The sequence below is a fragment of the Dermacentor variabilis genome, chromosome 6 (assembly GCF_050947875.1).
Source record: "Dermacentor variabilis isolate Ectoservices chromosome 6, ASM5094787v1, whole genome shotgun sequence".
Lineage (NCBI taxonomy): Eukaryota > Metazoa > Arthropoda > Arachnida > Ixodida > Ixodidae > Dermacentor > Dermacentor variabilis.
The window spans coordinates 28,014,302-28,086,390 of NC_134573.1; the positions used below are offsets into that span (position 1 = coordinate 28,014,302).

At 46.2% G+C, this 72,089-nt stretch overlaps 1 protein-coding gene and 1 long non-coding RNA gene across 5 annotated transcripts; both read right to left on the reverse strand.

Moving 5' to 3' along the window:
• Positions 1-23,254: 23,254 nt before the first annotated feature.
• LOC142584110 (uncharacterized) lies at positions 23,255-26,770 on the reverse strand. Its single transcript, XR_012828701.1, has 3 exons — positions 26,187-26,770; positions 24,292-24,474; positions 23,255-23,403 (listed from the first exon to the last, which is right to left on the reverse strand). It is a non-coding gene; the product is annotated as an uncharacterized LOC142584110 (long non-coding RNA).
• Positions 26,771-33,875: 7,105 nt separating this feature from the next.
• On the reverse strand, positions 33,876-43,400 carry LOC142584705 (uncharacterized). 4 transcript variants are annotated; one of them, XM_075694913.1, is made up of 5 exons: positions 42,872-43,400; positions 40,457-40,599; positions 39,425-39,493; positions 38,295-38,375; positions 33,876-36,030 (listed from the first exon to the last, which is right to left on the reverse strand). In XM_075694913.1, exons 2-5 carry the CDS (start codon positions 40,503-40,505, stop codon positions 35,777-35,779), a joined length of 453 nt encoding a protein of 150 aa, XP_075551028.1. In that variant the 5' UTR covers positions 40,506-40,599; positions 42,872-43,400; the 3' UTR covers positions 33,876-35,776. The 4 variants fall into 4 exon arrangements, 3 of the variants coding, with proteins under 3 accessions (XP_075551028.1, XP_075551027.1, XP_075551029.1); XR_012828889.1 differs by lacking the exon at positions 42,872-43,400 and having other exon boundaries at positions 40,453-40,935; XM_075694912.1 differs by lacking the exon at positions 42,872-43,400 and having other exon boundaries at positions 40,457-40,930.
• Between the last annotated feature and the right edge of the window lie 28,689 nt (positions 43,401-72,089).

The window sequence follows — 72,089 nt, forward strand, 5'->3', positions numbered from 1 at the left end:
TCTCCCGCCCCCACTCTTTTCCTATACCTCCCCTTACTTGGCGCAATATCGTTGCGGTGAATCGAAAGAGAGTTATAGAATTTCGTACCCTTACTTCTACTTCCCAACCCAAACATGTGCGTTCGCATTGAGTGAATGAGTGTGTGAGCTCTACTCAATACCCCTGTTTACACCCGTTTCCTCGTCCCATCTCAGAAGAACCATTAAATAATAATTGCTAATCTCCGCCCCCCCCTCTCCGCGGAGGTGACGCACTATAAGATGGCGCGTCGCCGGAGCGCCGGCTCGTTAATGGTGGATCGCGGTGTGCGCTACCCAATCAGAAACACAGAACCGCCTCCGTTCGTCACTGGGTGTTGCCTGTTGTTGAAATAAGGCAGCAGCTGCTCTCAAAGATAACATTACTAAGGAGCGCAATCGTCGGCCATTCTTTTCACGAATGACGGCTGTGCTCGTCGATATCTCTGTGCTTTGAAATTCACCTCTTTTCCTGGACAGACTTTTTAAACTGTTACATTTGGACGCGTAGTATTGGAAACGTTTGGGTCTTTGTCGTCAGTACAGCGAGGCAATATATATATATATATATATATATATATATATATATATATATATATATATATATATATATATATATATTTCGAAGAATAGAAGCACGTATAGAGTAGAATAACAGGAGATTACTAACGTTTCGGCCGGGGTTTGGTCTTCACCAAGAGTGCGATTGCTAGCACACAGAGTACAATTTATACATTTTTCTCCGTAAAAAGAAAACAAGTGATAGAGAGCAGAAAAAAAGACTTGAACAGATACGTTACAAAACCTGCGCGTGAAGAGGCAGCATGATAAAAAAAGATAAAAACCAAAACAAACACGTAATTTATGACCACAAGCGCGCGCATATTCACTGGCGTCATGAATAACACTACGTGTGTTTGCTCATGTACTGGTATCAGACAGTCAATGAAAACAACCATTAATACAAATTTGCGCGAACATACAGTGGTGCTATATAGCAGGAGTGCGAAGATGCAGTACATACAGCGGCACCATGAGAAAAAACGAAGGAAAGCAAATCAGGTAGGCCGTATGTGAATAACCCACACGTCGACAGGCGCACATTAAATCCTGTCTACAAGGGAGGAAGAGAAAAGCCATAGCCAATGGGGAACCAGCGCTGGCGTTTTCACGACGCCTGCAGCGCCGCCCTGGCGGTCAGAACGTGCACAATGCAGCCGCTCCCGCGTACGAAAATTGCTACTGCTAGCGGCGTTGCGTGCCCTGAAAGTCCTAGGAAAACAAAAGGACGCCGACGGTACTGTTGCATATACAAGTGCCACAACTACGTCGGGATGAGAGAGGATGTATCCTCCTTGATCTTTCCATCTAAACCCTACGAACAAGAACGGAGGCGGCGTTGGATCCAAGTAGTCAGGCGAGCGGAGTAAGTTCCGGTCTTGTCGCCCTGTCAAGCGGTGTCGGGCTGGTTTCTAAATCGAATGGGTTTATTCGATAGTGAAGACGGTCAGCCATGGCAGACAGTACCAAACAGAAGAATCTGAAGTCGGCATGTCCTCGGGAACAAAATGAGCAATAGCATGCACCATCCGGCATATGTACCAACCATTTTTCCTTCGCAATACCACCGCCAAGCCCCTTCCAACGCAACCGCATGAAGGGGACAATACGAAAGGTAAATATTATCCATTCATTGCCAAGAATTATTTAGGAGGGAAGCTGCCTTGTCATACGAGTTGTGTGCGCATACTGCCGGCGCATGCGCGACTAAGTCGCATATGTGTTTTTAAAAATGCGCATGCGGATGAGGACTCGGCGCTGAGATGCATCCGGTAAATTTATGTAATTAGTGCTAAATGTAGCCAGCGTTGTTACGGATCCAGCAGCGGAGCACTCCAACCTTTGCTTGCGCGAGTCAGCCGATGCGATAAAGCTTTCTTCTCCATTGACTGCTGTGGCGAAGTAACATCAGAATTTTTTATCTCTAGCCAAAGAAATATGGAATGTCTTCAGGCCAACTAATACTTCCGAAACCATAGCGCAGCACGAGCGGAGCCATAGCTGCTAGATTTGTGAGGCAGGCTGCCACACAAGCATGGCAACGGCACACGGCGCAACCGTTGAAGAAACACACGTGCTCGCCGCGACACACTGGGAAAAATATATAAAGCTTAAAAAGCTTCTATTGTCATTTGTTCACTTGATGGCGCTAGCTTCTTTACGAGAACTGTCCACTTGAAGCGGTGCGAAAACGGAAACATACGAACTATAATACGGCGCGCACGTGTGTGTCGTCTGGTCGAGAGGCTGGAATATGCCGCGTTTCGTCGCCAGGGCGGCGTGCAACGCACTCTTTTCGACGCACCGCCTATCCAGCGCTGGTTCCCCATGGCATGCAGGGATGGGTGAGAGGGGTCACATGTTCAGAAGAAGCTTGCGAGGAGTTGTAGCTGCCAGGAGAGTGTATCGTTTGTTCTTCGCTACAACTTTTGTGCGACCTTGAAGACGGTCAATACACCCCACCTAGTCATGGGACGCCTGTACTGTGACCTCCACTGACGGTCGAGTTGAAAAAACTGCGTGTTATTGCCGTCTTTGCACAGGTGGTATCCTCCGCGTCTGCGGGCAAGCTGTTCTTTATAGAAAGTGTACGCGTGTGTGAAGAAAAACAAACATGACTTAAATAAAAAATCATGTGGCAAGGCGAACTAATTAACATGAACATGACACCCGGCCGAGAAGAATTTCTGATCAATGATGCAGAAATAAACATACCAGTTCATAAACGTGCCATATAATATATGTCATATATAACCGTTTAGAAAATGCATAAGGCAACTAGGGAAATTTTTCAATGGTGCACCGAACTGGGGGGACGTTTCGGATGCACAATGAAATCCCAAAATAAGAGTAAAAGGTAGGGAACCATGGCAGCTAGAAATGCGCCTGCACACATTTTCGCATCATACGGAACAAAAACCATAGGGGTAATTCTATATCTAGAATAATAATGAGTCATGAAACTTGTGTAGAGTTAGCAAACTAAACGGGTAAAAAAGAAAGTTTGCCAGCACTTTCATTAATTTCACAAGTTGTCATTTTAAATTTATGAATTGGATACGATTCTCGAAGCTCGCTTTCGTGGTAGGAACGAAATCCAGATTGAAGGATTGTTGCGGTGATTTTGTCACATGACTAGCCCGGAATACGTAGGCGTTTTGATAGCGGCAGATTAGAGAGAGCAGGCGCATGACACTAACGGTATCTGAACGCCGTTTCTGTTTATCCAACGTAGTGTAATTTACAAAGAGAACATTCGAGCAAATAAATACAGCTATTAGTGCCGCACACTATAATTTATTAGTTTCAATATTTCAATTTCAAGCATAGCTGATTTCTCCAATGATTTCCTTGGTTGCACTGTTTGCTATATAGAATCATGATATATATATATATATATATATATATATATATATATATATATATATATATATATATATATATATATATATTATTGCGAGACAGCTGTTACGCCTCAACGGTTTATTGCACAGGTTGTGTGCTGAAGACGATGACGCTGGCCATGAAAACGAATATATACAGATGAAGAAGATGAAGGGGTAATATAATGCTCACACAATTTCCCCCGCGCGTGGAAGCGGCCAACCTGGCCGCTGGTTATCACGGGAAACGCCGTATGAAAGGTTTTAAACGTGAAACATGCACAATCTCTGGGGAACGGCAGCGGCCGTCCAAAGGCGGAACAACTGGAGTGACACGATAGTTAACTGGCGAAGTTTGTTCCCGAATAATGTAAGGTCCGATAAAACGGGACTGAAATTTCTCGCACAATCCAGGGGCGCAACTGAGGTCCACAGTAACACTTCGTCTCCAGGGTGGAAGGAAACGACACGGTGAGATGCGTCATTGCGAATTTTGCGGTCTTGTTGACTAGCGTCGGTGTTGAGGCGGGCACGTTGACTGCACCGGGCAATGCGCGAACCGAACTGCTCACACACTGATGTGAATGAAGGCACGGGGACACCGAAGAAAGAAGCGTCGACGATAGTCAGCGGTTGGCGACCATACACGAGGAAAAAGGGCGAGTACCCCGTAGTGCGTTGGACGGCCGTGTTGTATGCGAAAGTGACGAATGGTAGAACGACATCCCAATTGGTGTGGTCAGGGTTAACGTACATAGATATGTCGGACAGCGTGCGGCGAAAGCGCTCTGTGAGACCATTAATTTGAGGGTGGTAGCTGGAAATCGTTTTATGGATGGTATTGCACGCACGGAGAACATCGTCAAGAAGTTTAGAGAGAAAGGTCCTGCCGCGGTCACTCAAAAGGACACGTGGGGCTCCGTGGCGTAAAAAGATGGCTTCCAAGAAAAAGGCTGCTACCTCCTCTGCGGATCCCGAAGATAGTGCGGCTGTTTCAGCGTAGCGTGTTAAGTGGTCTACAGCTGTGACGATCCATCGTTTACCGCCAGTGGTTAAGGGTAGCGGTCCACAGACGTCGATACCAACAACTGCGAAAGGAGCTTCAGGACACGGGACAGGTTGGAGCAGTCCAGCCGGAGGTGAGGTCAGTCGTTTGCGGTGTTGGCAGAGCGAACAGGAAGCCACGTATTTTGCTACGCTGGTTGCAAGTCCAGCAAAGAGAAGCGGCTGCGAATTCGCTCGTAGGTTTTATGAAAACCAAAGTGACCGGCAGTGGGATCGTCGTGAAAGGCCTCCAATATCTGGGCTCGAAGTGATCGGGGTACGACAGCAACCCAACGGTGTCCTTGGGGATGAAACACGTACCGGTATAATATCGAATTTTCGATCTTGAAGTTCAACTGCCGACGGAGCCGAGCGTAAGGTGTGCGAGATGATCCGCGAATACGTTCCATAAGGGAGTGGCAGTAGGAGTCATTACGTTGGCTAGAGGCAAACGTATGAGAATGGCTGGATCGGAGCTGGTCCAGAGCTGCGAGTGAAGGGAATGCAGGCGACGCGCCCTGCAGTTTCCTCACGGAAGGTGGTAAGCAAGCAGCGTTCGAAGACGGTGGTAGGGGACAACGAGAGAGAGCATCGGCATCGTGGTGTTTCTTTCCAGACTTGTAGGTGACGTCGAAGTCGTATTCTTGTAAACGGAGTATCCAACGGCCGAGACGTCCCATTAAATTCTTTAGCGTCGCCAACCAGCAGAAGGTGTGGTGATCAGTAACGACCGTAAAGTGGCGGCCGTGCAGATAAGGCCGAAATTTTGGACGGATCAAACAACTCTAGCTCGGTAATCATATAATTTTTCTCTGCAGCTGTTAGCGTGCGACTTGCGTATGTAACCACACCTTCTTCGGAATTTTGCTGACGTTGCAGAAGAACAGCGCCGATACCGTGTCCGCTGGAGCCAGTATGTAGAAGAGTGGGTGCGGTGTTGTGAAACGACAAAGCACAGGTTCGGGCGTGAGGGCACGCTTGAGGGCGCCAAAAGCAGTTTGGCATTTGTCCGACCATACGTACCCACGAAACATGCAAGCAGCTATTTGATGTCTAAAAGATGTCTTGAACGGCTAATTCAAAAGCCTAGTAGCTGTCTTGATCTTGTAGCCATGTTGTAGCCTGTTGTGATCTTGTAGCCAGATTTTGTAGCCATGGACGTCTAGAAGTACTTCAGTAAGCCCTGCTAACGTTACGCTAAAAGTTGGCTAATGGACAGCTTGACAAGAACTGAACACTTTTATTAGACATTCCCTCAAATTTGTGCAGCAGCCGTTACAGTAACACGACGTTTTCCCACAGTTGCAATTTATTTTAAACGAGGCACGGACATCAGAAAAAAAAAGTTTATATTGTCGGATAGAGTGATGCACAGGTAGTTTTTCCAGATGCGAACAATGGGAATAGTGTAGTACAGCCTCATTGGTCAATTAGTGCTTTTTAATTAGACCAATCAATTGAATGCCGCCTGTCAGAATTATTTTGCAAATAAAACAAGATCTGTATTGTATGCTATCATTCCAATGTTCGGCCATTGACCTAAACAAGAACATCTCTGCATGAAGCACGTCATTATCGACAAAACTTCGCCCTGCTGGGTCTCCACGAAACAAATAGTTTCTAGCAAAGAAAAATTTTGTGAGTGATGCTGCAGTTCAGGCAAAAATTGCACCTTGGTTTCAGCTACAGGGGGCACAATAGCCTGACACCAGTATACGAAACAGGACGCTGTGCTGCAATGAGTTAAGAAATAAAGGATACTACACATCTGGAAAAACAGTCCGCGAACCGCTCTAACTAGCAATATAAATATATTTTTCTGATGTCCATGCTTCAGTTAAAAGTAAATTGTAACTTACTTTGTGGGTGCCTCTTGTAAGATAACGCCACATGTTTGCACAGCATTACGCAGAAATATTGGCCAGTTCTTCGGCACACCATCCATTAGTGAATTCCTTGTACGTTGCATGTTACCAGAACTGAAAGATAAATCATAATAATAATGTTTTTTTCATAAACTGTATGATGATCTTTTCATGCATAACAGATGATTGCAAGCGAAAATGCGGCGAGACATCAACTTCACACCACGTCACATACTCATACTTTATTACCTAATTAATTAGAAAAGATGCAGGAAGTGTAATTAACAAGAGTGACAAATAGCAGCAAAGGTGATCATGGATAAATCTTGATGATTGCCACCGCTGCCAGAGCAGGCCAGTTTTCGTAGGAGAGCACTTGCTGCCCACAAAAGCTTGCTGTCACAGGCCATGCGTGACGGTTCTTGTAGACATAGGCAAGCAATACCTACACAGAAGAGGGGAAAAAAGGTGAGGGAGGAAATGGGAATATAGAAATTGGAACTTCAATTAGCAATATGTGCTAAGCAAGAAGTTTGCCTCACATTAAAAATAAATTTAAGCACTCCTTTCCCTTAAATTACGGGTATCTTAAGGTATGTACGCGATGATGTTTAAAATGACTAGTATATTTCCTGGCAGAGTCAGTCAGCCTTTAAATTAATATATGGTGTTTTGTGGCTAAAAAGCCACTTATCAACTTGTCAAACAAGTCTGAGAAGCTCCCTGCAAAATATAATCAGTTTAAAACAGTAATCCACTCTCTAGGTGTACTAGTTTCCAGGATGTACTAGTTTCCACTCTCCAGGATGTACTAGCTTAATTAAAAAGTTAAATAGCGTTATATATTGCTAAATTGAAAGCAAGTTTGGCATTTTGCACTGCCTAGCTGTTGCCTTTCTTTCAAACTTAAACATGACACAGTACAGAGTAAGCAGGTAGCATGCAAAGGAGGACTGGTGATAAAGTAGTGTTCCAAAGCAACACTTCTAGATGGATCAATCACTTTTGTTGATATATTGTCATGTGACCCTAATTGGCTTAGGGCAATACCTCACACAAATGATGCCTCATACAAAATTGAAAGTATCTCATGGTGTGATCAAACGGTAACATTGTCCAGTCTTGGAAGTGTTAACATGCTGTTTGCGCGAGGAAGTGCAAAGTGATTCGTATAGGTAGCAAATTCATCAGTGCATCTATAGCCTTAGGTAATTCTGAGCATCTATGTTGACTCGCATTTTAAAAGCCACTGCACACAAGAAGGTGTATTCAAGTAATGGTCCATGCTGAATAATTTCCCACCTAGTGAAAAGGCAAATGCGGCAGGCTAATGGGCTAGGGCAAATATATTGCTAAATTCTGATAACACCTCCGATGACATTATTGAAATAGGTGATAAAACAGCACAGGCAAAATTGCAGTTATAACAAAATTTTAAAAGCACCTCTGCAAACAGCTGGAACCCTCAGTATCATGCCTGTTCTACACGCACATATGTTGCAGCACAAGCTATATCTCAGATGCAGGCGCCTCCACACATCACTGCGATCTCCTCACAATAAGGTTAAAAAACAGTCTGGCACAAGCTACCTGACGTGATTCCTTTTGCAAGCGCCAGCCAAGTGCTGACGGTGGCAGAGCGAAATTGAAGTTTGTCCTTCTATGGAAGCCTCAGCCCGTGTTTTATCAAATCTAGTGGCAAAGCACAACTTTTACAGCACACATAAATCTTGTGGGATTCTCACACCCATACTCTTGGGACAATGGAATGACAACACAGTAGTGCAAACAATCACAAGGGCATTTATTGCACCTTTCATAGATCAATGCCAGCTGGCCGAGTTGCTATCCACAAAACATGCCGATGGGCGCGTGACAAATCTAGAAGTCAGACTCACCGCGACCGGATAGCGAGCGAGTATGTTCGCCCCATGCTGGATCCTAACGCCTGGTCGTTCGCGCGTACGGTCACGCGAACGGTGGCGCGTTCGAAGGCGGCCACGCGAGACGGTCTCGCAGAAGCATGGATCGGCCCACGCGTGGGACGTCCACCGCGTTCGCCGGTCCGCCGCCCAAGAGAAAGCGCCTTGTCTTCCGGCGCCCAAGTAGCCCCGCCTGTGGGCGGCATTAGCAGCGCAACACTCGCGCCATCTCTCGTACTGCGCCTCAACCACTCCGACCGCCGCAGGCGCCAGGCTACGCCGCGAAGCCGGATTACAGGAGACGCGCTATGCGGGAAAAACATCAGGGGACGCGCGAGAGTCGCGCATCCCCACAATCTTAAATTAGACTGCTAGCTGATGCTCTACAGTAAATTCCTGTAAAGAAACTAAATCACACAGAAAACATTTAGAATACCAAACTAATCATATACTGGGTTGGATACATTTGCGCATTAGGGAAGCAAGGTGCAATGTACACTGTTGTAGCAAATTTTTACTCATGTATGGAATACCTGTATGACACAACAGAGTTAATTTTTGAGTTCTTACATAGCAATGACTACCCACAGGTAAATTTTGTAAGGCTTAGGGAAACTAATTATTAGTAGGACTGTGTATGTACACTGGCACTGAGAAATTGGTTATAATAGTGGCAGCTTATAATGGGATCAGTGCAAAAAAGTGCCCGTTTGTGAGACAGCAACTAGCTATTTTACCACGAAGCGCTCCCTGGCCTTAACCCCATATATAAAGCACTGGGAGGGCCAGAGAGGGTACAGTACATTGGCTTACACTGATCACGATGAGGTCCCATCATCCAGCTAGCGCCAAGGTACAAGAAGGATGTCCAGCCGTCTATAGAGTGAAAGGAACAAAATAAGAGAGCATCAAGTTAGTTGAAAGGCAGATTTGCAATTACAAATAAGGTGACGCAGTCACAGTCATTCATTAATAACAGCCAAGCTATCGTGATTTCACTCCCAGATGAAGCACCTACTAGGTTCAAAGTTTTGCTGCTCATTTTGAACAAAACACAAGTGAAATTTGTACATCAGCAAACGATTTAATTTGGAATTGTATAGATGAAATAAACATTGCAGTTATATTTTTGTTTTCCTATAAAGTTGGAACACTACAAAGTGCATAGCCACTGACACACACGCGCACACGCAAGAACAAAAGGACACAAAATAGGGCGAGTTGAGTCTGGTTCAGCATTACAGCCAGCGCGTAGTTTTCGAATGCACTCCCATCGGTTGGTTCGTGCTACGTTAACCACAAAGACTAACAAGCAGGGCAAAGTTCTGACTGGTGCTGCGGAAGTCGTGGAGCGCGGTAGTGCTGAACGGCTGAACGCAGGCAGAACCCTCGTATAAAAGTAAAGATAACGAAAACCCGCAGTGCAGAAGAGCCCATCCATCAAGAATTGTCGCAGGTAACACCTAAAAATATTCACATTGTTGACGAAACACGAAGTGCAATGGATTTCACTTACCGGAGAAAGTGTTATCCGAACGTGCGACGTACAAAGACACACCGAGACACGAAGGCGGCGAACGCAGATCCCGCCATTGTGGTAGTGAGCCGTCGGCGAAAACAGGCAATACAGCCGATGTCACGAAGCACTGATGCAAAACGCACGGCAAACTGCATCAGCACAGCTAAATGACTCCAGTTAATATCCAGTATAAATGTACTGAACGGCTTAGAATGACGCACAACTGGCATAACGAACCCACGTCCGAGACATGGCGGGCGGCAGTGGCCGTTTTTTCCGTGGATGGATGGATGGATGTTATGAGCGTCCCCTTTGGAACGGGGCGATGGGTTGCGCCACCAAGCTCTTGCTACTATGCTGCCTAATATCCTACCTAGGTTAACCAATGAAAAAATAACAAAAAAACACTATGAACTACCATGTACAAACTTTCTGATCCCCTATTGCGAACTGTGCTTTTGTACGTCTCCGTCTTTTGTCGTTTCCCTACTTTTCTTCCACCAATCCTCCGATCGCCTCTTACTAATGTCTATTGCGGACCTGTTTGCTTTACCACTGCTCCCGCTGAACCCAAGGGCTTCAAGGAGGCCAGTGGTGCCTAAATCGACCGCTGGGTAGACGTCTTCACATTCTAATAAAATATGCTCCGTCGTTTCCCTAGCTTTACCGCAGCAAGCACATGCTTCTTCTTCCTTCTTAAATCTCGCTTTACAGGTGCGTGTTCTAAGGCATCCCGATCTCGCTTCGAAAAGTAATGAGCTTCCCTTTGAGTTATCATAAATGGTTTCTTTCCTGATCTCGTTTCTTCCTCTTAAGTAGTTACTCATGGCAGGTTTTTTCAAACTTCCTGCCTCCCAGTGTTTCCAGCACGGAATGAGATGTCTGACAAATTGGGATTGTGCCGCCGTAGTGATCGCAGCGCGGTGGCTCTGGGACACCACTGTGCAACGCCGGCGTTTCGCTCCTGCTGCTGTCAGTATACCTGCTGCGCGAGCATATAATGGTTTCCAGGCGTCATGTGCGCGCGCCGTACGGAAAACAATAACACGCCCTTGATTGTGGAAGTTCTGGTGTGAAATTATTCAACATTAAAGCCAATTAACTTATGTCGCTTCCAACGAGTTCGATTTGTCTGTGGCCTCTTTCGATTTGTCTGTGGCCTCTTTTATTCGCTAACGCCGACGGCCGACGATAACCGCACTTTTAACACGTCGTTTGGCATTTTATGCACTTTTAGACAAAAAGATCTAGAAAAGTTCTTGAGTTAGACATTCTGAATGTGTTTACCAAAATACTCTAGTGACACCAGTAGTGGGTTTTGCCGCAGATAGAATATATACTAGCATATTCCAAGTGCTGAGGTTATGTTTAGAAGAAATTCCATTTTCAGTCTTATTATAGACCAAGACGTCTATAGCCGTTTGTAGCCGTTTCAAGAAGTTTTTAAGAGGTTCTGTGTTTCGTGGGTAGGGAGCTCCAGAAGGAAGGAGTTGATGGAGCGGCGCCGCAATGGTGGCAAAGTTACGTATGAAGCGCCGGAAATACGAAGATAGGCCAAGGAAGCTACGCAAGTCTTTGGCGCGTTGAGGCCCGAGGAAGCGGAGGACAGCGGTAATCTTGTAAGGGTCGGGTCGAAGGCCCTCCTTGCTAACAAGGTGTCCGAGCACTTTAATGGTTTTGCTGGCAAAGTGGCACTTTTTTGTATTCAGCTGAAGGCTAGCAGCTGAGAGGCATGTCAGGACTTCGTCGAGACGCTGCAAGTGCTGATGGAAGGTCGACGAAAATATGATTATGTCGTCAAGGTAGCATAAGCATGTCTTCCACTTTAGGCCCCGTAGTACGGTGTCGATCATCCGCTCAAATGTGGCGGCAGCATTACACAGGCCGAAAGGCATTACGTTATATTCGTAAAGTCCATCGGGTGTGGCAAAGGCAGTTTTCTCCTTGTCTGCTTCGTGCATGGGTATCTGCCAGTACCAGGAGCGTAGATCAAGGCTGGACAAATACTCCGCGCCTTGTAATGAATCTAACGCATCATCGATTCGGGCCACTGGATATACATCTTTGCGGGTTGTTTTGTTCAAGGCACGGTAGTCTACGCAAAATCGCACTGAGCTGTCTTTCTTACGCACCAAAACGACAGGTGACGACCGAGGACTTGAAGATGGGCGTATTATGCTACGTTTCAGCATGCCGGCAACGTGGGTATCGATGATCTGTCGTTCAGCGGAAGAAACGCGATATGGCCGCCGGCACACGATGGTAGTTCCATCTGTGTGCTGTGGGGATGCGCGATCTCACGCGCGTCCCCAGATATCTTGTTTTCCCCCATCTCCTGCAATCCCGCTTCGCCGCGTGGCCTGCGTGCAGCCCGCGGCGGTCGATGTGGTTGAAGCGCAGTGCGAGAGATGGCGCGAGTGTTGCGTTGCTAACGCCGCCTCACGGCAGGGTTACTTGGGGGCGCAGGGGAGGACGGGCTCTCTCTTCCCCGGCGGGTCGGCGAACGGCGTGGACATCCCGCGCGCCGCCGACCCATGCTTTTGCGAGACCGCCTCGCGTGGCCGCCTTGGAATGCGCCACCATTCGCGTGACAGTACGCGCGAACCACCAGGCGTTGGGATCCAGCATGGGGCGAACATATTCGCTCGTTTTCCGGTCGCGGTGAGTCGGACTTCTAGATTTGTCGCGCGCCCATCGGCATGTTTTGTGGATAGCAACTCGGCTAGCAGGCATTGATCTATGAAAGGTGCAATAAATGCCCTTGCGATTGTTTGCACTACTGTGTTGTCGTTCCTTTGTACCAAGAGCACGGGTGTGAGAGACCCCACATCTGGCGCCCAACGTGGGGCTCTTGGGGCATCGGACGATAGTTTTAACAGTTTTGCTTCGTTCGAGACCTTTGTTTGAACCGAAGCGTAGGCCTAGCGTGAATTTTGATCGCTAGCGTCGGCGGCGTGCTTTTTTGAGCGAGGTGATGGTGGCTGTAGTGTGTTTGAACATGTCAACATGCTAAGCCTTTTCGCAAGTGTTTTTTAATGACATTCGTCAGTACGAGAGCCACGTGGTCTGCATCCTGGGAGAGCGAGGCTGAGCGCCCGCGGAGCAGTGGCAAGCCTGAAGCGAGTGAGTACGGAAGCCTCGTGGGTGGTCCGAATTTCTTATGTAAATAGCTTCTTCTATCTCTTTGACTCGGATGAAGTCGCGGCTGTGGGAGCCCGGTGGCCGCGGGCCACGGGTGCCACTACGGGCTCACTGGTATTGCGGCCTGGCACCGGGCGCTCCGACACCGTCTAGGACGTTGGGCGCCGTCAACTCGGATGCTGTGTGTACCGAGCGGAGTAGGACCACCTCACAGAGCTGACGTCTCCTCGCGGCTGCCTGTTTCGCGCTCATTGTGGGTGTTGTTTTTGGATGCCGGTTGTTGTCAGGGTAGCGACGCTTTAGGCCTAAGGCTTTACGAAGCTGCCTGTCGCATGTGGAGGGACACAACCTGGTGGACCGTGGCGTTGAGGTGTTGCAAGTTGCTTCCCTCATTCTAGTTAGCCTCGCATGAATTGAAATTACTCGTTCGACTCAAGAAAGCGAGCTTCGTTCACGTAAACTTAGCATCTGAGTAGCTGCCCGATCTTTTGCTGGCCGAGTTGAACATCGTACCACGTGGGCGATGCGCATGCAGAATTCCTCTCCCTTGCACTACTTTAGTGTTTGCCGAGTGTGTTGAGTTTACGCAGCGTGATTGGAGCCATCCCTGGTTTGCCATCACCTGCACATCGTCTGCGCTGCTGCCCCGGACTACGATCGAGCCACCCCGGGTGATGGTGATTCTGTGGCCAGTTCGGCGCGGCGACTTCGGCGGCCTCCTGTATCCAGCTCGCAACCCTCGGCGGCGGACAAGAGGCGGCGGTCACCGACAGCTACGGCGGCTCTTCCCAGCAGGGCGCGTCAGCACGAGCGACGCTTGCTCGTACCGACTACTGCGTCGTCGTTTCCGGAGTCCTCGCCTGGCATCGTGCCGTCGAGCCTGCAAAGCTGCTGCCGTGACCGGCGGACGCCAGCGGTGTACCGAAGGACAGTCGGCTCGCATGCTATGGACAGCGTGGACATTTCCTCGACGCGGCCACTGTTTAATGTTCTAACTTGTTCGCGAAGCACAGTTTGATGTTAGACCGTGTCACATGTTTCGCCGGAGTATGTAGCGATTTAAGGTTGGGGGGATGTGGGGATGCGCGGCTGACGCGCGTCCCCAGATATCTTGTTTTCCCCTATCTCCTGCAATCCCGCGTCGCCGCGTGGCCTGCGTGACGCCCGCGGCGGTCGATGTGGTTGAAGCGCAGTGCGAGAGATGGCGCGAGTGTTGCGTTGCTAACGCCGCCTCACGGCAGGGTTACTTGGGGGCGCAGGGGAGGACGGGCTCTCTCTTCCCCGGCGGGTCGGCGAACGGCGTGGACATCCCGCGCGCCGCCGACCCATGCTTTTGCGAGACCGCCTCGCGTGGCCGCCTTGGAATGGGCCACCATTCGCGTGACAGTACGCGCGAACGACCAGGCGTTGGGATCCAGCATGGGGCGAACATATTCGCTCGTTTTCCGGTCGCGGTGAGTCGGACTTCTAGATTTGTCGCGCGCCCATCGGCATGTTTTGTGGATAGCAACTCGGCTAGCAGGCATTGATCTATGAAAGGTACAATAAATGCCCTTGTGATTGTTTGCACTACTGTGTTGTCGTTCCTTTGTCCCAAGAGCACGGGTGTGAGAGACCCCACAATGTATGCGATGAGCCGTCGCAGAAGTCTGTCCTAGAAGAGGAGAGTGGACGTCGAAGCAGTCTTTATACTTGGATAACAACGCCAGTAACTCCCCCGTCTGCTGTGGCGTTAGATCGGAGCTGATGGTACTAGCGAGATCAGAAGCAGGGACCGGATCCATAGCTGTGGGTGGTTGAGAGACAGCAGTAGTCGAGGTAAGCACAGAGACAGGCTGAGTCTTCAAGACGCACATGAGAACGGCGCCTTTAGACAGCCGGACTGGCTCATTGGTTGTGTTGAGTACAGCCAAACACAGACGACACACTTTCGTCCATAGAACATCCAAGGGACATTTCTTTCTGGACATCCGGATGTCCTGCGGACATCCTTTACCCCCACGATACATCTGAAGGACATCCAGTGGACCATCCGTACCCAGACCTTTTAACATACATAGACAGGCCCCTGACACATCCAAAGACGGATATTCGGATATTTCTTGCAGAAAGCTTGCGGACCTAAATTTTGGCACTAATCACTTTTTACATACTTTTCACTCTTAAAACCATGCAAGCATAGCTGAAAACTATGAATTCCATGACCTACACGGAGATTTTAGTACTTTTATTTCAGAAATGTAAGCACGAAGGTACAAAATATACATCTTCCAAACATCGCAGCAAACTCGCATTAGTACAACACACAGTTGGTACATTAAATAATGTAACTAGACTACCACACTTTAAACAATTCCATAATGTAAGATATCAATCTTTGAACGAGCGCAGCAAACTCACAGTAGTAAAACATCCACTTGGTACACGAGATGATATAACTAGACTGCCGCACTTTCAACAATGCCATATTGCAAAATATACATCTTCAATGTAGCGCAACAAACTCACAGTAGTACAACACCCGCTCGGTACATGAAATAGTGTAACTAGGCTGCCGCTCTTTAAACAATGCCATAATGCAAAATATACATTTTCGAAATAGCGCAGCAAACTCACAGTAGTGGAACACCTGCTTGGTACACGAAATGATGAAACTAGACTGCTGCTCTTCAAACAAAGCCATAATCTAAAATATAAATCTTCCAAAAACCGCAGCAAATTCACACTAGTAAAACACCCGCTTGGAACATGAAATAATTTAACTATACTGCCACTCTTTAAGTAAAGCCATAATGCAACTAGATTCAACCTTTTTAAAGCAAAGCACTACTCAGGATACAACACACACTGTAGGCCCCAGAATAGAACACTTGGGACCATGATGTGACTAGCAGTAGTGGTGTTTAAGCATGGTCAGTGGTGCTTTAATGCAACTTGCAGAACTAGGACACAGGTCATGACTAGGATCATAATGTGAGTTAATGAGAATCGATGCAGTTTTCAACTTTTTAAATAGCAGTAATTGCCTTATAACAAGAAGACATGTGTTAAAGAAATGCAACTTATTTTTAGTATTGATCTTCTAGTTTTCAGCTAAAGTCCTGCAGCTACAAACTTTTGAAAAATGCATGGCACGCCTCCCAGCACGCTAAAGAATTTGGTATAATCCATTTTCCACAGTCATTCTCGGTTTTGGTCATCAGAAGGTGGCCACGCGGGAGCAGCACTTTAAGAGGCTTTGACACTTCTATTTGCTGCCGCCGTTTATGCTGCCTACCAGCTATGAGGTCCTATGTAGCAGCAAGCAGATGACTGAGCAAGCCGGAGTGAGTGTCAAACCCTCATGATGTACACGTGCTGCTTCTGTGTGACCACTTGCCGGTTACCAAAACCAATACTGGCTGTGGGGAACGCATTAGACTGAATTATTTAGGACGCTGTGAGGCTTCCCATAATTTTTTCTAGCGTTTAGAGTTGTAAGAACTTCACTGCATACAAAAAAATGTCAGTAGTCCTTAAACGCGGATTGCGATAGCTGAAAACAACTCACCGTGCTTAAAAGGAACATCTGCACTAGAAACAAGCTCGTGGCTCCTAAATGGAAGCTATGCAAGTAGAATGCATTCTGCAGTTCTGATATATGCAAGTAAAATACAGATCTTGTAAGTACAAGTCTTCTGCAGAACATAAAGCCCAGTACAATACCTGCAGGTGTTATGAAACACGGGTTGCTTGAATACATACTGCAATAGTGGACACAAATTATAAAGCTTGAAAGCATCTCACTTCACTAAAGCAGAAGTCATTGGTCTAGAATAAACTAGAACTGGAAAACCTTACAGTACCCATAAAACACTCCATGGAACAAAAATGTACCTAATGATGTTTTCGGACACAAGCTCCAGTACTTGAAGAGAATTGGTGGCATCTCGAACACGTGGTTTTAGAAGACACCTCATCCGCAAAAAGGCTTGAAGCAGTAGTCCTCCAGTCTGCTATTCTGCTCAGAGGGAGGAGAAAGAAAAAAAAAGGCAGTATGAGGAGAGATGATAGAGATAAGCAGTAGGATAGTATGTCAGGTAGTAGTATAGCGAAGTATTTTTAAACATCACAGACAATGCAGTAATGATGCAGTATTTTTTACAATAGTATTCGTGGCAACACACATAGAAAACTAGACATTATGCCATCCACCCAATTGCAGCAATTGGGTGAAAGAAAAATTACGGTATCCAGGTGCAGGGATCGAACCCAGATCTACTGATTTTTGTGGATGGGGGTGTGATTTGCTCTCTGCAACAGGACCAAATCGGTGCTCGACATTGGAACTGTGATTTTGAAAAAAGAAAGGAGTTTCCTTTGTCATGAATTGATAGATATGGGTGGATGGGATCATGTACTTTATTGAAAGGGAACCCCTCCACCCTTGTATATTTCTGTATAAAGAAACAACCGTACACTATAACCTAGCCCTCAAGTTGATGTGTGCGTTGGGTAATTACAGCATCGACGCTAGCCATCGTGGCGTGTCCACTAGCAATCAGAGGCGCCTGAATTTTTAGATATCTCCGATAATTTGACGCGAACTTCACTAGCGCTTTACAAATTTTTCTACAAAACCTTCCTCATGCGCTTCAGGAAAAGACCAAGCTGTGTGACAGTGTATGCGACATCAAATTGTGGGTGCAGAAGTAGAGTGAGAACAAAAAAATAAAGAAATTGCTGTGGTTTGCTTGTGGTGGCCCAGAAAACGAGAGCGAACGTTCTGACAGAAGAGCCAGTTTTTGTGGAAGCTCTTTCAATTCTGCATATAATTTTTATATGGGCAGTGCAATCGTACATGTCATGCAAGCATGCATTGTCAGAAACCTGAAGGAAAACACTAAGTGGGAGTAAATGGGTTAGGTAATCATGCCTGGAATGTGTTCTGGAGTGGCGGGGTAAGACAGCAACAGTACTAATAAGATGTGGAGAAAAAACATGTATTTTGGAGTAGCCACATGTCGAGATGCCATAATGTTTAGGGTTGAAGAGGTTTCCAACATTAAATTCCTTCTCATGCTTGTGCCTTGTCGACCTTCTCATGTCACAGCTTTTGTTCCTGCCTTTGCTAATATACTCCAGAAGACCTTACAATCTCAACAATGCAATCCACTTGCTGCCATTTTCCTTTGAAGTTGTCACACTGACATGACATCAGCACACTAACACAGCTGTTTAAGAACACAGGTGCCCACAGAAATAGCTTCAGTTTAGTCTTTATGATGTCCAAATTTGACAAAAACCTTCATTTAGATGTCCCGCTGTGGTCGCTTAGTGGCTATGGTGCTGCGCTGCTAAGCATGAGGTCGCGGGATCAAATCCCGCCCACAGCAGCTGCATTTCAATGGGTGCGAAATGCGCAAGCACCCGTGTACTTAGATTTAGGTGCACGTTATAAAGAACTTCAAGTGGTCAAAATTATTCCGGAGTCCCACACTACGGTGGGCCTCATAATCACATCGTCGTTTTCGCACGTAAAACCCTATCATTTTCTTTAAGTTTAGATCTCATTATTAATAAGCTTACAGATAATTGTCCTACAGCGTATGAGATCTGCTACTTTGAATAACATTATATAGTTGAAAGAATTGATATCTCTCCTGCTTTACATTTGGGTATTTTTCAAGCCTTAACCAGCACCCACTACAGTGGCTCATTAAGTGCGAATTTATGATGCAACGTCCTTTAAACTACATAACTCTTCTGCAAAAAAGCTAGAAAAAACAGAAAACGAGATGCTCTACAAAAAGCGTCAATGTTACTATTTATGTATTTCAAAACATAACTAAAACAAAACCCAGGTATATTTAAATTTTTTTGCATTAAATGGAACAATCCTGTCTTTCCTATGCAAGGATAGAAGAAGGCAGTACAGCTAATACACATTGATAACAGTCACTGTATTTTATTTAATGTACACATAAAAGGCAGAAACAAATCAACACAAGTTGTTTTCAGGCTGAATTAAGTGATGGGCTAATGAAAGAGTTGCATAGCCATGCCTATGCCTAATGCACAGTTAGGCATAGCCATGCCTAATACCCCCGTCACACTGGGCGTTTTAATGTTATTCGAATCGAATGGCATTTCGTGCAACGAATGTCATTCGCCCGCGGAGGTGCCACACTCGAAAAATTAATGTCATTCGGTGGCGATATCAATGGCGATTATCCCGAAAAAACGTAGCGACTAAAGTAGAACAAGTTGGGTATAAAGTGCTTGAATAAGTGCAGATAAAGTTCTTCTTGATGCCGGATTAACCAAAACATGCAACCAAGAGCCCGAGTGTTTACAATATGGCCGACGAGCAGAGTGGCGGTGGCATGGGCGGCGGTCAGACACTGCTGAGCTGGGGAGTAAAAAAAAATTGCAACAGTCTGCCGTACAGATTTTGTCTCTTTAAAGTAAAAAGCCCATTAACCCTTTCGCTGTCACGGACGTACCGGTATGTCTTCGCGCTTCCCCCCACAGTGTCACTGACGTACCGGTACATTCTCTATCGTGCGTTCAAAATTTCGCGCCTGAGCGCAAAGCTAGCGCTCCTAGACTGGCCGCGCCATCTGTTGGGTCATTCAACAAATTCGTATTTTCGTCCTACACTGTGTTATTACATGTATTGAGGAGTACGGTGCGATTGCCACTCGCCCCTCTCTCTTTGCTGGGTGGCACGTTCGCTGGATCATGCGTCGCGCGCGTGTGGTTATGGGTTCAAGGGTTGTTCTGCCATCTCCGCTGGTTTGAAGGTTTTTATTTTTCTTCTGTTGGTGTGTCTGCTACGGCGTGTCAAGTTCAGGGGCACGCGCCCTTGCCTCTCCGAAAAGAGACCGACATGTGACTCGATTGCTGCTTTCGCTCTCTCGCCGCACCCTTGCTTCCGACTTGCAGCAGTAAACGTAAAGCCCCTCGAACTTCGTTTTAGCCTTTTTCCATCTCCCTCTGTCTTCTTGATCACACAACGTCCCATTTCTCTCTGTTGTACGGGCGACTGAAAGCGCATCCTCCCTGCGCGCGGTTACTTTCGGATGGCTCAGCGCGCGGGACCTTCGTCTGCTCATTGGAGTGGTGGCTCTTCCGATTCAGAATACGAGCCGAGCTCGGATTTGGACTCGGACAGCGTCTCATGCGAGAAAGAGGTGAGTTGCGCATCGTCAGATTCGGATGTTGAATGGTTATAGTCAGGCTGATGATGATGATGTTTACTAACAACAGCTGCAGAGCACTGAAATGTGCATATTCCATTGACTATGTTATATGTATAACAATCATAATAAAAAATAAATTGCTATGCTCATTCTCTGTTATGCTCGTTCCCTGCAACCAAGTCGACACTGGGGGTGCGTCACGGCCAGAAAGGTCCGACAGCGAAAGGGTTAAAACACGGAAAAGTTATTATTTCTTTACGAGTACGGCTTTTAATTTGCAAACGCTCTGTCCTGTTTTGCTTTGTTTCTGGGGTTGAGAGTACACATTCGCTCCGAGCGCGAAGCCCAACGAGTTTCTAGAAATCGTTCGATTGCGGAAATCATTCGGTGCTAATGGCATTAAATATCACTGTGTAGCAGCCAAATAATGTCATTCAGTGCTAATGACATTTGATTCGAATGACATAAAGACGCCCAGTGTGACAGAGGTATAACTGGGCATAGTATATCTTAAATGACACCTGAGCAAATGTATGAAGTGGCTTTAATTTATATTTCAAATAAGTTTCACACGCTACCTTCATGTATTTACATTAAACATATTCTTAAAGCTGTTTCAGAAGAATCTGCCAAAATTTTCTGCAGGTGAGAAACATCTGCCAAGGTGCGTATAAGCCAAACATGTAGCACTTGGACATACATTACCAACTTGCAAGCAATAAGAAGGCATGGAAACAACTCAATCCCTTCTTTATTACTTGCAAGTATGAATTAACTAGCACCACCTCAAGTCATATGAAGTGTTGCAACTTGCTGTAATAGCCTAATTCTATTTTTTTTAGTTAGCAACCGTATCCCATCAAAACATACATGTTTATGTTACTAACACGTAAGTATGGTAGTTCTGACATTTAAAAACAAAACAATTGTAAATCTTGTTTTAATGTTGGGAGAAGTTTTATTTGTAATTAACATTATGTATATGCCTTGAATTAAACAAATACCATGACTTAAGTGCATCCATATAAAAAATTTGCAACGAAACCTTCTAAAACTATAAAGTAGAAATACTTGATATCTACTGCTACATGCAGGCTGATAGATTTTTGCAGATGCTGAAAATTTGGAACTCAACATATGAGCCATAATGACGTAGGCAGGGTTTCTGCATGTAAGTGTAGGAAAAAGATTAAAGCAATGTAACTAACATTCAAACGCTGCCATTTTAACCTCACCTTCACGTGTCTCTGGCTCCCTTTCTTCCATTAGCCCTCTCAGGAGCATGAGGAAGCCATGACTTAGTGGTTGACTCAACATCATCCCTTGTACTTTGTGGGAAGTGCCTCCTGACAGCAGCTGGAACAAAGAAACAAATTTACATCAATGAATAGAACATTGCCCATCTAAAGTGCAGTTTGAAAACAACCAAAAGGAAACCTTCCCCTCTGGTACTGGTTGCAGAAGTGGTGTGCTAATGTAATAGTGCTAACACACAGATAGGCACACCAGCAAGAGAACAGACAGGTAGAAAAAGCACAGGTGCGGGATGCTCTTTCTCACTATCGTTGTGTCACATAAGATGGTATGCATTATGCTGTCTTATCTGATTTGACTGTTAAACAATTTTGTTACTCTTCTCATGGGTCAAGTTTCTTACACATAGTGAAGCACCGTGTGAAGCAAGCATTACACAAAAGACTTAACGAGCATTTAACTGCATTAAAGATAACACATACTGAACAAATGCTGACACAGCCGAAGATCAGCAAACTTCCGTTGTATTTTCTTCACATGCCACGAGTATTCAGCAGCCAGCTTGTCGGCAAACAGGTAAATAAGCATACGCTTCACTGCCACATTTCGGTTCCGGCCGCCAAGCTGCACGAGTTCGTTGACCTGGAAAACCAATAGGCAGCCAACCAGATTCAATGTTCCTACACTGAATCATTTTCACACACCTAACAGTTCTGCACTTTCAATGCACACTTTGCAGAGAAAGTAGATGTACAGCTGTACATGAAATAAATAAATAAAATAGGCAACACGTGCAGCCAGTACCATTTTTGACAAGGCAGACAGAATGTTTGCACATTCTCAATAACTTTCCTCGGAGAAAATAATGCCACCAAAGAATGTGAACAAGAAACCAAATAACTGAAAAGCCCAAAAAAGGGTCATTCAAGAAATTTTGCACGAAGTGATGTTAGTCGACCGGTGGCACATTTTCTGTGAGACTGCGTACACATGAGAGGCATTGCGGCTAACTGATATTTCAGCTCACCAGGACATTAGCATCCTCTGGACTAAGTGATGATTCAAAGTTCAGAAGGGCATACACCGTCTCAAACGGCTGCTGCATTAGTACAGCGGGTGCATAGGTCACCTTGCCTTGAGCCACACAGGCATCCAGATTTCTCAAATTTCCTGTACAGTCAGCCTCACGATGTTTAACCGCCGAAGTACCTGTGATTGAAATTCTGAATAATAAAGTAAGAAGTTAATGATTACAACGGAGCAACCATGATGTGCGTGAACAAGCATTAAAGCCATAATACTACGCTTCAGACGGATGCTCACATTGCAAGCTTAATGGTATGGCAGACAAGTCAAAAGACGCTAATGCCTTTTGTTTATCGATAAAATACTTGAGAGCAACCAGTATACAATAAAAGCATATATTACAGGGGCGCTGAGACACTTTCCTAACTAACCATCGAAAGGCCTCACTTTCAAAGTATGTCATCCTAAAAATCTCATGGTGCAAAAATTATTTGACTCCTTGAACTATAAGTGGAGTTATTGCATCAGTAGCTGGCTGTCTCTCTTTTCATGTCCGCTAGCATGCTGGAAGCTACACCGCGGAGAAGCCAAGAGGACAAAGCCCCTTCCAAAGGTTCAGTGTCGTGGTGGCGTCAAGGCCCATTGTGGCACGGCGGCCACAGTAGACTGCGCTATGGAGCACGCCATTGCCATACCGGGGACATGCGCAGCAGACGCAGCTACATGCTGTGCAAACATTAAATTTTTTTGTCCTGTTGAGATTCACAAATAAATTAAATTGCACAGAAGTGTGGCCCCTAAAAAATACTGCCTAGTTCAGCTTACCATGTGATGGTAATGTGACTGGGGCAGGCGAAGCAGCTGGCAAAGGTGGTGCAACTGGCACTGGTGTTATGGCTGGCACTGGCGGTATGGCTGGCAAATGTGGGGCAGCTGGCACACATGACGTAACTGGCAGAGGCGAGGCTGCTGGCATGGGTGAGGCCACTGGCAGAGGTGACACAACCGATGCAGATGAGCAAGGCAATGCAGGGAAGGCAGCTATTTAAAGACAGGGTGTCAAGAGACACGATGAAATTATACAAGCTTGACAGCAGCTCTGCCAACAGCATTACAGTGCCGCAGTGTCTACAGGTTCACAGCAACAGCTGAATACCAACTAATAGAAAGATTTGAGCTGTTATGATATGTGGATGAGCTGCAGACAAAACTGCAGTTCCAAAGAGAGGTCTTTAGGTAATTAATGTTACACATGCAGAAACATCATTTTCAGTGGCATCGAGTGCATTGGATATGCAGGTTTCTTAAAGCCAGTCCGGATAACCTCCAAACTGGCTTTACGGTGGGCGTGACGGAGGAACTCTGTTGGCTTTGTACTTTTACTACCTTTTTTCACAAATATAAGTCAAGATTATTTGGTAAAAAACCAGGTTGATAGCTTATTTTGCGGCAGAATTCAAGAAGAGGGTAACCTATATCAGAATTAATATGCTACTATATCTAATGACGACGTGAGGGAGAGCCTGTTCAATACATATACTAACATGGCACACAAAAGCAAATAGTTGCTATTTTGCTTTGCACTGGTTTAAGGAAACCTATAAGAATTGGTAAAAAAATTATGACCTGCACATCTTTACTGTAAAGGCAGTATCATGAGAAATGTAGCAAATTATCCCTTTTAGATATTCATACAACACCGCAAAGATAATATATCCCTTCCCTTCTGAGCAACAAGGAAATTTTCGGTCTGCAACAGAAGACTTAATAGTTGTAAAGACAACATTCAGTTACACAATTCACACAACATGTAAAGCATAGAGTTCCACAAGCAGACTTGGTTAACAAAGTGGGCGTGACAACAGGTAGACTCACCTTGGGGAAAGTTCACTGGCGCTGGTGGCGGTGGCAAATCTTCAGAGTGCTGGCTGTCAGACGACTGGCAAGATTCCCACACAACAGCTGGGGTTCTTCTTTTTTGCGGCGGCTCAGAGTCGCTCCCGAGGTCTGAAGTGTACTGCGACTTGTCCAACTTCCTGCGCGCTTCATCATATGATCCTAGAAGTTCAACAAACAATAGCAACAAATTACTTATGTACTGAAAATCATCACCTAAACTGGCATTGTCATAGAGCTACAGCGAGTTATGAGATTTCCATAAACTAGAGGTAGACGGATATGAACTTTTCGAATACGAATACTAAGTACCAAGCATCCAATAGTCAAACGCAGATGCATATATTTACAGCAGGAATATTTATTTTGGTACAGTTTGGCGGCATACATGTATTGACTAGTGCAGAAAGGATTGCTATCAGGAACAGATGGTCAGCTTTAAACAAAAGATGACCAGTCTTCATTACAAAAACTGCATGAATAGCCTCTCAATGACATTACAGCCTGGTTGCAAACAAGCTCTCCAAAAAAGAATGGCTGCGTTATAACTAGCTTTCCAATAACGCTAAATAAATGGCTGCTGAAAAAAAGACCAGGAGTTTCGGAAAAAGAAAAAGCTACAGGCTTCTCCGATCAATCAGCAGGACGAACAAATCTTAAAAGTGCTCTTCCACGCGTTGTCATCTGCTAGTGGCAAGAGCTGCAGCACAGGTTGCGGCAGCATCTACGAAGACTTGAAGTGAGCAGCGGGGATCAGCTGTTGTGATATCAGCGGTAGAAAATGAATTCCATATTCACCAGACACGAAAAAGATGCTAGTCTTCCAAGATATTTCATGGCACGGAGGAGGGTAGCAGAAATGGCGGAAGCGGAGGGTTCATAAGGAGCGCTCGACCATGTCCCACGAAATGGTGGCGCCGTCTCTTGATCCATCTTGTAAAATCTACTTTTACAAGGTGGGCTCACAGACATTCGTAAGAGCAGGCACTTTCTTAATTAGAATATGTGCACATTTACCGCTCTGCTTCCAGACTGTTCCAACCATGTTAAACGCTGACTTATTGGTTCCTTTTGCATCAAACAGCAGCTAGGAGGGATATTACACAAGCCAGTCTGCAGAAATTATTTTTGCAAAGGACAAAGCATTGCCCAAGAGGAAGTCCTTCGTGGTGTTGTAGCTGTGGCGACTGCCCGTATGAATTTAGCTACTATCAAAGCAGTAAATTGTTTGTACTTTTTAATGCAAATAACGTCTTCTTTGAGAAATGTTCCATTAATCTTTTTTGTTCATTACACATTTTCATTTGAGAAAGTAGAGAACTATTTTCAGTATCATTGAGCCTGAATAAATATTTTATTAAGAAACGAAGCAAAATCGACCACAGCTAAGACCTGCAGAGAAGCTTCCAAATAAACACCTGCCCACAAGACCACCTGTCGAGGGCACTTAGTCATGCAGTGGGTTCCCAACTATGTCACTACATCTCGATGCGCAGAAATCTGCGCTCGCAGGTCCCGTAGCCTTTGCTCCACTGTGGGAACTACTGAAATAGAGTAGAAATAATTCCTTGTTTAATAGAATGAAATTTTACCCATTAACTGTTAACAGCTGTATTCAAAACTTGGAATATTCGCCCACCCATAACAAAAACTACTGTGCATGCATAGTGGGAAATATCATTGCATGTGGTGGAAGTAGTATGACCCCAGGAAATTTTGGAAGACCAGGCTGACACTCACCAATTACAATAGTATTTTCATACAGGACGTGGCCATGTGGAAGGACTCATATGCACTTACATTGTCCATGCGCACAAAACAAAACCGTTAACAATTATATATAAGTGTTGATGAGCAGCAACAGTGGCACTTACCAAACAGCCCCTTCACCTGGACCTCGTATCCTTGCTATGGTGACAAGTAGGAACATGGATGTTTTTTTCTTATCATAGATGTCAGTCGGTCCAATGGTACTTTAGGCCACATGCATATGTCGTCCGAGATCCATGAGGATGGCACAACATCTACCTCTTTTCGACCAATAAAATCGATAATTGCATAAGCCATCTGGAAACAGAACTTTGCATGAACATAGACCACTTTTTCTTCAAAGAAAACAGAAACATCAAATAAAATCAAGCGTTGATTACAAAACTGAAAGGCAAGTGTTACGCAGACCCACTGGTAGAATGAAAACAAGCACATGAATTACGCAATTCAGTTGGTGTGGATCTCTGGAAGAACTATGTACTGGCTGGCGTGACGCAGCAACTGCATTTTCTTCGGATTCCTTAGAGGCCACACCTTATTCCTTCACAGATTGTAGACCAAAATAATTCCTATTCGTGAGAACTCAAAGGGTGATGTGTAAAAGTCTTCTCTGTGATTAAATTCTTGTCCAACCATGCAAACTTTGTTTGATGCTTTCAGATAGCAAAACTTCTGCACAAGAATAATGTGGCCGTCAAGCATTGCAAAATTGTTGCCAGTAGATCCACTAAGCAGGAAAGTGCCACATCTAGCACCAAATTCAGGACCAGTGCAGTCGGGTGGCAAAGGTCCAGTGTCCTGCGGACGAATGAGTTCAAAATCTGTTGCGTCTTCAAGAAACACACGTGGCAGCTGTAACCTTTCAAACATTCTATTTCATAATTGTCATATTGGCTTCTCGTGCTTTCCAAGCTCTTTTTTGATATGACGCATGTTATTTTCAAAGGGGAAAGCACTGAACGTGTCAACAAGACCATGAAACTTAACATCTTCAGCAAGGTGTATGAGGCAATGGACATTGTATGAAACGCGTTCTTCTCCATAGATTGTAGTGAAGGAGTGAACAAAGTGCCTCAGTAGAGCTCCAGCATAGTCAGCATGTTGAGAACACAATTCATTGTTGACGAGAATGGAGGGTGAAGAATGCAGAACTGTGAAGTTATCATACCAACTTGGGGCTTAGCACAGATTTCAGTTTAAGAGGGCCGGTGTAAAACAAAAAGAGGCGGAGTTCTGCAGCTTTCCACCGTTCAACTTTAGTAACAGGACGTGTCTTCCTGGAAAATTCTATAGGAATGTGAAGCTTCAAATTTTCACTGGCCTCATTCATGAGCTTGCGCTCAAGTGGGTCAAGACGAATGGGCAGTGGCCCAATCAGCCAAAGCAGCAAAGGTTCTTTTACTACACCAAGCAGCACTAAATGCATATAGTCCAGTGGAATGTCTCTCACTGTGTCAAGTGGCAAATCAACAAGAACAGAGATACCCTTGTGGTGATCCACATCTTGTTGTCTACGAAAGCTGCTATGAGTGCGCATTTCACAACCTGTCTCCAAAAGGACTACCCTGCCTCCTCTGTAAGAACTTTTGCATGCGCACTTCGGACAGCTACTATAGCCAGAATGGCCTTTAGTCGAAAGGATGAATGAGCGCGCCCGAGCATCACATATAAATGCCTTCACTGACACAGTAATACTGCAACCACTAACGATTAGGCCATCTTCAAGCAAGCCTTTTAACTCGGTTACAAATGGTAGTAGAAAGTCATTTGCAGACTCTGGCTCGCTTAGCTCAACAAACGCACCAAGGAGAATTGGAGTTTGTTTGTTGCACTTGACAATAAGGCACTGTATCGGCCAAAGTTGAACGCTGGAACTTTTTGATAATGGTAGTCCGTCAATATTAAACGACAACAACAGTGTTTCTGGCAACTGATCACAACCACTTAATGCATGCAGCAATCCTCTGGGAAGCCCGAAATGACAATAATGACCGGGAGAAAGAACAGTAATAGGTCATTCGAAGCACGACCCTCGCGGCGTTTTCAAAAGAGTGCGGGCGTCGCTCGGAAGAGCCGAATGACATGGATGCTGCGTCAAAATTTTTAAAAGGTGACTCAGTGCATCCCTTCTTATCCTGTGGCTCGCGGCCCATGCCTGTAACTAACTACCAAGGTTTTTACTGTCGCCGGTAGCTGACTCGTTGCTTAAAGTGTCGTCTGGTGGTGGCCCATGGTCTTGCAAATAGAGCAAATTGCCGCAAACGCCACCCGCAGCAGATGAATCTGGGTGTAATTTCGTATCGGTCACGCCAACGGACTGCGTCGCGACACTGGCATCTGAGTGCGGTCGACAAAACAGCTCTGACCAGTTCTCATTGGAGATAGACCCATCAGGAGCGCTACAATCTCCGTTAGGACAGTTATCCAAAGGCAACACTCCAGCCGAAGTTCCATTGTTGGGCAAGAACACACGTTGGCCTAAGAGGTCCACAAGTTGTTTACACTGCCGACCAGCTCGCTGAGCAATGCGGATCCGCTTCTTTTCAAGCTCCATAGTTCCTCTGCGTCAGCCACACGCATACGTGCCCGGCGGAGAGCACTAAATTGAACATAAGGGGCACCTACCGACGCACTTATCACTACACACCGTCACTTGACGCGAAGAAAAACTTCTCCAAAAAGGAATACTAGCAAAAATACTTACTGTGCAACAGGACGACGCCGAAACAGTGTCCAGGAAAAGTCGTTGCGGCGTCGAACTGCGAGCGCGGGAACGGCGGGAACAATAACGTTGGCGGGAAGCTCATGGGAAGCCTATAGACCTATTCATCGGGCGAGGAGGGTAGGGCGCGCGGAGAGCCTTTCCTCCTCTCTGGCTTGGGCGATCCGGCGCGGCGCTGCTTGAAAGTATTGCTGTCGCGTGCTGCGGAACGATTTCGAGATGTTTTAGATGGTACTTTGTGAAATATACGCCATGTCCGTTCATATAAGATTGTCAGGGAAGCCTTTCGGTGCATCGGTAACTACAGTAGGCGGAAATATCTTTTGGGGGCGCAAGAATGTGACGCGCTTTATCAGCCGCGGTGTACGCACATTATCAGTCGCGGTGTGTGTATGTGTTGTGAACTATTTTGCTTATATCGGTTTTAATTCAACAAAGAAAACCGGTGTCTCTGTATTAGCAGCATGAAATGGTAAATCTGCTCACTATCTGATCGCTTAGCGGAGGGAGTAAAACATAAATTATAAGAGCGCATGCTCGTGCACGGCTAACCTAAGGTAACCACGAAACATCTAAGCGGCAGACGCTATCAAATATTTGCGATGCACCGGCATTGTTCTCGCGCATTTCAAGTGTAGTAGGATTGAAATTACCATATGTCTACGCTAGCCTTCCTGCATGAGGCCGATGGCGCTGCTCAACACAGCGATCACTGCGGTTGGTGAACCAGCACGATACATATGTAAGCTGTGCGCTTCGCATCGCCTTTTTGGTCTGTATACAGCCATAATATATGAGAGGGATCGCATAAAAAGAATGCGATGCTTATTTTTGAGGACAATATTTCTGTAATACGTGTGAATGCTTCGTATAGAACGGAACGTACAAAACCGAAAAAAAATTCGGTTGTCATCCTCTTTCTCGAAAAAGCAAGAGAAAACGGCTAACGCCGCACAACGTCTATAAATATATAACCGCTGATGCCGTATGCTTGGACCATGCGGTATATAGAACAAAGATAACTGTAATCCAGCACCTACCACTGCTTAGGACGCTCGCGCAGTTCGTAAACAATCCCTTTGCTGGACAAGCTTAATTCAGACTGTAAGGTATGCTGCTATTACTTGCCAAAACTATTTTATTCAGGGGCGGAAACCTCACCCATCGAACCAAGTAGTCACGCAATGTAACCTGCAGCGAACAGTTTGAACGCTTGTCAAAGTATAACATCACAGCTTCTATCGTAGCAGAACGGTACCCACGCTGTTACGATCGTCGCGTATGTTTCATGGCTCCTAAACCGCAGCTTGGAAATAGAGGATAATACTGCAATAAGGTCACATTAGTGATTGAAACATTCAGAAATACACAATTGATCTCCGAGGCTGATTGTAGGCTCAAATATGCGCGCACACATCGCACTGCGTGTTCCGTCCACCTCAACGCCAGCAGAAATTCCGGCCATGACGCCTTAAACCACTTCAGCACGTCTCACAGAACCGTTTACCACGTACAAGACGCACGTCATACTAAACAGACCGCACGACCGCGAAAACAAACGCCAAAACCTACCCCCGAGCGTATACCTGCATGCAAAAGACCGCTTTCATCCAAGCCAGTATGGCGCTGCTCATAGGCGGCGTCACTGCGTTCACAATATGGCGGCGCCTACGAAAAAACGGTCTATAGGTATGGTGTTCACTATACTACACTCTAAAAACTAAGGGAGTGCCGGGCACTCTCTTTGAGGGAGTAGCTGCTTGTCCCATATTTCACTCTCTTTTCGAGAGTAGATCGACCCTCTTTGAGAGAGAGTAGGTCAACTCCTCCTAACAGAGTTTTGTTACTCCACCGCAAGGGATTGCTAGTACGCTTCCGCAGAGTGATAATACTCTTCCCACAGGGAGTGCTAGTACTCTTCCGTAGAGTGCTAATACTCTCCCCGCAGGGTTAATAGTACACCGCCAGACCGAGTACTTCTACTCCCCCAAACAGAGTGCTTGTACTCCTTCAGAACAGAGTGCTAGTACTCTTCCCAATACCCTCTTAGCCAAGTCCTGGTCACGCATGCAGGCAGGAAATCAGATCAAATTAGGGCCGCTGATATACTGTTCCCTAGGCGGCTCCTCAGAGACACTGGCCCGATTCCAAGCGGCCTTCAGAATAGGCGTGAGCAAAGTTATGCAGGATTTTAAAGTAATTTTTTCCTGGCTATTTGCTGCCTACTGTGAGGCGTGACTGCTCTGAAGCGGCCTATGCGTATGCGTCACGAACACCACTGAGGAGAAAAAAAAGCGAATTAACACTTAATCTGCAAATATCTTCGCAAATTTCACAATCAGGAGTCACACAATCTAATTAGAATACAATTGTCAAGGGAATCACATACTTATCAAGAATCACAATGCTCTATACATCATGTGAATTCGAACCCGCGTACACTCGCATTTGTACAATTCAAAACACACATCATAACCATTACACCACAGCGCCACCACGCCCAGTCGTATTCTTTTAGAGGTTATATATATACCAAACGTATTTGATGAATCGGCTGTGGTGGGTGGGGTTTCTCTGCCGTGTGCTGTGCTGTTGTGTGCTGGAATACGTGTGCGTTTGCATCATTTCCATTCCTTGCTACGACTAACGAAGGAAGACAACGTAGACGACAACGTGAGAACTATTCACGGCTTGTCGTCACCACAGGAAAATAACAAATGTGCCGTTCAGCTCATGATCGAGTGCTTTTCCAGTCCATGCATTATATGTTCTCTAAAATACGCGGATACAAAGTATTGCGCCAACCATCCACGTATGTGAATTTAATTCGCGCGTATACTGGTGAGCAACTGCGACGCCAGTACCAGGCATTTCGACGTGCCTCACGCTGCCGTGTAGGCGTTCTTTTCAAGTGCATTAGTTTAGAGTTTGGTTCAGTCCGCTGTGATCTGTTGTCCTGCATTAGCAGCGGATCGTTAGCGTTTTGAAGCGCATGCATTCCAGCATTTGGAGACTGCTTATGCCGATAGCCGCGTCAAATGCATTGGCACGCATGTTTAAATGACTAATGTGTCCACTTGTTACGCGTGCACTGCTCGTATCCTGTGGCAGTGCTCGTTCTAAAAGCTTCGAAGACCATCTACACTCATGCGTGTGTTCAATTTATATATGCGCAGGATGGACTTGCCGGCTAGTTGGTTGAGCATTTTAGAAGAAACAGCGCAACACAAGGACGACGCAAAAACATTCCACACCACGAAGCGCTAGTGTGGTTGATGCTTTTTTCGTCCTTGTGTTTGCGCTGTTTCTTCTTCCACGATACACGCACACCACAGGTACGCGAAAGCTAAGGAGCATAAGTGGTTAACTCTGTTTTCCCCATTTTCTCTCAGTGTCAGTGGCACAGTGCGTTGCCCGGAATTGTGCACGCTTACCCCCATATGCAGAAATGCATCATAACTTGAAGCCCATGCTTGACTTGATCTAAACGACGCAAGTCGTGAACGCACCAAAAGAAAGGCAGTGAGCGTCTTGGGGGACGTTCGCACCAGGCGTCGTTTATATCAAGTCAAGCATGAGCTTTGTATTAAGATACATTTCTGAATACGGGGGCTAGACATCTGCTTCTTCCAGAAAATGTCGAAGAAACGTCCGCCAAAACCAGGCACATTCGTAAACTTAACTAGGCAATACGAAGCTCCATAGAAAAAAAGAAGAGTGGTATTAAAAGCTTTCAGTATTTTTCTTTACTCCAAAATAGTTGCGCTCTCGTGGCTTCACTGTACAGAGATTGTGCAGCGTTAGCTAGAAAGCATGAATTTCCTAACTCCATGCCAAAATAAGCTTGTAAAATTATTTAGGTGCTAGAATCCAGGGTTTGTAGCGAGCCTTGAAAATCCTTTATTTCTAAAATGCCATTTTCAAGGCATTGAAAACCCTTGAATTTTTAGAAGTACTGGAAAGTCCTTAAACTTGTACACTTGGCTAGACTTAGCAGACATTGCCAAGCGCTTTTTTTCCCTTCTGTGACACTCTTTCGCATGTCACAGAAAATTGTCTCTGGAGGTAATAGAAGGAAAGCGACATCCTTAAAGTTGAAATTACAAAGGAGGTGCAGATACCAGTTTTATGCACATGGAACCGGTGACAAATGTGCTTGGAGGAGCAGAAGCAGGAAGCTCAACAGTTGAGGCATTCAAAGAGAAGCCGTGAAGAGTAAATTGAGAGCGACAGACACAATAAAAAGAAATTAGAAATGACTATTGCTTATTTGATGGTGAAAAAAGCTGAGGCAACAGATGACATCACATACACTGTCAAACCAAACAGTATTGAAAAACTGCAAATGTTGCAGGTCCAAGTAGTTAATTGTGCTATTGCAGAAAAACTTTTGAGCGCTTTCTTGAAATGCTTCCTTGTGTTCGTTTAGTGATGGGCGGTGAAAGGCAAATTAGCAGTCTTTCAAATGTTTGAAATCAGTGAAATGCTATTTGTTTTGTATTCTTTTGTTTGCATTAAAGTTAACGATGTTGTTGAACAAGTTATTGCCTGTCCAAACTACTACACACATTGCACGAGGTCCTTGAAGTTACTGTGTCGGGGCCTCGAAAGTCCTTGAAAACCATTGAATTTTTTTCTTCAATATTGCTACGAACCCAGTAGAACAACTGTATGGAGTAAAAACCTTGGCTGAACAGGGGCTTATACGCAGAGCACAGGAAGACTAGAAATGCAGTAGTAGGCATGGAGGGCCCTGAAAAAAATGTGCCACATCCGCTCGTCTGCCTTATGTTTCTGCACCGACTGTCGCATTTTTAATAGAAGTGCACTTTCTGTTCTACTCCAATAAACGCAACATTGCGAACTCCAGTGTGGGGCAGTCCTTCAGCCAGTGCAGAACTTTTTCTGTACATCCGAGTCAGCTCTGTCATTTTTCCAGCATTGTAGTACAAGATTTGTTAAACTGGTTTAGCAGAATATGAGCAGTATACTCTTAAATTAGCTGTTTATTTGTATGCACAAGTTCAGGTCCTCAGTTTGGTTGCATGACAAATTGCCATACCGCAATAGATACAAGAAACAATTTTATTACAGTTTAATAAAATCCAAACAGTAATAATCACAACAATATAATGACATACATTTCTTTTGGTACGTATACAGCCCATGTCCTGGCAGTGTATAAATTCAACTATACACCGCAAGTACTGTGTCCTGACCACTATTATTCACATGTGTAAAACCATCACAGCAATTCAACAAATATCCCAGTAATTAGTGACATACACTTTGTAACTGCTTTACATTAGCATAATGTATACAAATGGTCCCTGTGTACCTACACATGACTAGTGCCACCCGAGTATTATTACTCACAGGTGTAAAACCAACAAAGCAGTTCTTTAAAAAATATCACAGCGCTTAGTGACGTACATGCTGTAACTCCCTTGTAGAAACTTAATACAAACACATGAGGACACAGAAAGCTAGCAGTGGGCATACATGGGAATACCACCGCCTCAATACTAATTCAAAAGTATAAAACCAACCAAGCAGTTCTTTAAAGAATATCACAATGCTTAGTGACATACATTTTCTAACTAGCTTATATAAGCTTTATACAAACATGAGAACATACACAAAGCTAGCGGTGCACCCGCATAGAAGTGCGGCCATCTGAACACGATTATTTGCAAGTGTAAGCTCAAGAGAACAGTTCGTTATAGTGACGCACATTTTGTAACTGCCTTATACAAGCTTAGTGCAAGCACAAGAATGCAGAAAAATATAAATTAAAAACTTGCTCTATGCATACACAAACAGATCAACACAAATGGTAAACACCGCTTTGAAGACAAATGTGACTGTGGCAAAGCGCAGTGCTGTGCCGGTTGAAATTGCCACCCACAAAAGTATTGAGCAATGCTTAAACCACCGGCAATAAAGTGCTGAAAGACTGCATCTCTAACGTAACTATTTTAATTCAAATTTCTTGAATATAGGGCTCGCTTGCAGATAAGGCATCTGATCCAACTGACCTGATTTTACACCTGCTACATGCATACAATGCACTCAGATATAACTGGTAATAATAACTATAAAAGGCATTTAAAAACTTGATAGTATGATGAAGATGCATGACTAGAAAAGTTCTGTCCCCCTCGTACTTGTTAAAAAGGTGTAAGTACGACACATGTTCTTTTTTTCCTCAATTTTTGCATTAATGGACAGCCGGGAACCTCGAACCGACACAAAAAAAAAGATACTGCTATGTTAATAGTGTTATGAATAATTTTTTGCGAAAGCTTTTTTACAGACAAGTTGCAGTCTCGTTTCTGGAGGTTGAGCTGTATCTTGCAAAATAACTTGAAAAGTGGTCACATGGGAGCATGACACTATATCATAATGTTAGTTTCAGTTGACTCTCTTGCCCTACAAGTCGCTGCTCACTGTAGCCAGTGATGCAACAGCAGTGTCTGTGTGATTTTAATCACACTTCTGTCCTATGCCATTCTTACCAGAGTTGGCGGCACATAGATACCCAAATTTCGATAGTGTTGCTTTCTCAGGTGGTTGCTTTGATTTGCTCAATATCAGTTGGCACTTCAGCTGCATCAAACTTCTTTTTTACCTCTTCAACAACAACATCAACAACAATCTTATGACACCTGTGTTGTCCTTCTAGTTGCCTACAAAGACCAGTCAATCTAGCAACAACACTGACAGTCTCTACTATCTTGTAATGGGAGAGAGGTGTGTCCCACCATGTGTTCCACATTGTTGTCACTGTGTGGGCTGGCTGGGGAGGCAACAACTGTAATATGTTTGCATTTGCATATATTAAAGTGATGCTTGTACTGTGTTATAACACCTAACTTAGTCTTGCACTTGCTGCACAATAACACTGGCTCACAGTCGTGGTGAAAAGCTTTTGTATGTTGAGCAAATGAGTTGCATCCACTACAAAAAAAGTCAGTGATAGCACACATGTTGTCTACCAGGCCTGGTGTGGTTCCTTCTGACACTGCTGCTGATGCTGACGCGCTGCTGCTTGCCTCGTACACTGTTGCAGCTGCAGTAGACATGGCAGTCTCTGTATCTATTGCTGCAGTGTCCTCTGTCATGGTAACTTCCAAGTGGTATCGGGCTCACTTCTGCAACAGAGATGTTGTTTGCCCCTTGAGGGCTCTCATGATCAGGGCCAATAATTTCGTAGGCATTGTCTCCTGCATCGAAGAACCAATAAGAACAGCATGAATTAATAAACATAGCTCTAAAAAGTACGGACATCAAGACTTAACCACAAGCTTTGCACATAAGTGACCGGGCTTAATGAATAATACTTGCAGGAGGAGTTACACAATTGTTTGTGTATATTACAGTAAAGCCTCATCAGAAGATATTCAAGAGGCACGGGAAACATGTCTCTCGAAACCAAAAATTTTAAGACACTGAGGAGCCAGACTAGAGCACTTTATTATGCATCATCACTAAAGTATGTTTTGATATATCTGAAGGAATAAATGCTCAGGGTGGCTTAAAGGGCCCCTAAACCACTTCTCGACATTTTTTGAACATTTCAAGTAAACACGCGTATCGAAATCAGAATGCCGTCACGATCGACGAAGCCAAATGCCAGAGTGCGTAGCACTGCCGGAGCACCACAATATGAAGAAAATGACCCCGTGCGCCTCTCTGGACCTATCCTGCACCCCCCAGTTTGTCCTGACGTCACCAGGCTGTCTCTGATGATGTCACCAGTTTCCGGTGCTGTCGATTGGTCGAACGAAAGTGTAAGACTGCCGGCAAGGCCTGCAAGCAAATACACACACTCCTTCTTCCTCGTCGCGTTGCGCGCGATGCCATTGTGGGCAGCCAATGGGGGCAAAGAACAGAAACGCCAACAGAAGGGTCTCCCTATGAGGCTCTTCAACACGAGTCACCATACAGTTCCGTTGTATTAGCGCCACTCCTCGCAGGACGACGGGCCAGCGCAGCAGCAACAGAGCTCGTTGGTGTTGGCCTGTCCCGTAACATTTGGAGGTGTACTAGGCAAGGAAAAGACGACACTGTCCATATGGCGTGTACCAGATGAAAGAGTAAAATGAGTGGGGACTACTTTTCGATAATCAAACACACGTAGCTCCACTATTACTGCACCGTTTCGAAAAATTCTCGTGGCTACCTGTTCATTGCCTTATTGTGTAGAACTGCAACACCGCAACTAAATTTCAACCTCGGTGGTTTAGAGGCCCTTTAAAGAAGACATTCACAGCTTTTCAGTGACTGTAGATTGTGTTAGCTTCCTTCCCAACTTCTGGAATTTGAACACTTCACTTTGCAAGCCTTGTTGCTCGCAGTACCTTTGAGGTGCTCTTAGACGCTCGTCAGCTTCAACTGCCGACACTTTCTGCCCTGCACTGTCCTCGTTGCCCTCCTTTTCTGGTTCATGCTAAAAGAGACATGCGCGATTGACTTGTGTAAGGATTGCGTGATCTTTACGCCCTTCGGAGCACACAAGGTGCACAAAGTGAATGTGTCTGGGTTGTGTGCCTTCGAAGTAGTGAATACTTAAAAAGTCATCCTTAGTAACAAAGGTGTCTCTTGTATACAGTATTGTTAACGTGGCAAACATAGGAAAACCAACCAAACCATTTTCAGATGTCTCTTACAACCAAGTGCATCTTGTAATGAGATTCTACTGTACTGAATATTTTTCAACTATGGATCATCTGCATGTACATATAGTCACAAAGACATGTTGTGTGGAATGGCGAATCGGGAAACAGTTCGTACTCTTACTTTTTGTCCCTAACATAAGCAGCTGATAACAATATGATAAAAAAGCAGGCAATGAGGCTAGAATGGAACATAATCCTTCAGCTCTAAACAGTTTTTTGGGCCCACATCATTCCCTCATATGACATAAGGAAACAACTTGATTGCAGTAATGGCTGCATGTGATCCGAGTTGATTGAAACAAACTATACGTAAGGTTGTCCTGCTGGTGATCCTGGCTGCGCGATGCTTCTCATGCTTTTTGGCACGATTCCTTTTTTTCCACTCCTTTTTTTTCAGATTGTCTCCCCTTTCCCTTCCCGCTTGTGTAAAATAGCACACTTGAAGTATCAAATCTGTTGAACTAACGTGTGTATCAAACCTGTTAACATGTGTGCTTCTCTGTGGTCTGTGTTGTATTTTTGCGCTGCACAATTCAATTCAAGATGAAAGATGGAACGTCCCTGCCTTTAGTTTAATTGTGTGTGTGTGTGTCTCATGTTTTGAAATATATGTACGTTCAGGAGTGCCTGCATGCCCTTCTCTCCTGCTCCAGTGACGAAAAGGAGAGCCTGTTTATGTACCATAGTAAAAAATTCAAAGGTTTTCGCTGTGCCTATTACATCCCTTATCATATGGATCTGTCACAATACAGAGTAGCAGTGGTCCATAATACTAGCCCATCCCAACATAATTATAAATTAACACATACCGGCATGCTGCGAAACAGCTGTTGCAAAGCCGCTGGTGAAGGCAATTTCCGCAGCACTGCAGTGGTACAGCAGAGTTTCACCTGTATAGTGACAAATCCATATGCGTGTTAGCAACTCAGTAGTTGCTGATGGTTTCATAAGCTTTACACTACACAATAAAGTAATCTAGACAACTTTGTTGGAACAAATGCACATAATTAGGACACCACTTAAACAGTAACACGATTAATTGCCCCCAATCTCTCACTCACTAAGGGATAATACTACGGAAACATCGGTGGAGAGCTCAGATTAACACAGCCCATAAATGACAAGCGTTCTTTGAGGAAAACAGCTATAACAGCGGTTAGTTTTCTTGATCATTTTATGTGGTAGCTTTGATTTAAATGTCATGCAGTACTATAAAATACGAAGTGCCGCATTTCTAGCAGCAGAAGGCGTAGTCAGGCTCATGGTACAACAGATTTTTGCACTGTTTGTCAGTGAGCCGACACATACGAAGAAAACCGAATTCACACATACATATACAGTGTCAAGTGCACTTCTGAAAACGCAGCCACCAGTTCCAATGTTGCTGAAAGGAAAGGTAATATAAAGTGCGAGACTGCATGGAACTGCCACTTATGACTGTAAATGTATGGTCTGCTGATTGCAGAGGTAGTCACATGCTATTTCTAGTCTCTTTTAGAAGCATTACTAAAGAATAAATTAAAATCTATTCATAAGTCACGAATTTCATGCATCCACAGTTTGGCTAAATAACTTGTGAGAAAAAGACATGTTTACCTGGAATAGCAACCTTTTTTTCCTGCTGCAAAACTTTCCTTCGAATTAATGAAATAACTTTACAGTGTCATAACGTGTTTCTCGCAACTACTTGCCGGCAGTGGCGCGTTAGTGTTTATATCCGACTCATTGGGCGACAATACTGCCAAACACAAATGCTTCACGAACACGAGAACACGTCCCTCGCAGAGAATAGCAACCATATATGCCTCTGTGAGACATGATCGCACCTTTGTGGTCAAAATGTACATTAGAACGACATCACCATCTCATTAAAAAAAAAGCCTCCGTACAAGGCAGCCGCCAACTGCATAATGTGAAATTGCAACTGATGTCCACTTACTGGTGGCCTGTGTTTGAGTCACTTTTGGCAGTTGACTGGGTGCTGAGAAATGCACGTCCTGGGTTGTCCCTGCAAAACATACAGGGTTATGTCAAATGCTGAAAATATATATATGCCGGCATTTCAGCAGTCGCAAAACAAACGAGTAAACTAATAAACAACTGTAATGTAAACAGAGTACACATCATAAGATAGGCTCTCAACTGTTAATGCATTACGCAAAATACCTAATGCATAGGAAAGACTATATGTATACACACGAAGCTGACACACAATTTAATTCGCTCTAGGTTTTTCCGTGCAGAATATTCAAATTATTATGTCTCGTGGTTAGAGCAAAATTAGTGTAAATTACGAACTAAATTATCTACCCTGGAAACTTTTCTTAAATATGCACCTGTGTGCGCTTCGAACGAGTAGCGTTGTAAAATTTACGTACATGGCATTTAACATAGTTGCTGAACACGGATTTCCTTTGCCCTGTGTTGTGTACAGTGAGCTACATATATCTGCCCCCCCCCTTTTTTGTACTAGCCATACTGCGTGCCATTGCACCTATACGCACGTGAATAAACCTCACGACACAGAAATAAAAAAAGCGCCAATCACCCATGCCTGCATGTTGTAGTGGGCCTAACCTAACCAAGCATGGGCTGTTGCTTTTTATAGTAAACACAGGCACCGTGCTCATTGCAAGTATGTATCATGTCGCTAAGCAAATATGCAATTTCATTGTACCACTATTTTTTTATCGCATGGATATATCTGTTGAGAGGCAAGACAAAAAGCAGTCACTTCTCAGAACTAATCAGCTTTCTTAAAACACATTTTTAACTTTTCAATGACACTTGCTGCTATGTGTTTGTCTCCAGAGAGCATACTTGATTTGACTTTCCAATCAGAGACATTACATAAATATACCATGTTAAGATGACTGCCTGGAGCACGTGAGAATTTTCATCTTCGTGTAACATACTGTATCTTGATTTTGTTGACATTTGGTCAAATGGTACACCCAATATACCCACATACTAGTTTTCTTGTCCAAATAACATGCCAATGTATTTTGATTTTTTGGCATTGGCTCCTCTGCACTACGTGAAGTCGCGCTGCACTGGCTCTTTCACATCCTCGTGTCCTTGCAGCTGCCTTCTTGCGTTATATAAAGCGGGTGCCTGAAAAATATCGTATGCAAAAGTCAACACAAGGGCATGGTGCAAAACAACATCAAGACAGTCAACGCCATGGCAATAAAAAAGTCTTAGCTCTTAGTCTTCCTAGTGAAATGCATGCAAAACATCCAAATGACTGCAACAGTCAACTGCTAAACTAACTTCAATTTTTAGATTTAAGCAAAAAAAACAAATAAACCACAGTTCATCCTTGTTTTTCATGAATGTTAGAATACTCCTGCTAATGAATATAATATTGGTCATTTTCAGACGTCATAGGTCTGTCATGAGTCTGGTGTATCGCCAACACCACTTGTGACACATCCTAAGCACGTGCCCAGTGTGGCCCCCCCCCCCCCCCGCACCATCCCTGGTTGTGCCACTGCTGAAGCCATAATTTCAGGATTATAGCTGCAAACATGATGCTCAGTAGGGATGAAAATATTGTCCTTCAGCTCAATGGATATATGGATGTGCCTATAAAAAAGGGCAACAAGGCTTGTTATGGCAAGCTTACCCACATTTCAATACTAACAAGTTCACTGCGGCCTGCATCTAAGCTTACTAAAAGGCATGAACTTATTTTCATGCATGAGGTGCGCAGTGGACTTCATTTTTGACAGACCCGACTACTGCTGCAGTTTGAAATCTAGCATTTTAGATTCTTGTAGGCATGTAAAAGTTGCAGTTAAACCGCAGTTATTAGTTTATTACACCAACCTATTGTTCTGTGTACGACAGACTGGTAACACGGAATTATTGCAACATTTTATTTTGATAGTTTATTTCTCTACTAAAAATATTCAAGCGATAAACACATCTTGATCTGCCATGCTATAGCAAAATGCACACATTACGCTTGTAACCCCCAGAGGAAGGCTGATTTAGCTGTTCATATGACATAACTCTGACACGCCAACTCATATTAGCAAATGCACAGGCATGTCCAAAACAATAAGCGTATGCAAAGCGCCCCTGCAATTGTAATTCCACACAGCAGCCGTTATATTCGATGCCGATGCGTAACTAGCTGCTCGACAATTCACCGAGTTCGTAGACATAAGCATCCTTTCAGTTTCGCACCGTGCACGAAAACCGCAACAGGAGACAAAACCAGACCTATAATCACACCATTTCAACATGAGCAAAAACAGTTCAGTCTTAGGGATAAACACTGTGAGAGCGATTTAGTGCGCGACGGCGACGAGCGACGGCTTCGAGCGACAAAACAGGCCGTCGCTTGAACAGATGGCTCGGTTCTGGAAATCTAGAAATCGTCGCTCGTCGCCCAGAAGTGCTATGAGCGACTAGCCAATAGCACGAAGCCGGAACTGGATGTACATACATCGCTCAAATACTACCGATTGTCGCGCGGAACGATCAAATGATTCAATTTTTATACGTGCAAGGATAAGGACGTACTGCAAGACCTCCGGAAATATTTTATGCTACTTTTTATAGTAAAATCCATCAACGTAAATTACTAAAGCACGCGTCACGCGTGACTGCAGCCCTCATGCCAGCATCCGGGGAGGCGTCGCTCAAAATCGTCGCTCGCACGGAGTACGACTTGTAGGCGACGAGCGAACGCGACAGCCATCTCCGTCGCGTCGCTTGTAGCTGCCGCGCGCAAGATCGCTTATATGGGGTTTATACTTTTTTCAGCATAAAACATGGATTCCTCATGCGTTTTCAGTAAGTTCAAGATAACGCGCCCAACTGACCTCTTGCAGCATGCAGCTGAATGCCTGCGGCAAAGTTTCTAACTAGCACTGGTGCTGCACGTAACTTCAGTGGTCGCAGATTCCCCCTGCGCGAGACACCGTCAAGCGCGCGGTTTATTCATAAAAAAAAAAAGCATGCTGCCAGCAAAATGACGCCTTCTGTTATGTGATTCCTCAGTTCAACAGCGTTCCGTACACAGTAGACTGCCAAACTGAATAAATTCAAACACACAAAACGCACGCTAATCACGCTCCGCATCGGCTCGGAATCACGGGCTGGTGAACTAACCATTTTAAGCGTCCTCTCGCCTGGCGTCTTATTGAACATACCATAGTTCTGGCAGCGTTTGCGATTTTTAAAGCTCTTACGGACAACGGCAAAGTGATAAAATCACATGCAGTTATCGCGACGACTGGCTTTTTCGATTGACATCGAGAGACAGCGCGTACTCCTAGTCCTTTGTCAATCGCGTCGGCTAAGCGCAGCGACGACTTCCTGGCGATAGCATGACATATACGGAGAATGTGCACCTAAGTTAGAATTCACTTACCGTGGAGGATTTGTTGTTATATCCAAGGCATGACGGACGACTGTCGTGTTTTCGTGGTGACGCGAGATGGCTGAAACACGATCTCCCTCGGCTGGCCTTTGCTCGCTGGACGGTTCACTTTTCTCCGGTGCTGTGTTGTTCCGCGATCTTGAGCGCGCGCGCGCGCGGTGGAGCCACTCCGAGTGAAAAAGTAGAGCGCTCGCTACGCGTTCCTTTGAACTGCGGCGGCCTGTTCTCTTAGAAGCAAAACGATGTGTTCTTTGCTCAGCGTGCATGAATGATACATTGCCATGTTCGGGGCCAGCCACCTACAGTTGAAGCAGAAGATTACGCTACGTTTTGTTTTCTATTGCCGCAAGAGTCTCTCTTTTCTATTGTCGCAAGAGTCTTTTCACTCTCTCTCTCTGAAGGGGAGAGTGAAAAGCACATTTCACTCTCTCCTTGCTGACAGAGTGAACAATGCATTTCACTCTCCTCGACATTTTGCGAGAGTAAAACGACGCTTTGAAGAGTGAACCGGCAGCTTCACTCCTGCGATACCCTTCCTAGTTTTTAGAGTGTATAGGTGCGAATTGCGGAGCTTGACAACTGGATTCACCCGTCTTGTTACGCGTATTATGCATGAGCGAGCGAATCTCGAAGACAATGTTCTTGCGCACTAAGATTTCAGACGCGATTGCAAGAGCCAAAGTGACATCAAGGTAGCCTATTATAGTTCATGCTTTTAACACCACTAAAAGGCTACGTTTACATGGACCTTACGAGAGCGGATCGTTGACAAACATATATCCATGACCTCCATGACGTGTATTCTGGCTTCGCATTCGCTTTTGTTGTATGCAGTCAGCAACAGCACGACCTTCGAGATTTAAGATTCATACCGATCGAGCGTTAGCCGCCGTTGCGCCCTGCATTTGGACAAGACGTCCCACGAAGAATTTAGCCATTTGGCCTTCCCACCATATAAAGCACGGCGCATAAAAGCAGTTTTTACGGAATATTTTTTTGCGGAAATACAACGGTAAAAACTTAGCGGCGTGGATATGTAGCAGACGCCCAGTTCGTCCTACAATTGAAACACGCAATTGAAGCGTTCATTCGCATTGTTTGTAATAAACTCAATAAGTAACCTGCGGACTGCAGCATCTTTGCGCGCTCATTGCGCTAAGCTGAACAATTAGTTGCATAGCCGACGTCCACACACGTACTCCAGCGTATATACCCTACTCACTTCATCGGTGGGAATTCAATTCGGCCGGGCGAGAAGCGCGTAAATTAATTCCTGGTTTGATTTAAAATTTACTCCATTGTTGTAAGTGCTGCGAACGACCCCTTAGGTGGCCCTGTCGCAATGTCCGCATTGGGATACTTATTGCAAGTCCGGTGGATGTTCGGGCACGGCTTCGGACAGGCTCAACCCACAACCAATATAGTAAGTACCGCAAACGTCCCGTGGACGTTCCGCTCACGACGTCCGCTTAAGGACGTTCGCTCTATGTCCGGCGAATGTTTGTGCTCGGCTCCGGACTTGCGGAGCTAAATCGGATATCCGTCGGACAATGCGTGCTGTCTGGGAAGTGGCTATGCCGTTGGTGAAGCGAACAAGGCTGGGTGCCAGAGCGATCCCTTTGTATCAGCAACGGGCTGACCGTACAACTAAAACGTCACCGTCGGTGATGTCAGAGTTAACTGCAAGGAGTTGTTCGCAACCAGGGGGCACCATACAATCGCCAGCAGTTCGTCAGCGAAGGCGCGGCTCGTGCAGTCGTCGGAATGGTCGGTCTCTGTCAAGTTAACGAGGCGTTGACGGCACGAGATGAAAGCCGACGCCGAAGAGAGAAAGTCCCACCCTAGTGTAAGCATGTGAGCACAGGAAGTCAACACTGCGAACGGGATATGGTGGCGTATCCCGTCGATCGAAACTCTAACGGTGCATTGCGCCGATGGCCGAAACACAACATTATTTGCACCACAAAGAAGAGCTCCACTGTAAGGTGTAGTAACTTTGCGTAGACTAGCGCACAAGCCAGCGTGAATAATAGAAATAGCTGCTCCCGTATCAAGCAATGCTATCACTGGTACACCTTCTACGCACACGAATAAAGTATTGGCCCGGCACGCTGGAGGAATTGTAGTCTGTGCGAGCCATGCAGCTTTCCCTACAAAAACTGCACCATCTAGTTTTCCGATCGGTAGTCAGGAGTGTGGGTGGCCGGTTGCAGGGGTGATGTCGAGCCTCGGAGAGGGGAGGGCGAGCGGTGGCGCCCTGGACGGTAGGTGCGAGGCGCTTCGGGAGGTGGAGAAAGTGAGCGTGGGGAGAGCCGGCGCTGGTAAGGACTCGGAGGAAGCAACGAGTCTATGATAAATATCGTAGCCACGGCGTTCGTCCTGTTGTCGTCTTCGGCAAAAACGCGATATGTGACCGCGAATACCACAATAATAACAAATTGGGCGGGGCGTAGGCCGGGTAGTGCAAAATCCTGTGGCAGGCGGACGGGGTGGTAGAGTCTCCAGATGGTTGGAGGCAGTAGCAGGAGCAGGAAGCGCTGTCCGAACGAACGCTGGTTGCATAGCCGCAGCCTAAGCATACGAGGTGGATGGCGAAGAAGGGCCACAGCTCACAGCGCAGGTCATGGAGGATAGCGCCTCTTTGATGATGTCGCGAAGGCCAGGAAACGAAGGTTGAGGCTGGAGAACGGGAGGACTGAGCAGGCCATACGCTTGGAGGTCTTCGCGTATGAGAGTCCGAATCAGTATACGCGGGTCAGTATCCGACGATGGAGGCGTGTCACTGGCGACAGGTTGTAAACGGATGGCCTGCAGTGCGTCCAGGTGTTGGCAAGTCGCGATCACATCGTTAACGGTATTAGGATTCTTGATCGCCAGTGCGTTGAACGCGACGTGAGCAATGCCCGTTAGGATGTGACGAACACAATCAGATTCCGTCATGGTGGCGTCAACACGGCGACAAAGGGCGAGGACGTCCTCGATATAAGATGTGTACGTTTCCCCGGGAAGTTGCGTGCGTCCATCAAGCTTTTTCTTGGCGACTTCAGAGCGGACGTTGGGAGTGCCAAAAATCTGCCGAAGCTGGTGTTTGAAGGCCGCCCAGTCAGGCAAGGTGCTCTCGTGGTTGAGGAACCAAGTCCTGGCAATGTCAGTGAGGTAGAATGCGACGTTGCGAAGCTTGTGCATGTCATCCCACCGGTTAGACTCACTCACGCGGCCATAATTGTCCAGCCAGTCATCAACGTCGTCACTACGAAGGCCAGCGAACATAGTGGGATCGTGCTGCCGCGTGCTGACGGTCCATGAAAGAACGGCCGGTGGGGCAGAGACGGTGACGCCGGAGGCTCCTGGAGGATCTTCTTGGGGTATCCTGGCGGAAAGGTGGAGCAAGCGGTCTCTTGAACGAAGCTCCAGGGAAACTCGAAGGCGTGGGGGACCAAGAGATCGAAAGCAGCCTCCACCACTTGCGAGACAGCTGTTAAGCCTCAACGGTTTTTTGCACAGGTCGCGTGCTGAAGACGATGACGCTGGCCATGATGATGGATATAAACAGATGAAGAAGATAGAGGGTAATATAACGCTCACAATATATATATACATATACTACCATTTGCACTTGCCCTTGTTATAATATCATAAGGTATGGACCCCCAATATGTGAAATATATATATATATATATATATATAAAGGAGGAAAAGGGGGTTTAACAGAGGGGCCCAATTTTTGTTAAGCATCTCATAAGAAGCCAACACACATTGACACCAAGGACAACATAGGGCAAATTACTTGTACTTACTAAATGAATTAAAGACATGATAAATTAATGGAAATGCAAGTGGACGAAAAAACTTGCCGCAGGTGGAGAACGATTCCACGTCTTCGCATTACGCTTGCGATGCTCGACCAGTATATATATATATATATATATATATATATATATATATATATATATATATATATATATATATATATATATTGTTGCGTGTCGAAAGACACAGACAGAAGTGGCTATTTACAGGCTATTTACAGGCTATTTACACTGGAGCCAGGCAGCCTGGCCGACACTCGCTCGCGCCAAATGCACCGACCAACTTCATCCTCAATCTAGCATCGCTCGATGATATCGTAACAATATTAATAATTATTTATATATATATATATATATATGCGTGTGTGTGTGTGTGTGTGTGTGTGTGTGTGTGTGTGTGTGTGTGTGTGTGTGTGTCAAACACTTATCTATTACATTACTTTTATTGCAGTCGCCTATATTTTAAAGCTCACCTTTTGCTACCTGAAACAGTTCTCGAGACGAAACAGGATCGTCGCACATTTCTGGGAAGTTTTACATCGATGCCTTTCGCTCAGTTCCATGACCACACTTAGAAGCAGCCGCGTACAGCCGGCTGTTCCCATAGAAAAGCGCGAAAAGCGCGAGACCTAATGGAACCGGAGAAGGCATCGATGTGAAATCGCGGCCACGACAGCGGGTGAAATTGGAGACACTGAACGAAAATCTCAACTTTATTTTCTTATCGACCTGGCCCCTACTTTTGGATTATATAATGTGCTGCTATTGCTGACTTGAAAAGGGTTTCTATACGGTTGCATAATAGCGCTTCATGTATGCTAGCCTAAAGCTATTGGCCATCTGCACCAAAAGGAGCCGTGCAAGGCATGCATGTAGTGTTACACAGTAGCTTGACTTACCATATCATCGTCATCCTTGATGGGTTTGTGAAGCTAAATGAAATGGGAAAAAAAGATAATTTAAAAGGAACGCGAGGGTTCCGAGAGAAATAAAATATCAAGCTCTCGAAATTTACGTGCCAAAATCACGATGTCATTGCGACATCGCGGTTATATCACGCAAAATTTGGACTACCTGGGTGCAAACATGTACCCTATGAACGGGAATTTTTACAATTCACCGTGGTCGAAATGCGGCTGCCTCGGCTGCAATTTGAACCCGCGATGTCGTGCTTTGCGCGGCAACGCCTATGCCACTGAGCAACGACGGCGGTTAACAATAAGAGTGATAAATATTAAGTGTAACACAGTTTTCATAAATGGTATTTTACTTACTTGCACCCGCGATTTGCAATATTCTGTTCTGCAAAATAAGCTACTTATTGCAAAACATGTATGTATCCTTGCACTCTTCGTAGAAAAGCGACCAGCTAAGCTGTTATGTCTTCTTCTCAAATGACGAAATTATATATATATATATGACTAGAGATGTGCAATTAAGGAGGCAGTCCCACTCCGGCGGCACGCGCTCCTCATTTTAGTCATTATTTGCAGACTCACTGTGCTTCAGGCGCTCATTGAGCAGATGTGAATTACACTGCATTGGAAAGCTTACTTTCTGCGCTTGTGTCGTCTAGTGTCGTCTAGTGTCGTCTAATGACGTCTAGTGTTATCGCCTGGCCTGAAGCGTCACCTGACGACATTCAAATCATTGTGAGCAAAAAACGGCGTTTTTAATGCACTAGCCTCCGTTGTACTTCGTTTCCGCGAAAGCTATTCATTATAACAAACTGAAGTTAGCTGTGCCTTCAAATGAAACGTTATCCAGTGTTTCTATGAAGAGATGGTGCGTGCAAAACAAGTAAAAATTTGTATAGGCCCCATTAAAATGGGCAAAATAAAAATTTTTTAGTGATGCGTATGTTTTTAATTTTTACCCCATAATAACATTTAGTGGGTTTCTAAATTACAGCGCACTTATGATCTATGCGAAGTTGTTTAATGTTCTGATGAACATTTCATGAGTAATTGTTATTTCAAATAGGCAATTTATGGCTATACTGGGTCACGCATTACCGAGGAAGAGGCACCACTATTTAAGCTGACACTCTGCAATATTCAATTATCAAGCAGCAAGCCGTTCTCCACAGTTCTATAAAGAAAACATTGTTTTATCTTGATTAAGGAACCTACAAGGCAGCAGGGAACTTAAATAACTTTTTCTGCTGGCCAGGTCCATGCAAATTGAGATTTTTTCATGTACACGCTAATTAACAAGTGTAGCACATTAGTAGAGCCATACGACGTCTTTTAATTACTAGCACTCACGAATTTTACTAAGCAGTGCTTCAAACGACAGATTTCCGATAAATATTAAATCTCCCAGGCGTTTCTTTTTTTGCTGGAGGCGCTATTTGTGCAAAACAAAATTATTGTCACAGGCGGTAATGTGGAAAGATGACGCTTATGGTGGTCTTAGAGACGACGAATAAGTGTTTTAGCAGTATCGATGCTCTACGCTTGTTGGCTGAGCCACTAAAAGCCACCTGTAAATAAAAGAACGCTTCTTCCTTCCCGTAACATCATTGGTGGAGGTGTGGGGTAATCACTTGAGCAAGACGGAGCTCCGCAGCGGACGTAACCGCCATGTCATCCGAAGGAGAGAGTTCAACCGCGGCCCGTCGTCGCCACCGACGGTCATCCTGGCCCAGCCTCGTGACCCTGGCATGTTTTCCGGAATTGACAACGTTGACGCCGATGACTGGTTACAGAATTATGAACGGGTCAGCGCACACAACAGGTGGGATAACACGCTTATGTTGGCTAATATAATATTCTACCTCAAGAAAACAGCACGGGTCTGGTTCGAAACACATGAAGAAGAGATTACGAGTTGGGACCAGTGTAAACAGAAGCTTAGAGATTTGTTCGGCAAACCCGTTGGCCGCCAACGTGCTGCGAAGAAGGACCTTGGGACCCGTGTACAGACGTCCCCTGAATCTTATGTGGCATATATCCAGGACGTCCTCGCTCTTTGCCGCAAAGTAGATAACAATATGGCAGAGGCAGACAAGGTCAGCCACGTCTTAAAGGGCATCGCGGACGACGCGTTTAACCTGCTTGTTTATAAGAACATCACAACGGTCAATGAGATCATTACCGAATGTCGCCGCTTTGAAGACGCGAAGAGTCGCCGCATAGTTCGACAGTTTACTCGTCTACCTAATACCGAAGCTTCGTTGACGTCCGAAGACATTTGTCCACCGCGTGAGTCCACCTCCTGCGAGAACGTCGTACGTATCGTTCGGCGAGAAATCGAAGCAGCGTCTCCTTCCACGCCAGTCACGCAGTGCTTTGACGATTCCCGGCAACTTGTGTCCTCCATTCAGTAGGTCATTCGCCAAGAACTTGCCAATGTAGGTCTTCCATCCATCTGCTCCGCCAGCCGTCCTGAGTTTGCTTCGTCTGCTGCCTCTGCTCCTGTTCACCGGAGCCAATACGGTCCATATCCGAGCTATGGCAACCCAGCTGAATGGCGCACCCATGACGATAGACCCATTTGCTTTTACTGCGGACGTGTGGGCCACATCTCTCGCCACTGTCGAAGTTCCTGGCCAGCGCACTCTCGACCAAGCTTTCCCGCCTACCGCCGCTCCCCACTGAATCCTCGCCCGCCATCACTCTCCACCGAGGTTGAAGACGCACCTGACAACGCTCGAGCCACCGCGACCAGCCGATCGCCATCACCACATAGTCGCCGCTCCCGTTCGCCCCAGGTGCGTCGCTCTCCATCCCCAGCTTACCGTCGCCGCTCTCCGACGGGAAACTAACTGGGGCAGCTCCTGGAGGTGACGCTGCTCTAGAACACCGGCCTGAAATTCCTCTGCTGACCCTGCCTACTAATCGGAACCTTCTGGACGTGGACGTGGATGGTTTGCCCGTTACAGTACTCGTCGACACTGGAGCCCAAATTTCCCTCATGAGTGCGGAGCTTCGAACGCGCTTGAAAAAAGTGCTTACTCCTGCTCCGACTCGACTGCTCCAGGTCGCCGATGGTGGAATTCCGGCTGTGCTTGGAATGTGTACTGCTCGTGTCAGTGTCGCCGGTCGCCACACGTCCGTTTTGTTTAGTGTGCTTGACCGTTGCCCTTACAATGTGATTCTTGGACTCGACTTTCTGTCCGCCCATTCTGCTCTGATTGACTGTTCCGCCGGTGTTGTACAACTTGACCTACCTCTACCTGTTCCCATTGACCTTCCTGCTCAAGCTCCAGCTCAGCTTTGTTCTGCGGATTTTATACGCCTGCCATCTCTTGCAGCAACCTTCATCCCTGTTTTAGCCAGCCCATCTGTACCTGACGGAGACTATGTCCTTACTCCCGCGACGTCAGTCCTGCTTTCTCACAATGTCTCCTTCCCACATACCATCGTTTCTGTTGCGGACAATCAGACATGTCTTCCCATCCTAAATTTCGGACAGTGCCCGCAAGTAGTTCCTCGAGGCATGTCTCTTGCCACGTTGCCACCAACGCACGAGTGCCACATTTCTGCTCTATCTGTTGCGCCGTCTTTGACCACTGCTCATTGTGCGCGTTCTGCATCAGGCCCGACCGACGACTTTACAAAGATGATTGCACCGGACCTCTCAACCCAACAAGCCGCACAGCTCCGTGGCCTCCTAGAGTCCTACTCCGACATTTTTGATCTGAACGATCGCCCTTTGCGTCAAACTACGGTCGTGACGCATCGGATAAATACCGGCGATGCAGCACCTGTTCGCAGACGCCCATACCGGGTGTCGCCCTCTGAAAGACAAGTTATCCAGAGCGAGGTTGACAAGATGCTTGCCAAAGGGATTATTGAACACTCTTCCAGCCCGTGGCCGTCCCCTGTTGTTCTCGTCAAAAAGAAGGATAACAGCTGGCGATTCTGCGTTGACTATCGTCATCTAAACACGATCACCAAGAAAGATGTATATCCACTTCCCCACATTGACGATGCTCTGGATTGTCTCCACGGTGCCGCTTATTTTTCATCTATAGACCTTCGCTCTGGATATTGGCAAATTGCCGTGGATGAAATGGACCGTGAAAAGACCGCACTCGTCACACCAGACGGCCTATATCAGTTCCGGGTAATGCCATTTGGCTTGTGCAATGCCCCGGCGACCTTTGAACGGATGATGGACATGCTCTTGCGTGGTTTGAAATGGTCCATCTGTTTGTGCTACTTGGATGACGTCATCGTATTCTCTTCAACTTTTGTGACTCATCTTGAAGGACTTTCATCTGTTCTTCCTGTTTTTCGCACCGCTGGCTTGCAGCTCAACTCATCCAAGTGCGACTTCGGTCACCGCCAAATAACCATGCTCGGATACCTCGTCGATTCGTCAGGCATTGGCCCCGACCCCGCTAAAGTTCATGCTGTGCAGAATTTCCCCGTACCAACTTGTGCAAAGATGTTCGCAGCTTTATGGGCCTTTGCTCTTACTTCCGCAGGTTTGTGGAAAATTTCGCCCCCCCATGTTGCACGTCCCCTTACAGATCTCCTGAAGAAAGACGTTCCTTTCTGTTGGGGCTCTGAACAAGCGTCTGCTTTCTCGCAGCTCATCACGCTGCTTACCACACCTCCTGTTCTCGCCCATTTTGACCTCTCCGCTCCGACAGAAATTCGCACTGACTCCAGAGGCTACGGCATCGGCGCAGTTTTAGCTCAACGCCAATGTGGGCACGACCGCGTTATCGCCTACGCCAGTCGCCTCCTCTCTCCCGCCGAGCGCAATTACTCGATTACTGAGCGCGAGTGCCTCGCCCTCATTTGGGCGGTGGGCAAGTTCCGACCCTACATATATGGTCGACCATTTACAGTTAAAACCGACCACCACGCCCTTTGTTGGCTTTACTCCCTCAAGGATCCCACCGGACGCCTCGGTAGCTACGGCTGCAAGAATACACATACACTGTGGTCTACAAGTCGGGTCGTCTACATCAGGACGCCGACTGCCTGTCTCGTCATCCCGTCGATGTACCGGACGGTTTAGTGGATGTCGCACCGATCTGCGTTCTTTCGCTCTCAGCCTTGCAAGATATTGGCGCTGAACAACGACGCGATGAGTTGCTACGCCCCATTATCGAACGCCTGCTCTCTGCTCTGTCTGACACATCCCTTCACATGTTCGTACTACAAAATGGCATCCTGTATCGCCGCAACATGCACCCCGACGGGCCCGAGCTCCTAACCGTCATTCCGTCTCATCTGCAACAGATTATACTGCAGCAACTGCACGACGTTCCCACCGCTGGACACCTTGGCGTCACGCGGACCTGTGACCGAATTCGGCGACGGTTTTTCTGGCCCCGTCTGAACCGCTCCGTCCGGCGCTATGTTGCCGCGTGTGAGTCGTGTCAACACCGAAAAAGACCAGCTGTGCCTCCGGCCGGACTGCTGCAGCCTTTGGATATACCGGCCGACCCTTTCTTTCGCGTTGGCCTTGATCTCCTCGGACCATTCCCTATATCCAAGGACGGAAATAGGTGGATTGCCGTCGCTACGGACTATACAACTCGCTATGGCATTACTAGAGCCCTACCGACCAGCTGCGCTACAGACGTCGCTGATTTCTTGCTTCACGACGTCATCTTGCACCACGGTGCACCTCGTCAACTTCTCACCGATCGCGGCAGATACTTTCTTGCCAAAGTCATAGACGACCTACTTCGATGATGTGCTACTAAACAGAAACTTACTACCGCTTACCATCCTCAAACTAACGGTCTTACCGAACGCCTGAACCGCACAATAACTGACATGCTAGCTATGTATGTTTTCCTCCGATCATCGCGACTGGGGCATTGCTCTACCATTTGTCACCTTCGCCTTCAATTCCTCGCGCCACGACACAGCTGGCTATTCACCCTTCTATCTCCTCTTCGGCCGTGAGCCGACTTTGCCTTTCGAGACTCTCCTTTCGACCACACTCGACTCGCCGACAGAGTACACTCGGGATGTAGTAGCCACAGCGACCCAAGCACGACAGATTGCTCGCATTCTTCTTTCTGCTTCACAGACACGCCAGAACTGCCGTTACGACCAGCGCCATCACGACGTGAACTACGAACCAGGTGCTCTTGTGCTAGTTTGGTATCCAACTCGGCATGTTGGTCTTTCCGAGAAATTCCTCTCGCGATACTATGGCCCTTACCGCATCCTTCGCCAGGTGACCCCCTGTCACATATGAAGTGTCTCCGCTGAATGCCACGGTGCCTTCACCTCTCTCTGACATCATCCACGTCAGCCGTCTCAAACCTTACCTTTCTCAGACCGATAAGCCGCACCAATCAGGTGCTTTTTCCGACGGGGGTGATGTCACAGTCGGTAATGTGGAAAGAAGACGCTGATGGTGGTCTTTGAGACGACGAAGAAGTGCTTTAGCAGTATCGATGCTCTACGCTTCTTGGCTGAGCCATTAAAAGCCACCTGTAAATAGACGAACGCTTCTTCCTTCCCGTAACAATATCAAGCTCTTTCATGTCAGTTCCGACATTTGTCAAATGTGGCGCTACTAAATATTACAAAGCGGGCAAAACGCGGATGGTTTCTTTCTCCAGATTTGAGGGTTTGGCTCAGTCTAGTCGTCGCACTTCCCCCACATTCCTTCAAGCACACGTGTCTGCAACTAGGCCTTTAACGTGAGCCTGAGACATCTCAATCAATCCGCCTCTTTCATGTTCTTGTGCTGCCCTCTTACGCACGCCAGTGGAAACGTTTTGGAAGGGTGCCGGGGATGTCGCCGGTTGATTTGTGTACCTGCGCCCATGTTGAGTGCGCGTCGGTTGTGCGTTTCATGGACTGCGATGAATTATTAATGGTTTCTCCGGCGCCGCATGTCGTTCACCCATCGAGTATAGTGGGTGAACAGGCCCGAGTGCGCTGTTGTGGTCATAGCGCGGCCGATAAAGGCGCGCCGTGTTCGTCTGCCGACGCGGCTGCCTTGAGTTCATTGTCGCTGATGTCTACGATTGCACATCGCTTTTTGTATTCCTTTTACACATTCGCTAAACACTTCACATATTCAAGAAGCCTTCAAGCGCAGCCTTCCACGTGGGATTTGCCAAAGCGGTGCATTTGTTTACATCTACAGCTTCAGATCGCTGTTAGCTTCGGATATTGTAGAAACGGCGTATCGCTTATGCGAAATAATCTCAAAACGTAGCAAAACATAGATACCTGCGCATATGAGCCGCGTTGTTCCTCCCTGAGATGAGTCAATATGAGCGACCGAGTCACTCAAACAACTGCAACTGTGATCCACACACACATTATATATATATATATATATATATATATATATATATATATATATATATATATATATATATATATATATATATTGCGGGCTGTTAGTACTTACTGATTCACGCTCTTGTTTAACTTGATCATACTTACAGTGTGCGCGTGCTATAAAAGATTATTAGAGACAGCTGTGCTCGGCATAAGCCCCCACTTATTTCTCTCGCGAAAACGCGGATGCCATTGCTGACACCGTTGGGAAATGAGCGAGTTTATGCTGCTGTACCGAATGCACTGTCTCTTCTTTCCTGTTTGACGCAGAGGTAGACAGTGCTTCTCTGGAATTAGGAAATGTGTCAGCATAACAACACACACAGGTCCACCATCTACGCGAATGCAACCGGCGGCGTTCGGGAATGGTGACCAAAGTGCGAGATGCTGGCACAGCGCTGTGCCGCCGCTTGCCGCTTATTGTGTACGCGCCGTGCAAAGTGAGGAGTAGTTATCAAATCGCTCTAGGGCGGTTTCTTTCGTCCTGACTGCTTATTTTTTTTTTTGTTGTTCAGCTCCATCGGTAGCAGGTGCACGAACTCGATGGGGTCAGGTGTAACCCAATCTTTGCTGAACAGGATCAACACTGGCTCAAACTTCAAGCGCACGGCTTGAGAGGACTGAAGCTTGTGCATTTCAACTTCGAAGGCATGTCGACGAATTTTGAGCGCCAATAATGAATTATATTTTCAAGTGAATGAGCTGCAGTGATCACGTTGTCGGTTCGATGGCTGATCGCGTAGTGTTCGGTCTAGCTATCGTGGTCGGCACGCTGATTTGGTCGGTGCCGTCGATGAGAAAGCCCGTCGCGCTATATGACAACTCGCACCCGTCGGTTGCGCCGTTGTCGGCCTATTACGACCAGATGGCCTCAGTGAGGCAGTGCTGAACAGTTGGCCAATCGTCGGCGTCAGCGTCGTGTCGGTCTCGCATCGACGCAATGTTACCACGCCTTAAAAGAGTACATGAAGTCAGGCACGCGCTGCCACCACCAGCAACAGTGGGCCGACGCTGCAAGAAGTCTGGGTCAGCAACGTGTTTCTGCAGTGTCGCCCAAGTGTAAGGCAGGGGTTTATCGAGAAATTTGACAGCCGTCAATAAAAGGCGGCAATTACAAAGCCCTGGCCCCTTTCTGTTTTAAAGTGGAGTTGGTCTCACGAACATTTTCGGCACCGCACCGACGTCGAGCGACCAGCAGAGCTTCAACGCGGCACAAGGCACAAGTGTTCGCTGCAGTGAGCGTCCGAGCGCTTCTTTTTTTCCGGGAGCTTTCCCCGATATCTGGCCGCGCGCGCGTCCCTTCCAAAATAAATTCCAAAACGCTTGGCGACTAATCCGCTAGGGCAAGGCGCATGCGCCGTCGGGCCGTGAGAAAGGCGGATTGCGGCTGTTGGGAGAAAGAGAAAGAAAGAAGGAAGGAAAGATGTCGCGGCACGGCGCATCCTGACTGCATGTCAGCTAGCCAGCAGGATAGGCTATATATTGGACCATTGTGCCCAGTAGAATTGCAGATAAACAAAGACTCCAGAATTGCACGGATGCTTAATTTTGTTCCCAGTTAACCGTAAAAGCGTTTTTCGAAGTGCACACAGAACTTGCTCTTGCATCCTCCTAGTTCCGAGGCTCGCAGCACGATATCTGGATACTTTCCCCACGCGGTGAGGTGTGACGTGTTTGGCAGAGTGCCGTGCTTGCCCTACTTTACGCGACGCCGGTTGAACGATAGGATTAGGACCAAACAATGAGCGAGCCTTATCTTCCTGACTGCAGTGAAAAGTGCGATGGCTGCGGGACCTGTAGCGTTCCAAGTCGCGCGGAACAAACCGAATGTCACGTGTTCCTTCATTAAAACTTCCTTCTGGGCGAGTTGGTGCATACTTGACATAAAAATTGTTACAGCGCAAACACATGCAACCACAAGTATCAAGGGCGGGACACAAGAAAAGCGCTCCTTCCCGTCCTTGATAGTTGTGGTTGCATGTGTTTGCGCTGTAACAATTATTATGTCAAGCCACGTGTTCCGTAGCCCAATGAAGTTTTGATACACGTGATTTCCAACAGGTGGTCCTCTCGTACAAAAATGTATCATGTTTGCCTGCGTAATCATCGCACTCGCATAATGCTCGAATCCGCACAATGTCCACTTTCTTTTTCGAGTAATCATCGCATCCTAGAAAATTGCTGCAGTGATTGCCGTTTGCTTTTTTCGATGCATGGCAGCCGACCGAGCAGTTTGTGGCGCATTTCCTTCTGCGAAGCTGTTCCGCCATTGCGTGCGCAAATTCGCACGTGCGCTCGAGAGTCTCCGAATTTAGCAGAAAGAAAAGCTATGGACAGCTCGAGAAATGCAGAGAAGACGTGCATAATTTACGCCATATAGACTGACGACTTTTAGAAAAAAGCATTTTTGGCACATAATCTATTTATGCATTTCTTGCTTTTGTAGAGCGTGGGATCTTATTCCAAAAGTCAGTCTGAGGACTAATGATTGGACGCCTGTGTCATGGGGAGGTAGAGAAACTGACCTTCGCAACGAAGACGACGGCCGGTGAGGCTTGGAGAACATCCGAGGTCTGCGCGTGAGGCTATGCGCGAATGCTTGCGACGGTCATTGCGATCATGACGCCTGCGCAACAAGCGCTGGCAGCGGTGAGCGCGTTTGCTAAAGCGAGCGTTCTGTGCTTGTTTCGCTGTACCGCGGCTCTGCAGCTCGAATGAGGCGACCTTCGCGCGCGCTGGCGCGTCCACGCGACAGCACTGCACGTGCGCCGGAAGTGTGCGCGATTCCTATGCCAGTAGAGCAGCCGTGCACTGTGCCGTCTGTTTTGTAGGCGTGGGCAACTTTTGACACTGAATCGAATACTGTGAAAGACAAACCGGATCTTGATTATTGAATAAGGCATTACTATATATCCCATGCAGATTTCGCCCACCCCTACCAGTGTTTCATTTCCGGAAGAGATCACCGCAGTAAATTTGCAGCCTTCGAATTGATAGCTGCTGTCCCGTGATAGGGTTCTACGACTGCAATATATTTGGATAAACAACCAAATAAGTGGACATGAGCAGTTGACAGATGGCAAACCATTGAAACAAACCCATACAATAAAACTTTTTCGTTGTGCGCAGATACGCTCATTCGTCATGCCATTGAGTGAAACTTAGCAGTTCAATCATTAATGCCTTCTTTTACTCCTGTTTTTAGCAGCAAAGCATACAGTTACACGCAAGCAGTATTCTTTGGGTTGCATTCCTTCCTTCACGGGTTCGCTTGTCGAATCCTTCATGAATCTGACAAGCTTCTTAGGCGGTGGGGATACATGAAATGCGGATAACTTCCGTGTAATACCAGAATTGCAGGACGTATATTCGTGCTATGTGGTACACAAGCAGGTACATCATACGGGCATCGATATGGAGACTGGTGTGAGAGAATGCAACTGCAAGTTGCGCATTTATCTGTACTAGATGATATAAAAAGTATCCATCCCAAGTTTCTCTCACAGCTCATCCCACACCAATAATGAGCTAAAAGCATATACGCGCATGGACAAAGTAATCGGAAATAATTCCGCGCCGTTGCTGCATGAGATAAACACTCACGACGTAATGCCGGTTTTATCACGTGACTTCATGTCCGGGGGTGTTGCCGTCTGTGCTTCGTCCGTGGGCCACTAAGACCAAAAATCTAAGCTATTTACGACATCTGTATTCTGGCACCCCAGCAGTTTTCTGCAGTTGATCTCACACCAACTGCTCTCTGCGCATGCGCCGCTTATCGACGGAAGCGCGAAATGTGTGGGCGAAGGGAGAAGAGCGATGACACCTCCTGCTTCGCGGGCTGCCGGCCTAACCTAACCTGGCACCCCATCGATGCGTACTAAAGAAAATAATAATGAAAAGCAAAAGAAATAAGCGAACAATCCATCTTTTCGACACCCGCAATCGGACCCGGGCCTTCTGAGTGAGAGCCAGCTATCCTAACCACTAAACCATGCCGGAAACAAGTTCTACTGTTTCGTAGACCCCTCGGATAGAATAAGAGCGCCTTAGCACACAGTTACGTTCACCGTTAGCACACCGTAGACGTTAGTACACCGTACACCGCACCGTAACGAGTACACCGTTACGCATGCGCAGAGAGCAGTGGAGGTGAGATAAAGTGCAAAACCTCTTCCCCTCCCCCCCCCCTCGCAGCACTGCAAATACTGATGACAAGCATTGGAAGGGCTTTGTTCGAGTGCTTCGCCACAGCGACGAGTGCCAAAAACCATCCCGCTTGCTCGTGGGACAAAAGCAAAGACAAGCCTTTCGAAAGGGAGAGAAGGCAACGTCCCGCCCACGCGAGAAGGGAAGCAGGCCATAGAGTAAGGGCGCGTACCGGCTGCATCCGCTTACCTCGACTTTGGTGTGGATAGCGCCTGCTCGCCTTCCTTCAACTTTTGATGCTTTTTTGGTCATGAGGAATTGTTGTTAGTGACGAAGGAGACATCCTTCGCCATCGTTACCGTAACTGTATCGCACAAGGTGAACATTTGAGCTATTCCATGGCAGGCGGAGATACCATCAGTCGGCTTTCCTGGAAGTTATCACCCTCTCGTGTACTAGTTCGGATCAACGCTGCTTGGCTTCGGAGATTGCAGGAGCCGGCACCCATGCACCAGGACATCGCCGATGGCCTAGGAACATTTGTTCGTCCCCCAAATCCCCATTCGTATTCATGCAGTTTACAAACAGCGCTGAACAATAACAACAACAAAAAAAAGCGGCGTCCCTTACATAAACGACATCTGTTTTGGGATGCATTAGGCTAACAGTGCTTTATTGGCTACACGCAAAGCACTCTCCGTCGCATACAAAAAGAACACTTTTAGCGCACTGCAAAGTGCGCAAAAGGGCCGAATGGAGACGATCCTATTTGAGGGCTTCTGAACGCAAGGAAATATGCTTCAGGTCACGCGGCACATGCGGTCGAAACAAAACTGGTTTCAACGGTGCACCCAACTCTAAGTTCTATGCACGTGCACGTGGTCCGGGGTAGCTTATAAAAGCACTTCAACTTATTCGAGCAGGTGGGCCTCACCACCCCAGGTGACCTAACAGTGCCGGTTACAACGTTTCTGGAGGAATTCGCGCCACGAAAGAACTGTCTATTTTTTTTCTGTTTACTTAGGCGCTCTGTCGTAAACATTTCGTTTTTACTTTATACTCTCTGCTAACGTTACGCCTTCTCTTTTATCGCCACCCCTCCTCCACTGCTGACCGCTGTTCAAGTGTCAGAAGACTGCGCTAGACTGTTACAGTGGTCAATAGCAATTTCCTTCCCTATCTATGTGCTTACACGCATAAAGCTACACTTACAATTTCAAGCCCAGAACCTTTCTTTAGGGGGCGCGTATTTTGCAGAATGTTTAAAGCAATAAAGAAAATAGGGTAGACACTAGGAAGTAAAAGAAACAAAGCTAGCCGACGATCAGCGTCCCTCAAGGTGCCGCCCATTTCAGTTTTAGCCCGTCTTTGTTATTACAAGTCGTGTTCCACCGAGGTAGTGAGCACTGCAGTATGCAGGTCATCTACCGAGACGGTTTTCGAAGCAGCGACCCACACTCACATGACAGCCACGTCAAAAGCGACAGTGACGACAGTGACGAACCACTATACCCCGCCTACAGTCACCATCAGCAGCACTGAGCATTTTATATGGAGGAAGGTTTGACCGAGCGTTTGTTGAAAGTATCAGCGGGAAGAAGGTCCGCACGCACAGCAACAAAACAACGATGGTACCAGGCACAACTCGTTTTGAAAAGAAGGGGACGAGGGGGAGTTTTCCTCAAGTACAGCAGACCATATGTCGCATCTTCGCAAGAGGACAGCGCCTCCTCTACCTCCCCTACTAGAGGAGGCGCTGAACAGCGACAGACCGGAGCATGCTGCGACGGTGAAGAGCCCATTTTCCTCCCTTTTTCCTCACGTGACTGAGCGGCGTCGCCTGGTGGGATAATCTGAACAACACGCAAGATGGCGACAGGGATACGTTCACCGTAACGCATCAAGAAAAAGACACAACCGGCGCTCACGTTGCCGGTCCTGTTCGCGTGACCGCACGTCACGGGCACGCTGCGGATCATCGCCTGGTAGGGGATAGTTACGATGAGCGCTGTGCTGCTCACGCCACCGTTTTTCACGAGCACGCTGTGGGTTTTCTTCGCTCGGCACACACGACGTGCGAGGCTCGTCGACGGACGCACGATCGACCTTAGCGACTTCCCGCTGCCGGCGCGTCCATCCTCGCTGCCGCTCTCGTCGTCGTTCTAGACGGACACATTGCTCCTCTTCCGCGCGTACGATAGGTGTCTGCCCAATCCAGCCCCTCAAGAAATGCCGATAAGGTCGCTACGCGACTCTCGCGCCACTCTATAGACGAACTCACATTGGATGATACATTCATGCAGGTTTATTGCGGCCTTTACACAGACGCAGTTGCTATAGCGGCGCGCCACCTAACGACGGCGAACGAGCGCCGCGCCGAGAACAATGGGTCATCAATCACTCGACTTGACACTTGCGACGAGCGCACTAGGATGAACAATGGGCCATCCATCATGTATTTATGCCAATGAACTTACTAATGAACTTGTGCTAATGAACCTACAACACTAGACTCTCTTTTATACTAGCTCTGGAGACAAATTTATATTTGTCGACACGGCTGTGTACACGCACAGACGCCAGAAGTTTGCCTGGGTAGCCAGATACAGCTTCGCTGTAAAAGTAAGTAGATCCATACACACATGCACGCATACACGCTCCTCTAAGCTCTCGCGTTCCCTATGTACCTCTACCACGTGACCGGCTTCGCACGCTTCACAGACATACACCCTTTTTCACGTTGACAATCCTACTACTAATGCTTTAATACAGCAGACGTTCGTGTGTGCAGAAGTCATTCAGGGCTACTTATTTCGCATACAGAGACTGATATTGGCGTTTTTTTTTGTGAGGAGTGAGATGAAGGATCGCTAGAACAATACCCGATGAACTATAGAGTCTCCTGTAATGATTACAAGAGGGAATTTTCGTGCTGCGAACGTTTAGGCCCAGTGTTACTGATGGTTAGTACCTGGATTTGTCTGGTATTAGTGCTTGTGGATTCAGACGTTCTTGTGGCCTCGTTTATTACTCTTTATCTGCCTTCATTGGCCTAAATTTCTCAGCAGCCTATACTCTCTTTCAATGAAAAAGGCAAGACTCTGCGAACACGCATAATCGTTGCTAAATACGTGGTTCGGCTTGTCCATGCGGCCGTGGCTTGATCACTTCAGTATCGGGATACTGTGTGAGAGATTGCCTTCGAATCCTGCCATAGCACAATTTTAATAATGGTTATCTAAATATTTATAATGCAGTACTTTCTTGAAAATTATCAGTTTCCAAAGTAAGGAAGCCATTTAAAGCAAGAAGGAAGAAGTTTAGACAAATTTATGTACTAACCGTCATTCCCACGTTGGCGGAACCACCCTGCTTGCAGCTGCCTTAGACGCTACAGCACCACAGTTCCCTCTAATAAATGTATGAAACTCCGAGATAGACGGTCACGATACAAACTTGAGCAAATGGCTCAACAAAACGCCAAAGCTCTTTTGTTACAAGGGGAGCGCTGTACTTTTTCAGGCTAAATCTGGGTGCGCGAGGCCTAAAGGCCTAACCCGTGGCAGCATCAACCCTAAAGGGTTAGGCCGCACCCCCTTTAGGGTTAGGCCGCAACCTAACCCTAAAGGCCTAACCGTGGCGCGCGTGCGGCCAAGGGTTAGCGTGACCGGTTGCGTACAGCGTGCTGTATTCCAGACGCAAGAATAGACCTATTTCACGCCAGAATGCACCTCGCAAGAGCTTGGTTTGCTGGTAGCAGTAGCAAGGAGAAGCATAGCGAACTGCGGCGCGCAGTTCGGAGGCAGCACTGAGTTAGCGCCGCCACTAGGTGGAAGGAAGTGTTCGCTTGCCACTCACGTGTGAGCGTGTGTGCGCAGAAGTACGCAGTGGGCGGCAAACCGCAACGCCTTGCTGATGCATGAAGCGTATAACGTAACGCTTACTGATGTCTTAGCTTACCCCTAGCTCTCACCTTATGCAGCACCCCGAAAGGGACCTTTAAATAAATGATGATAAGGATTTGATCTCCGCAATTGCATCACGTCGGTATGCTTTGAAGATCATCGGAAAACATATAACAGCTACAAAAATGGCCTTATCCTAATTGGGATTGTAAACACTTCAAGTAAGACAGATTGAGAACTCACGTAATTGATAATACTCACGTAGTAGAGCCCGACCATTAGAATGACGTCACTGAGTGCGTTTGAGGCATGGGCGAAGTCCAGGATTGCTCTCATTGTCCAGTGCTCTAGAAGGAGGGGCAAATATTTTGGTATGTTGATTAGCTGTCACGCGCTCCCACGTTGCAGGCATAGGTCGGCAGTGTGGTAAAATACTCACTCGTACTCACTCACCGTAATTTTTCCAAGCCCCGCACTGACTCACGCTCAAGGTCACCTCCACACGCAGTCACAAGCGCCTACTCACGCTCGGACTCACCTCCACTCCCTCTCACTCGCACTCACGCCTTTAAAATGAGTGCGAGTAAATGTGAGCGAGTGCACTCATCAGGGAGTATGCTGCGCTCTCCCGCTCATAATTCGTGTACATTCAGACCGAAGCTTCCAATTTAGCACATATTACATCTGGAGTGCGAGAAAACCGTGTTCTGGGCCCAGTTTCATTTTTAATATACATAAACGATTTGTCTTCGTGATTGCATGGTAACATCCGTCTATTCGCTAACGATTGTTTTGCGTACCGCGAAATTAGTTGCAATGATGATCACCATATAGAAAGTTCTACTTGGTGTCAGGAGTGGCAGATGACTCTAAATGCCCAAAGATAAGTAATGATAACAGTAAGTAGAAAGAAACAGATATATGATTTTGCTTACATTATTAATGACACACCTCTCACTTGTGTATTCCAAGGTAAATATTTAGGTGTCACTTTAACGCGCACTCTCTGATGGGAAACTCATCTTAACAGCATAACCTCAAGTGGAAATTAATGTATATGCTGAGCACCAGAGCGACTCATCTTTCTGAGAAGACGCCTTCGTCTTGTTCGACCAATGCTGGAGTACGCATGTATTGTTTGATTGTCGTACACAAAAGAAATCATAAGGGGGGGGGGTGCGGAGTAAGGGAATAAAGTTCATTTATACTAAATACAAGTTAACGGATTCATGGAATGAATTATTAAAAAGAGCCGGTTTATCAACACTGCAAAGTAGAGCAAAACTAGCACGACTAAAGTTTTTGTTTCAATTTATTCATGGTGACAAAACCATTGACACATTCATACGAAGTTCTCTGAATTGTTCTAGATCAATGCGCCACAAGCACTCTAGAATACCTAATGAAGACACCTTTAACTCAAATTGCTTTAAATATTCACATTGCCTTAAAAAGATTAGGGAACGGAATGAACTTAGTCCTTCCATTACTGACGCTTTATATTTAAACAACTTCATGACTTCGAGCGGCCGCCAACTTCAACAGCGTTCGCTCGCATCTTGCCCCTCTTTGATCATCGAGGAGGGAACGGCACGTAGACGAGACGACGTAAAACAAACGGGTTTAATACAGTAAACTCTCAGTTGTACGAACGTCGGTTTATCGAATATTTCAGAATAACGAACTTTTTAAAAATCCCCGGCAGTTTTCTTATAGATTCTATGCAAAAATGTTTCACTTAAACGAATTTCGGAACAGTCAATATTTCAGTTTAACGAACTCGCTCAGAGGACCAAGGCTTATTTTTGCGATCAGAACCGATGCTCGCCCTCATCAAACCGCCGCTCCAGCGGCAATGTAACGCCGCTGGCGCTACAGCGCCCCTGAAGAGGCGAGGAAGACGAAGAAGAGATGAAGAAGAGGCGAAGAAGACGAAGAGACGAAGAAGAGGCAACTGCCGAGCCAGTTTCAAGCCCTATAACTCTAGCTGAGGTTGTATGGTACATTGGAAAGCAGAGAATTTGCGTCTCAACAGCAAGCTGTGCCAGAAGAAGTGTACAAAAACATTGACTCTTTGGACAGTTTTCTTACTTCCTGTGCTTTAAAAGTACAAGTGCAAAAGAAGATTACAGATTCTTTTTCTAAGTGAGAAAGGCAGCATTATAACTGTTATGAACCTTGTACTTGTTGATATGTACAAATTCCATTTCACACATTTCTAGCACTATGGATGCCATGTCTCTGCTCCATGAATTGCACTTCAAACTTTTGACTCTGTATGCCATGTCTTATGTTGGTCTAATGAATATTCAGTTTAGTGAACTTTCAGTTAAGTGAACTATTTCCTTCGGTCCCTTGAAGTTCACGCAAGTGAGAATTCACTCTACATCGCTACTAGCAAGCGAACATCGAGCAACAGAGCACCTTTGTGTATGCCAGCAACTACAAAAGTTAGAAGCAGAGTTCTTATCTAAAGAGCATCGCGCTCTTTCCTTACATCGCGTACGGGGTTCTATCTTCGCAGCACTGGAGCCTGGAACAAACAATTCCAATACCCGCCGTGGTTGTTCAGTGGCTACGGTGTTGGGTTGCTGAGGTCGCAGGATCGAATCCTGGCCACGGCGGCCACATTTCAATGGGGGCTAAAAACACCCGTGAACTTATATTTAGGCGCACGTTAAAGATCCCCAGGTGGTCAAAATTTCCGGAGTCCTCCACTACGGCGTGCCTCATAATCAGAAAGTGGTCTTGACCCATAAAACACTTTAATTTTTTAAACAATTCCAATGCGTCTTTATGCTTTGAAGGGCGCATTGGCGTGGTTTGTGTACTCGCGCGTGGCGTGCCGTCCATTCGGTGTATTCGAATGAAAAAAAAGCTATTGTGCGGCGTAGCCCGCGTGCATAAAGAACGCGCCACGGGCACGGGCAATAGCAACAACAACAACAAAAAACAGCGCGTGCCACATGGGGAGGGGGGGGGGGATGAGGTGGGCGATGCGGGTAGAGAGCCGGACTAGTCGCTATAATAATTTAAAAAAAGCTGCTTTGGAAAGGAGCTGCAGCGCTGCTGCTGTTCCTGTTGCCATGACGTAAACAACCATGTCTGCCGCCACTTTCCTAAAGTATCGCCCGCCTGAAAGGGCCGCAACTGAAGGACGCCTTGGCTCTAGCGTCGAAAAGAGTGGCTGCGTTAACTTCCCGCTCTTTCCTAATGAATTCCATACCGTCCATACATCACGCTTTCGTGATGAAGCTCCCGAGTGCTGAAACGCCTTGTGAAAAGTTTCTCAACATCTCTGATAAATATAAAGAGATGGCCAGACGGGTACAGCAAGCCTCCCTTGTCCCGCAGCTAGACGGGTGTAATCAGCTGCGCTCAGCTGGCTGACATATTCTTTCTTCGTTAGTAGAATATCGCGACAGTGTTCACACTTTGTTCCCGGAACAAGCTTTCCAGTCACATAGCCGCAAATGTAAAAAAAGAAAGAGCCTTTGATCACTTATTGAGACACGCGTTCGGCGGGATCTGGTTCTGCACCGGACTGGTTACCTTCTGTCAGCCTTTCGATCAAGTGACATTTTTTGGCTTTGCACCCCCTGCATCATCTTGAAATCATCGTTGGCTCTGAATTGATGCAATGCCCAGCAATGCGACGGAGCTGCGTAACTGCGGAATGAGCGAAGAGAAGAAAGTAAAGAAACATCGGAAGCGGTGATGCAATGTCGGGACGACATTACTCTGTATGATAGGTCAATATGAGAAGCGAGGAAGGTTAGGAGACCAGAAGTTATGATGTAATGCGGAGACGACATTACTAAGATTACGCCGTCTAAAAATTTGCAAGGGCTTTACGTATGATAGGTCGATGAGGAGAGAGAAAGGAGCGAGGTATGGAGGTGATATGACGCGGAGACATCCGGTCAACCCGTCAGAACCAGTGAATCTTACATCTGCGTCATCTGTATTTGTCGGGACCTTTTTCCTCTTAGGAAATTCTATTTATGCACAATTTTTTTTTCTAGATTGACATGAGCATATAACTATTACTGGCCCAGCCGTTTACGCATTTATTGTGTGTATGTTTAACTGTTACAACAGCCTTGTTATATAATTCGTGAGTCCTCTCATAAATGATCAACCTGTAACTTGTCTCCTGCTATCATATGCATATCGCCTGCCAGTGGGATAAGCGTAATTTATTGCCTAACGTAGGATTGTTAGGTAAAGCATTTTTTTGTGCATGACGATGTTATGTTTGTTTGGAATAAGTTGCCACCCTTGATGCACTGCAAATATTTCTATCAACTTTAAATATCAGTACTGCTAGTGCCTTCAATGGCAGTAAAACGTGAAAAGTTTGTTCTTATAATAACTTGTGTCGTTTCATTGTGTAATTACAACTACGTATTAAATTGATGAACGAACTCGCGAGCATACAAAATAAATTGCTAAATTTAGTTTCCTGTTAAGAAGGAAATAGCAATTCGCGAAAGGGAGTCTTGTAATCCAATGCATGAAATAAAAGAAAGTAAATGAAAGGCGCAAAGCGTTAGCATGAGCAAGTCGTTTATATCTGCTTCGTTCTCCTGGTTATGCGCGTCATGTCGTGGTTGTTCTAGTTTGCAGCATGTTTACGTTCGTCATGCCACACTTAACTAAATACTTCCGCTCACAATGAAGTGCACGCTGAATGTGGGCCAGAAACAACCCCGTAAGTGCGGACCATTGCGGTGACAAACCTGCAAGCATAGAAGGAAATATACAAAATCCCCGCATTTTCAGCACACAAACGCGTTATTGTGTGGCGAGTCGCTGTAGTATTGCAGTGACGTAGTGTATTGCAGGAGCTTAACAATCGCAATGTTGGCTAATAGCGACCAGATATCAAGCACATAGCAGACGCTCGCCGCTTTTGCGCAGCTTCCACCTGCAGCGGAGAAAGCCCGCGGGTGCGGCAAAGCAGCGCGGCGGCGTGGCTGTTCTCCTGCAGAGCTTCTCTCCCCCCATTATTCTAGGTCACCGTAGCACGGTTTGTTCTAATCAGGAAAGCAGGCGCAAGATCGGGCTATAAGTGGGCATAACCATCTCATGTGCGCATCTGCAAGCACCAGGGTTGCCAGATGGTCTCAACAACACATAGCCAAATGATCGCAAAATGTAGCCCAAAAATATCCAGATCCGTATTTTTGCGAGCGAAATATAACCAAAAACATAGCCAAGAGATGTGATGATGTTGTCTTATAGATGGTGTCGATTGTGTTCAGATCTCACCGCATATTTCCCCGGCTGTAAAATTACTTCCGCCGCAAGCGTGAAGAATTCCTGGTTAGAGCTGCCACTGAGACGTGGATTTGGACACCACTTATTCTTACAATAAACCGAAGAATTTCTTTCAGATTTACTCAAGAAGTTATTGGTATTTACCGAGCCACGTTCTGGGCTAGCTTTAGTTCACGCCTCGCTTTACCGGAATCATTTTTCTATAAGATTCGGGTGAAATATTGCCAGCTCCAACCTCGACGATTAGGCTGGTCGCAATCGAGTGCCCACGAGGTGACCCAAACTAAAGGCTTTAAAATAGGGTTGCCTTTCCTGCAGGCTTTATTTCTAAAATAAACATGTTATTTCTCTCCCGGTTTATCTCTCTCTTTCTCTCTCAATTTATTCAAAAGGAGCTCGACGCTGAGTTAGAAAAATGCTGATGCTTGGAGGAACACTGGATTCTGAAGAAAACTTCACACCTTCTCGCATTTTCCTTCTGCGAAGAAGCGGCGGTTGTGACTGCAATTCGCCTTTGAGTGGGAACAAACACAACGACCTGCTGGACCATAACTGATTAGGTGAATTGAAGCTTATAGTTTAATTTGCCAGCTGGATTACGGCGCTGACAATAATCCAGGTGGTATTAGTATCAAAAGGAGCTCAACGGAGCAACATTTAAACAGGGATTCGCTGGCAAGATTTGTGTAATATGAGAACGTGCGCTTAAGTTTTTGTGAATGCAGGCGCGAATGCGTGTGTTGCCAAATTTCCGAGGGGAGCCTGTGTACCTCATTTAGAGCGCAATTTGAAAAAAAAAATAAAGAAATATAATTCTACTAGGGAACTCGCAAAACCTATTTTATGAGTCGCGCACGGCTCTCTTGAAGTTAAGTACAGCGCAAACCCATTTGTCTAACAAATTCAAGCGCTATACATGAGAATAGAAAGTGAGTAGAACACTAATATACCTTTGCATACTGGCAAGAACGATGTGCCCAACCACCATTGCGATGTGGGCAAAAATAATGAAATAGGGACGTACCAGAACCACAAACACCTATTATGTACATCGAACGTAGTTCTTTTTTTGTTCATCACAACTCGAAAATACCCATGCGCAAAGTACAATGTAATGCATAGTAAGTCGATCAAAGAGGAATTGCAATGGTCATAATGTACGTGCACATACACAGTACGCCATAATCGCAATTACTCGTACGCACATAGCATAAAATGAAAAAAGAAATGACGCAGGAGTGGGGTATGAAAATCGACGAGTTATCATCTAGACTTTGGCAAGGCAATCACTCACTGACCTTTGATGAGCAGTTGCCCTGCCATCTTCATTGTGGATGAACATCCTTTTGATATATTTACCGAGCTTCTAATTGTAATAATATGCGACACTCAAAAAGTACCATGAAACAATCGCAATTTTCACGTAATGCAAAGCTGCTTGACTAAAACAAAGAACGAAAAAAGAAAATATTGCCTAGTTCCAGTTGATACTTGTCACACTGGGGATTTACGCAAATGGACTAAATACACAATCTAGCCGCATTTGAGTTAATTCCCACGGTCACTTGGACCATATAGAACTGCAGGTTTGAAACGCGACAGAAACTGTTCACCTGGCTGAAAACCCTTGCAGCAATCCCCACTCTCTGCCAGACCAAAATTAAGGCAGTGTCTATTTCGACATGTGGTTTCTCAGATTTTTCTTTGTCAACGAAACCTGGCTGAACAACATGCTTTCTACGGTTTGCGTTTGAAACAGGCAGCACAAGTAGGGGCAGCGTGAGCTAAGAGAGCAGGGGGAACATTGGATTTCCGGCACTGTTCTTTGCATTTTTGCATTAAGGGCCGCGGGTGAAAATGACGTGCCATGACACGTGTACGTATACTTGAGATGTTGTGCAAGCGCACATAATGTTTGCTGTATAGCAGCCAGCACGGAACACGCAGTCGGCAGCTGTCAGCCCTACTGTATTTCTTACTGAATCACGCCTGAACCGGCAGCAGATGGCGCCGATACCCCCCCCCCCCCCAAAAAAAAATATATGTATATAAATAAATAAAGGAGAGAGCTTACCGCTGGATAGACGTATAAACATGGCTGCCATGACTTAACGTCATCTTCCCAGTGCCAACTTTGCCTAAAAACACAGCTTTCGTCGTTGCGTGCATATCTTTGTAGCAGCGAAGAGCTTTGGGTTTTCAAAAGCTGGTGTTCTCTAATTATTCAATGTTGACGTGCTCCTCGGGACTCGGGAAGTCCTTAAGAAAAATAAAATAGCCCAAATATAGCCATGCAGCCAACTCAGAATTTTCGATGCCAACCCGCGTAAAAGGTAGCCCAAGTTGGCGACCCTGGAAAGCACCCGGCGACAACTTGTCGCGTCGGCAGACGGGGTGAGCGCTCGCAAGGAAGAGCCCCTGTTATACACACGCGCATGCGTACACACGGCTCGCACGACTCCCAACAGTCGTTTGTCGGCGACTCGTCGGCGCCTCCAGAAAGCCGAGGAGCCTTACACGTTCCAGCGCTTAGCGCCGTCAGCAAAGGGCTTCCCATGCCTAATTTTGTATGCCTCTGCGCTTCGCGCTCGCCCCAAACGGTTGCCACACAAGCCAAGCGTAACATTAGCTATGGTGAAGATTAGTGTCCATGCTGAACAGTTCCTGCGGACAATACTTTAAAAAAAACCTGTGTCGGGATTTTGGTTGAATAATGTGATCGCATCATAGCGCGTACTGTGATTTTATTTTTCGCGATTTCTATTTTTTACTCATACCAAACGTACTACTACTAATAATATCATGCATTAATTCTGCAAGTGTTTAACTGTTTTCCATTGTATAAATTACTTGATTGTGCTTCTTTCGTATCTATATGGATGCCATCCCTGCAAGGATCTCTTGTGAGATCGGCAGTATTCCTAAAAGAATAAACGCTACGCGGCTTCCGTTCGCCTGCTTGAGCTCATTCAATCCGCGCTCATTTCGCTGCAGGAAAGGAAATATTTTTCCACCCTTGGCCCGCCTAATATAAATGCTGAGAACACACACAAAAAAAACAGTATAAACTGCAGTAATGCGGTAAGTGCAAGTTTCGCAGGGCTGGAGAAAGTGACCTGGCTTCAAATCACTTCCGACTAGCAGCAGACAGCCAATACAACGCGACAAAAGAAAAGAAAAACGAAGAAACGCAAGTATTCTGCCGAAATGCACTGCAGTCACTTGCTTTGGGCAGCTTAACAGTTGTCTCTCATTGTTTCGCAAGTATTACTCAATATAAAATACGATAAAAAAACATGCGTGAACAGCGGAACTCATTATTTAATGTCTCAACTCGCGTAACTCTATGGAAGCTGCTCTACGCCTTCCGATGCCGAAAGTGGGAGGGCGAGTGTCAAGTGACGAGAGGAAGCCCGCAAGGCGTTTGAGATGAAGAGATAGGTCTCTACGCTTAGTTTTTAAAGTCTTCAAGAAAGTAGTTAATTGGAACATTCTGCAGATTTTATTTCACTTTTCTACCAAACTAGTTTAGGGCGGAAATATCACAAACATGGTGAACAGCCCAATTTACTTGCAATCCTGGAATTTACACCAGTAGGAACGTCGAACTGGGAATAATAGAATCCGTTGGCTTTTTTGTTGGTGCTATCGTTTCAGGCAGTTCTTGTGCTTCTGCCAAGCGTCATGACCTGTGAAAAGTGGCACTGCTAAGCTCGAGGACACGGGTTCGATCCCCGGCCGTGGCGGCCACATTTCGATGGGGACGGAATGCCAGAACCCCAGG

What these genes read in the sequence shown, in the direction of transcription:
- LOC142584705 (XM_075694913.1), bottom strand. Translation starts at nt 40,505, where the DNA reads ATGCCAAAAAATCAAAATACATTGGCATGTTATTTGGACAAGAAAACT. An exon ending in GACTCAAACACAGGCCACCA is followed by an intron (nt 38,376 to 39,424) that starts GTAAGTGGACAT and finishes GTCACTATACAG; the next exon opens with GTGAAACTCTGCTGTACCAC. An exon ending in AGCTGTTTCGCAGCATGCCG is followed by an intron (nt 36,031 to 38,294) that starts GTATGTGTTAAT and finishes TCTTCGATGCAG; the next exon opens with GAGACAATGCCTACGAAATT.